The 69844-nt window shown below is 34.4% G+C and overlaps 9 protein-coding genes and 2 long non-coding RNA genes across 17 annotated transcripts; 7 read left to right on the forward strand and 4 right to left on the reverse strand.

The window, feature by feature from the left end:
* Window positions 1-897: 897 nt before the first annotated feature.
* LOC112082194 (clumping factor B-like) lies at window positions 898-2001 on the reverse strand. The gene is made up of 2 exons (XM_024149513.1): window positions 1372-2001; window positions 898-1011 (listed from the first exon to the last, which is right to left on the reverse strand). The coding sequence occupies exons 1-2, from the start codon at window positions 1958-1960 to the stop codon at window positions 926-928; spliced, it is 675 nt and encodes a 224-aa protein (XP_024005281.1). The 5' UTR covers window positions 1961-2001; the 3' UTR covers window positions 898-925.
* A 2451-nt stretch (window positions 2002-4452) lies between these two features.
* On the reverse strand, window positions 4453-5570 carry LOC112082119 (coagulation factor V). The gene is made up of 2 exons (XM_024149222.1): window positions 5015-5570; window positions 4453-4671 (listed from the first exon to the last, which is right to left on the reverse strand). Exons 1-2 carry the CDS (start codon window positions 5496-5498, stop codon window positions 4586-4588), a joined length of 570 nt encoding a protein of 189 aa, XP_024004990.1. The 5' UTR covers window positions 5499-5570; the 3' UTR covers window positions 4453-4585.
* Window positions 5571-6317: 747 nt separating this feature from the next.
* Window positions 6318-8929, forward strand: LOC18010342 (lysophospholipid acyltransferase 2). Its single transcript, XM_006391724.2, has 8 exons — window positions 6318-6728; window positions 6818-6873; window positions 7128-7348; window positions 7464-7875; window positions 7969-8054; window positions 8197-8260; window positions 8363-8481; window positions 8580-8929. Exons 1-8 carry the CDS (start codon window positions 6424-6426, stop codon window positions 8715-8717), a joined length of 1401 nt encoding a protein of 466 aa, XP_006391786.1. The 5' UTR covers window positions 6318-6423; the 3' UTR covers window positions 8718-8929.
* A 444-nt stretch (window positions 8930-9373) lies between these two features.
* Window positions 9374-10556, forward strand: LOC18010360. Its single transcript, XR_002900135.1, has 3 exons — window positions 9374-9514; window positions 9607-10136; window positions 10277-10556. It is a non-coding gene; the product is annotated as an uncharacterized LOC18010360 (long non-coding RNA).
* A 5994-nt stretch (window positions 10557-16550) lies between these two features.
* On the reverse strand, window positions 16551-17288 carry LOC18010306 (ethylene-responsive transcription factor ERF026). The gene has a single exon (XM_006391726.2). The coding sequence runs from the start codon at window positions 17286-17288 to the stop codon at window positions 16614-16616; it is 675 nt and encodes a 224-aa protein (XP_006391788.1). The 3' UTR covers window positions 16551-16613.
* A 5531-nt stretch (window positions 17289-22819) lies between these two features.
* LOC18010284 (dehydration-responsive element-binding protein 1E) lies at window positions 22820-23462 on the forward strand. Its single transcript, XM_006391727.2, has one exon. It carries the CDS (start codon window positions 22820-22822, stop codon window positions 23360-23362), a length of 543 nt encoding a protein of 180 aa, XP_006391789.1. The 3' UTR covers window positions 23363-23462.
* Window positions 23463-29778: 6316 nt separating this feature from the next.
* Window positions 29779-32138, forward strand: LOC112089964. Its single transcript, XM_024160858.1, has 4 exons — window positions 29779-29985; window positions 30087-30311; window positions 31701-31856; window positions 31998-32138. Exons 1-4 carry the CDS (start codon window positions 29779-29781, stop codon window positions 32136-32138), a joined length of 729 nt encoding a protein of 242 aa, XP_024016626.1.
* Window positions 32139-32252: 114 nt separating this feature from the next.
* On the forward strand, window positions 32253-33250 carry LOC112082131. Its single transcript, XR_002896806.1, has 4 exons — window positions 32253-32329; window positions 32413-32639; window positions 32711-32872; window positions 32990-33250. It is a non-coding gene; the product is annotated as an uncharacterized LOC112082131 (long non-coding RNA).
* A 6212-nt stretch (window positions 33251-39462) lies between these two features.
* LOC18010270 (DNA-directed RNA polymerase IV subunit 1) lies at window positions 39463-46966 on the forward strand. Of its 3 annotated transcripts, none has more exons than XM_024160228.1 (19): window positions 39463-39587; window positions 40664-40760; window positions 40857-40980; window positions 41087-41208; window positions 41294-41332; window positions 41422-41640; window positions 41747-41899; window positions 41993-42088; window positions 42155-44068; window positions 44190-44359; window positions 44446-44512; window positions 44595-44713; window positions 44791-44939; window positions 45026-45288; window positions 45383-45556; window positions 45654-45791; window positions 45887-46152; window positions 46250-46361; window positions 46442-46966. In XM_024160228.1, exons 2-19 carry the CDS (start codon window positions 40677-40679, stop codon window positions 46628-46630), a joined length of 4398 nt encoding a protein of 1465 aa, XP_024015996.1. In that variant the 5' UTR covers window positions 39463-39587; window positions 40664-40676; the 3' UTR covers window positions 46631-46966. The 3 variants fall into 3 exon arrangements, with proteins under 3 accessions (XP_024015996.1, XP_024016001.1, XP_006391790.1); XM_024160233.1 differs by having other exon boundaries at window positions 39476-39494; XM_006391728.2 differs by lacking the exon at window positions 39463-39587 and having other exon boundaries at window positions 40014-40760.
* An 8643-nt stretch (window positions 46967-55609) lies between these two features.
* On the reverse strand, window positions 55610-59927 carry LOC112081502. The gene has a single exon (XM_024148262.1). The coding sequence runs from the start codon at window positions 59382-59384 to the stop codon at window positions 55719-55721; it is 3666 nt and encodes a 1221-aa protein (XP_024004030.1). The 5' UTR covers window positions 59385-59927; the 3' UTR covers window positions 55610-55718.
* Window positions 59928-61746: 1819 nt separating this feature from the next.
* Window positions 61747-66950, forward strand: LOC18010224 (SPX domain-containing membrane protein At1g63010). 5 transcript variants are annotated; one of them, XM_024160041.1, is made up of 13 exons: window positions 61747-61980; window positions 62051-62144; window positions 62470-62553; window positions 63470-63564; window positions 63674-63794; window positions 64008-64319; window positions 64414-64518; window positions 64612-65066; window positions 65149-65465; window positions 65553-65734; window positions 65838-66028; window positions 66388-66521; window positions 66611-66849. In XM_024160041.1, the coding sequence occupies exons 4-13, from the start codon at window positions 63512-63514 to the stop codon at window positions 66847-66849; spliced, it is 2109 nt and encodes a 702-aa protein (XP_024015809.1). In that variant the 5' UTR covers window positions 61747-61980; window positions 62051-62144; window positions 62470-62553; window positions 63470-63511. The 5 variants fall into 5 exon arrangements, with proteins under 5 accessions (XP_024015809.1, XP_024015811.1, XP_024015810.1 ...); XM_024160043.1 differs by having other exon boundaries at window positions 62066-62144; window positions 62451-62553; XM_024160042.1 differs by having other exon boundaries at window positions 62066-62144.
* The last annotated feature ends 2894 nt before the right edge of the window (window positions 66951-69844 follow it).

A 69844-nucleotide genomic window follows, 5' to 3' on the forward strand; every position in this document is an offset into this window, starting at 1 on the left:
TAAGGGTAATTCTGATATACATCTTTTTTTTTTTGCAAAGTTGTGGTACTTTTAAAACTAAAACTCGTGGTATTTTAGGATATTTCCTCAAAGTAATATCTCATATTTTTATTGTTTTTATAGGAGAGACATTTACTTTTTCAAGCTTTGTATTTAAATAATTTCCTTTATATATTAGTAAATACACAATGATCTTTCTGACATCTATAACTTGAGGTGGACATAATTACTCGATGACACATTGTTTTTACCATCACAACCAGTGGCGGAGCTAGGTGCGGCGGAGGGGTCAACTGACTCCGGTATATTTTATAAAATTTATATATATAATTAATAATCTGTAGAAAATATTAGTATTGATTCCGATAATTTTTTTTTTAATATATTAGTATTGCTCAATAAAAACTATTTTTGGTTCTGCCACGCCACTGATCACAACTTTGATTCGACGAATCTTGCAAAGGACCACCAAAAGGAATTCCATCACAACATTCTTTAACTAGAGATTGCTAACACTTTCAACAATAAAAACAGAAACTGGCATTCTCCGAAAATGATGTTTCGCCTTCTTCATATTTCCTTTGTCAATGTAATCTCTATTGAGCTAGCTTCAAAGAAGCCCACTCAATTTACAGTCGAACAACCATGACACCCAACAAACCTACCAAACTTCACAATAAAGAAACCATACAATTTAAAAAGAAAACGCAAGAACTGAAAATAGTCGAATCTGAAGATAGAGAACACAAAAATCGAAATAGACATGGGCTGGCTTTTGAGCAAGAAATAGACCATAAATTCATAAGTTTAATAGTTATTAATTTTATTTTGTCTCATACAAAATATCTGATTATCCATGCCATGGGCAAGAAAAAAATTAAACATACGATACGAGGAGCGAAGTAATCATTTCCTATTTATTAATTTAAACATAGATATCGTCGTTTTTGTTCTTCTTCATACACGTCTCCGAACATTTTGTGATGCACGAGTCAAACTGGTCAAAATCTTCTGTTCTCATCGCAAGATCCAAAAAAAAACAATATAAAGAGACAAAATAAAACTTAGTTAGATCCAAAATAATATAGTTTCGATTCTTTGAATATGAAATAGAAAACGTATAAATATAAACATATATATATATATATACATGAGTTGAATCAAGGAGTGAGAACATAACATTCACTTTTTATTATATGAAAACTGAAAAGATCATTTATAAGTTTAGATCCACAAACACAGCTTGAATCATGTATTATCATAAGTTTAATCCTAAATTTGATCATACTATAATATAATACATACATTCCAAACTCTTCAGCTGATAAAATTAAAGAAGAAAATTGTTAATACGAAGAAGTGACAACTTACTTGGGTCTTTAAAGTTAGAGCAATTATGAGTAGAACAATCTTGCATGCATAAGTAAATTGTTCCGGCTGATAATGGTGAAGGAGAAATAGAATTTGGAGAAAGATCAAAACTAATATCTGATGAAGGAGCAGGAGATTTTGATGAAGGGTCAGAGTCAAAAGAGCTATCATCTTGTGAAGGAGAAAGAGATTCTGAAGAAGGATCAGAGTCAAAAGAGCTATCATCTTGTGAAGGAGAAGGAGATTTTGAAGAAGGATCAGATTCAAAAGAACTATCATCTTGTGAAGGAGAAGGAGATTTTGAAGAAGGATCAGAGTCAAAAGAGCTATCATCTTGTGAAGGAGAAGGAGATTCTGAAGAAGGATCAGAGTCAAAAGAGCTATGATCTTGTGAAGGAGAAGGAGATTCTGTAGAAAGATCAGAATTGAAAGATCTATCATCTACATAAGGAGAAGGCGGAGGTTCAAGACCAGCACATGTACCAGAAAATTCACACACGGGACGATTTGCCTGAACCAAAATATTCTGCATTCCCATTGCTACCATCATCACCATCATTAACATGGCTACACTTTTTGTGTTCATCATTTTGTTCTTTTCTCAGAGAATATTTTTTTATAATAGTTGAAGAAGTTTTTTTGTTACTTGTGAGTTGTGCGAGGATGTGTATAAGCTTGTGTTATAGGTGATAAGAAACTATTAAGTTGAGATTTCAAAGAACAATGTTTAAATTTGGGTGTATTCCAACTATAGAATAATATCTCATAGTCATTGTTGAGATTTAGTATTTTGTATATAGTAAAAAATGTATATTTATCTCAATTCATTTTGTTATCTATAAAATTTAAGGAAATATTAAACTAAAACAATTAATAAACCATGAAAGTATAAAATTGAAGTATTATATAGATTTGTTTTTCTTTTTATAAATCTACTTAGTATATATCATTTTAAGAATATAAGTATTTAATTTGCCAGCACAAAAATGATTAAATTAAAGTCTTAAAATCTTATTCTAGATTTGAGATTTCCTTTTTTTTTGTTAAAGGATTTGAGATTTCTTGCTAATATACTATGTGGTATGTTGGTGAATAACTTATTTTATACAAAAATCAACTTTTAATTAATTGTACTGAAATAATATGGGGAGTATTGTGATTTTGTTTGCATGTTAAGCTATTCAACCATGTCTTATTTATATATTTTGTAGAGATTTTCCTCAGAATCACAATTTGAGTTGCTTGATAAACTACAGCAAATCAAACTTAACTATATTGTTGTCTAATTATAACATAATATTATGAAGTTATTCTCAGGATGGGCTATTCAACCATGTATTTTTGATATATTATTTGAAAAACTTCTCAAACTAAATAACTTTGAGGTGTTGGTCTAAATCTTATATATAAAACTTGGCCAACTCTCTCCATCAGCGCTGGAGAGAGTGCCACATGTACTCCTAAAATTTTTAATAAAATAAATAAAAATAGTGTAACAACATTAATTATTTATAAGAAAATAATAATAACAAAAATATTTATAAATAAGGCATTCCTCAAATAAATTAAACTAAAATGTAATGTATTTAAAATCTAACCACAAAGAAAATAAAAATGATCTGATTTAGTAACGGAATTTAAGAAGAGGTAATCATGAAAGTTAATAGTAGTAAAGAGCAATTATATTAAACGTTACAAATATTACGTCAAATTACAAATAATATTATGACTTCTAAAATTTATTTAAATCCATTAACAAGACAACTACATGTATTACTAATCAAATCACAGACTAAAAAATAATCGTAATAAAAGTAATGATGATATTAAAAGACATGAGCTGTAAATAAGAAATAACAGAAGATCAACTTCAAACAACTACACATCAATCAAAATGCAGGATTTGAAATAGAGATGACTAAGACTAATATTTTAATAGAAATAATAAAGAATCAAAAAACGGAAAAAAACAGATTTATGAAATTGATTACTACATAGGAAACTCTAATACTATCGTAACAAGATTTTCAACAAGTCATATTTACTCAAATAATATATTAACAATTATCATTATTTTATTTCATTTTAAGTTATAATTTTGCATCTCAGCTTCCACTAATAAAAATTATTTTTAACCAGAATTCTCAATAACTTACAAAATTAAAATTATTGTACAATAAACTATAATTATCCGCGCGTAGCGCGGAGATTCACCTAGTTTAAAATAAAATTCTTAAATATTTAGTTTTGACTTGTTATATGTTAGTACATGTGTATATACTAATAATATCAAAATAATTAAATGACAAAGTACATTAGATTTACCAACAAAAAAAAGTCCAGAGATTTATAGATTATATTTAAAACAAGGGTAATTCTGGTAAATACATCTTTTTTTTTTTTACAAGATACCACCAAAGAGGTGGTAAATAATAGAAACCGTGAATTTTTTAAAAACTCTTTCTAAACCTAAATTTTGTGATGACTTTGGATTTTTTTTGTTGTTGCAAGTTGTGGTACTCTTGAAACTAAAACTCGTGGTATTTTAGGATATTTCCTCAAAATAATATCTTATATTTTCATTTTTCTTGTAGGAAAGGCATTTACTTTTCAAGCTTTGTATTTAAATAATTTCCTTTATATATTAGTAAATACACAATGATCTTTCTGACATCTATAACTTGAGGTGGACATAATTATTCGATGACACATTGTTTTTACCATCACGACTTTGATTCGAATCTTGCAAATGACCACCAAATGGAATTCCCTCCCTCACAACATTCTTTAAATACATATTGCCAAACACTTTTGACGATAAAAGACAAAAACAGGCATTCTCCAAAAATGATGATTCGCCTTCTTCATATTTTCTTTGTCAATGATTATAAGATAGCTCTGAAACCCACTCGATTTACAGTCGATCAACGTCAATGACCCCCAACAAACCTACCAAACTCCACAATAAAGAAACCATACAATCTAAGAAGAAACGGAAGATGAAATATTAGAATCTGAAGATAGAAAACATAATAATCGAAATAGACAGGGGCTGGCTTTTGAGCAAGAAATATACCATAAATTCATAAGTTTAATAGTAGTTAATTTTATTACGTCTCATACAAAATATCTGATTATCCATGCCATGAGCAAGAAAAAAAATAAAACATTGGATACGAGGAGCGAAGTAATCATTTGCTCTTAACTTATTAATTTAAACATAGATATCGTCGCCTTTGTACTTCTTCATACACGTCTCCGAACATTTTTCAACGCATAAGTTAAACTGCTCAAAATCTTCTGTTCTCATCGCAAGTTCCCAAAAAGAAAAGATAAAAAAAGACAAAATAAAACTTTAGTTAGATCCAATATATTATAGTTTTGATTCTTTGAATATGAAATGGAAAAAGTATAAATATAAACATGTACATGAGTTGAATCATCGAGTGAGAACATATTTATTATATGAAAACTGAAAAGATCATTTATAAGTTTAGATCCACAAACACAGCTTGAATAATGTATTATCATAAGTTTAATCCTAAATCTGATCATACTATAATATAAGCCATACTGCCATACATTCAAAATTCTTCAGCTGATAAAAGAAGAAAATTGATAATACGAAGAAGTGACAACTTACTTGGGTCTTTTCCAAGGTTAGAGCAACTTTGAGTAGAACAATCATACATGCATAAGTAAATTGTTCCGGCTGATAATGGTGAAGGAGAAATAGAATTTGGAGAAAGATCAAAATTAAAATCTGATGAAGGAGCAGGAGATTTTGATGAAGGATCAGATTCAAAAGAGCTATCATCTTGTGAAGGAGAAGGAGATTTTGAAGAAGGATCAGAGTCAAAAGAGCTATCATCTTGTGAAGGAGAAGGAGATTCTGAAGAAGGATCAGAGTCAAAAGAGCTATGATCTTGTGAAGGAGATGGAGATTCTGTAGAAAGATCAGAATCGAAAGATCTATCATCTACATAAGGAGAAGGCGGAGGTTCAAGACCAGCACATGTACCAGAAAATTCACACAATGGACGATTTGCCTGAACCAAAATATTCTGCATTCCCATTGCTACCATCATCACCATTATTAACATGGCTACACTTTTTGTGTTCATCATTTTGTTCTTTTCTCAGAGAATATTTTTTTATAATAGTTGAAGAAGTTTTTTTGCTACTTGTGAATTGTGAATGTTGATGTTGATTGCTTTGTTATGTATCTATATATATAGGAAGATGTGTGTAAGATTGTATTATAGGTGATGAGAAATTATTAAGGTTAAATGTCAAAGAATAGTGTTTAAATTTGGATGCTATTCCAACTATAGAATAATAGTCTCATAATCATTATTGTGAGTCTTAGTATTTTGTAAGATAGTAAAAGACACGTATATCAATTATTTTTGTTATTCATAAAATTTAAGGAAATATTAAAATAAAAAATTTAAGAGTATTAAACATATTTTGAAATTTAAGGTATAAAATTTGAAGTTATATAGATTTTTTTCTTTTATGAATTTACCTTAGTATAAATCTTTTATAATGAATTTAAAGTTTTAAAATCTTATTCTATATTTGAATTTTTAATATGATATGTGTGATATTGATGAATCTCTGAATTTATATCAAATTAATTTTGAATAATTGTAGTGTGATAATATGGGGACATTGTGATTTTATGTGCATGTTAAGGTATTCAATCATGTAATATTTATATTTTAGAGATTTTCCTCATAAATAGCATGAACTTGAGTCGTTTTATGAACCTAACATAAATTTGTGAAATAGAAAACCAAAAGAGATGAGATCTAAGCTAAAACGACAGTGTTTTAAATATCGATACTTCCAAGACCTTATTAAACAAAATACATAGGGGTATTATTGTCATTTCAGTATACCTCGTCAACGAGATTGAACAAAGCCACACGAACTACAAAGACACCTATCACAGAGATTTAGATTGTCCGCAAAACAGCCTCGTCGAAATCGATCACTGAGCGAGTCGTCGTAACTCAGTACCGAGTTGAGTCACCAAACTCTAAAACCATGGAATCGTTCGACATGGGTTCCATGGCCGCTTCGATCGGCGTTTCCGTCGCCGTTCTCCGTTTCCTCCTCTGCTTCGTCGCAACGATCCCAGTCTCCTTCGCTTGGCGACTCGTCCCGAGTCGACTCGGTAAACACATCTACTCAGCTGCTTCTGGAGCTTTCCTCTCTTACCTCTCCTTTGGCTTCTCTTCAAATCTTCACTTCCTCGTCCCGATGACCATCGGTTACGCTTCAATGGCGATCTATAGACCAATGTCTGGATTCATCACCTTCTTCCTCGGTTTCGCTTATCTCATTGGCTGGTAAATTTACAAAATTCAAGCTCTTACTCTCTAAATTTTGTTCCTTTGCCTTGACCCTAAATAGAAACTTTGTCATTATTTTCCTCTAGTCATGTGTTCTATATGAGTGGAGATGCTTGGAAAGAAGGAGGAATCGACTCTACTGGTAAACTCTTTGATTTTGACTTTTTCTCAGTTTGATTCCATTTTCCAGAGATTTGATTGGTTAATATTGGTTTTATGTTTTTAGCTCAGTGTGAAGTTACTAAAAGTGGAATCTTTTAAAGTCTTTGGATTGTGGTAGAATACTAGAATGTGATTCTGTTTTTTGAATGATTAGAGTCTTTGAAATCTTTGATTCTGAATAAATGGTGGAAACCGGAAGCTGAAATCTTGATTGTTTAAATAAATGTGTATTAGGAGCTTTGATGGTGTTGACTCTGAAAGTGATTTCGTGTTCGATAAATTACAACGATGGGATGTTGAAAGAAGAAAGTCTCCGTGAAGCTCAGAAGAAGAACCGTTTGATTCAGCTTCCATCTCTTATTGAGTACTGTGGTTACTGCCTTTGTTGCGGAAGCCATTTCGCTGGCCCGGTTTTCGAAATGAAAGATTATCTTGAATGGACGGAAGAGAAAGGAGTAAGCTTTTTGTTTCTTTCTCTCATTCTTGATTCTTGATTTATCGAGTCTTTGTTTGTTTCTTTCTATGTTTGTTTTGGTTTACTCAGTTCATTTTTATTGTATGTGAGTTCAGATTTGGGCTGTTTCTGGAAAAGGAAAGCGACCATCTCCTTACGGAGCAACGATTCGAGCTATATTTCAAGCTGCGATATGTATGGCTCTGTATCTCTATCTAGTACCTCAGTTTCCGTTAACCCGGTTCACTGAACCGGTGTACCAAGAATGGGGATTCTGGAGAAGATTCGGTTACCAATACATGGCCGGTTTCACTGCTCGCTGGAAGTACTACTTCATATGGTCGATCTCAGAGGCTTCCATCATTATCTCCGGTTTGGGTTTCAGTGGTTGGACCGATGAGAAAACTCAAACAAAGGCTAAATGGGACCGTGCAAAGAACGTTGACATTCTCGGTGTTGAGCTTGCTAAGAGCGCGGTTCAGATTCCACTCTTCTGGAACATACAAGTCAGCACCTGGCTACGTCACTGTGAGTGTTGTTAACATTTTTTAGAGATTCAAAAGATTTTTACCGTTTGTTGTTTATTCACGTTTTTTAAATGGTGTCTCCGGTTTAACACAGATGTGTATGAGAGAATTGTGAAGCCTGGGAAGAAAGCCGGTTTCTTTCAGTTGCTAGCTACGCAAACCGTCAGTGCCGTGTGGCATGTGAGTACTCTTTTCTCCAATGTTGTGATTCGAAAGGAATCATCTTTATGTGTCGCATTGTGAGAATCCTGCATAAAGATTCAATCTTTTTGTTTCCGGTGAACGTAACCAAAATCTCTGCTTTTTGTTCTTTTTGTTGCAGGGACTGTATCCTGGATACATTATATTCTTTGTTCAATCAGCATTGATGATCGATGGTTCAAAAGGTACCATACTCTTCTTTAATCATTAACGTTGTGTTTTGATTCAATCTGGTAAATGGGTATGGTATCTTCATCTAAAAAAACGTTCCTTTTTCATTTGAGCAGCTATTTACCGATGGCAACAAGCAATGCCTCCTAAAATGGCAATACTGAGAAATATTATGGTTCTCATCAACTTCCTCTACACGGTTTTGGTTCTCAATTACTCATCCGTTGGTTTCATGGTATCAAACTCTTCCCTCCATTTTCCTGATTTTTAGTGCACCTTGTTAACTCATATCTCGAAACCTCTCCTTTTATGTTGTTGTTGTGTGATAATCAGGTTTTGAGCTTGCACGAAACACTCGTCGCCTTCAAGAGTGTATATTACATAGGAACAGTTTTGCCCATTGTTGTGATTCTGCTCAGCTGCTTAGTTCCTGTGAAGCCTAAGAGACCGAAGACACGAAAAGAAGAATAATGCTGTCTTTTAAAACCGGTGTAGTTTTTTTCTTCTTCTTCTTCTTCTTCTTCTTCTTCTTCTTCTTCTTCTTCTTCTTCTTCTTCTTCTTCTTCTTCTTCTTCTTCTTCTTCTTCTTCTTCTTCTTCTTCTTCTTCTTCTTCTTCTTCTTTTGGACCGTTTATGTACAACACGCGAATCATGATTTGAGTTTAATCTTCTCATTTCCCGTTCTTGCCCAAATCGCTGAGATTTTTTTTTCCAAAAATTTTGAAGAAGGATCGATGCTTTAGATACGTTGCTTGATTCAACCAAAATCGTACCAAAAATCGACTAGTAACCATTCTAAGAAAACTAAAAATGATCGAGTAATGCTTTAGTTTCTTTCATATCTCAATTTATTTATATTTTGTTATTTTTATTGTAAATTTATTGTAGCTATTTTAATAGACAAGAATCGGAATATTTTAATAGACAAGCATCTCCATCAGCGGATCAGCCCAAGTTCATGGCCCAAAGTTTGAGGTGAAATCCATTTTAAAAAAAAAGAAAAATGTGCTATTTTTGATGATCCGGTATCGTCCGGAAGAGGCTGAAGAGCTGGTATCATGGCCACGTGACAAACTGTGATTCGTCAAAAATGGAGAAGGATTTGGGGATAATTTTTTTTTCTCATCTCATATTTTTTCTCTTCTCACGACACTCGTCTCTCTTCGTCTTCCAAGGCGATTTTTGGGATTTGAAGGCTGATCGGAGAAAACGCAAAATCAACCGGAGTAGATCTGTTCCAATCATCGAGTATCCATCAGAGCATCCAGGTAATACTTCTTCCTCCTTAATTTTGTTCATCGTGAAACCGATTTGAGATGTTGGCGAGAGCTCCACCACCTTCTCTTACTTTCACGGCTAGGAATAAAGTTTGTAATCGGAGGGAGACTGCACGGATGTTTCGTAACGGCGGAGGAGGAGGAGTGTTAGCGAGAGCCGGCTTCACTCGGCGGCCACTTGAAACTTCAGCCTCGAGTGAGGTCGTTAACGAATCCAGCGATGACGGGTTCATCGTAATCAGACTGGAAGGTCAAGAGGATGAGTTCTATCCTCCGCCTTTCTCCGATTTGCTGTCTTCAATTCCGTCAAGTGTTTTAGTAGCTCTCCAAATGAATATTTGGTTTTGAATTCTGTATTCTTACTGGAATCGTAATTATAGTATTACGAAGTGTGTTCGTTGCTTTTTTTGATGGTTTGGTATTTGATATGTCATCGAGGGATATGACAGAATCTACGAGAAGAAATGGTTCGCGTTCTAGAGGAGTAACTGCAAGGTTTGGAAGGCTAAAGGCCTAGAAAGTGAAATCTCTTGTTGGAAAGGTAACGCAGCAGAAGCAGCATATGAATCACAATGTGGAACAAGCCGAGGGCGACGCCACCTTCAGACTTCAGGTTAGTTTTGTCTGCTTATAGTAATCACATTATTATTTCTTTGTATTTGTTAGAATGAACATAGATCATTAGGCCTGATTACCAGCTGTTTTTTGCTTTACTATCTTTGCTCTGATTGGTATGTTTTTATATCTATGAAGAGCCGGAGAAATCAGTGGATTGCTCGAAAGCTTCCTCCATTATGACCCTGTGGTGCAGCGTCAGCGTTTTGCTGATCAGCTTAAGGTATATTTGAGAAGCCTATATGTTTATAGGTGTTTATATGTTTGTAGAAACTACACCTACATTGAAATCAGCTGAATTGAAACTATGTATAGATGCTTATATGTTTGTAGAAACATACCTGGCAATTTGTAGCCGATACATTGAACAGCTTACAAGAAGCACAAAAGAGAATAAAGATCATTCTGTTTTTCATTACACTGTTTGGTTGAATTTTTGTTTCACAAGCTCTACATTGATGTGATTATGGGTGTGTGTGTATAGTTATGTTTTTTCCGATAATGCTGTGTATAGTTATGTAAGCACAAATTTTTTTTTTTTTTTTTGGTGAACCCCATTTTGAGGTTTACCAATGGAACCTAGAAATTGTCACAAGTTCTTCCATAAACTCAAAACCAAAAAATAATAATACTATATTCTGCTCTAATGTACATGCTCTAATTTTTAAACAGATCCAGCGGATTCCTCCAACAAGCAACAACACAGACGTTATCATTTGTTTACTACTTTATATAATCGATAAAATCAAAACAAGAGAGGATCGAAAACATTCTCATGAAAAATCATCTTAAGACTACATTTAGAGACAATAATATAGGTAAATCTGAATCCCAAAAGGAGTGATTAGGGTAATAAACATGCATTAAGGAACTAATTGAGATTAATCATTATTATTAGAGTAAATAAAACATGCCAGAAACATTAGTGAGTGGACCATATATTAATATATAATCAAATCACATCAAGTCTAATAAGAATTCGATTAGTTTTTTATATAATTTTATATAGTTTGAATTACTCGATTATGCACACTAATGATGGTTCCAAACCAAAAAAAAAAATACACTAATACACATGTAGATATTTTTAAAAGTATCCAAGTTAAAATTTAAGAGTGTTTAACTGCATGGAAAAGTTATAACGAGATATGAACAACCAACAAAGTAGGAAAAAGTTTTTGAAATAGCAAGGATCGTGTCGGCCATATTCACCACTTTTTACTTTTATTTAGTCAACAAAATCATAACAACCTAAACTCGTACTTCTTTATCAAAAAAAAAAAAAAAAAAACTCATACTTATCAAATTACTTGTTTTTTTGGTGTTGTTGACAAAAGAATAAATTCAGATTTCGAATGGTTAAAACGGACCATGCAAACTAATTGTGAGATCAAGTGAATCAGATGGAATAAATGTGTAGTAAGCGAATGAAATGATCTAAATATTTCAAATGGTAAAAACATAACATGCAAGGCATAACAAATGTCAATAATTCGATAAAAAAAACAAATGTTTAAATAATAAAATGCAAAGTTATAAACATGTTTAAAAATAATTCTTTTTTCTCACCCCCCCCCCCAAAAAAAAGGCGGTCAGAGTCTTCGGCAGGCTATCTTGTTTTCGTTTTTATTTTCCCTTCGTTTTCTTGATTAAATCACATTTATATCTTATTTTCTTCTATTTCTCAAGAGATTCGTTTATGTCGTTTGTCTCCAAAATTCGTATTTGCATCGACCAATCACGCCCAACTTATCACTAGAATGCAATAGGAAAAAAAAAACTAATGAAAAATGGTGGAGCTCTGTGTTTTTGCACTGTTGGTACATCCACAAAACACGACCTGCCTCTAATATACGTTAATGACACATTATTAGCGATACCTCCAAATCTTTATAAAAAGTTTATGGTCTCTTTTTTTTAAAAAAAAAATGACAGGCCATAATTTGTAGCAGTAATCTAATAATTTTCTGTCAATATATAGGAGATTTTAATTGTGATCAAACCCGTGAGTCTAAAGACAGACAAACTAGCAAACCCACTTGCCCACAAGCTGTTGGCAAACCAAAAAAATCATATATTGATGAGGACTATAAGTTAGATTTATTTTTATCCACAGAGTTTGATGTAATGAGTTCTTTTCCTATTTGAAAGGGAAACAACTTTAAGCCTACTATACGACTTCTTAGAATTTTGGGAAGTACGGAAACAAATAACACTCGCTACAACTTGTCACCTTTTATGTCGACTTCCCCAATATTCACACTAACAAATAAATCAACCAGTAAAAAATTGTATAGCCATTTTCACTCAGAAATTCATAAGGGTGTGTTACATTACCGGATTGATAGTCTGATGATAAGCTTATGGTTTTGTCGATGGACTGAATTCCATTTTGATATGTGCTTCCATGTTTTTATTCTTTTTGGCCATAAAACCAATTCATAGGTTAAACATTTTGTAAGACCTAAACCGTTCATTTTTCAATGATATTTACATTTTTAGCCAAAAAAAACCTTTAGGTGCTACCACTAAGTCACTCATCATACAGACTTTCTATATGTAGTAGAGTCAAAAATAAAACTCACGAGTTATAAAAAGAAAAAAGAAAAAAAAACAAAAATGAAAAAAGAAAAAAGAAAAAAGAAAAAAAAAATGAAAATGAAAATTTGGCTGCTATATATCTGAGTCTTTATAAAATTAGTGATGGTCCCCAGCATATCGAGAAAGATATTTGTTGTCTCCTCTCTAGCGAGATGAATAATAAACACAAATGCATAAATACATCGCTTTTCCTTAATGAGGTTCTGATGAATAATACTATAATATAATAGTCTGTCTTGTTCCTCTCTGTCACCTTACATTTTATTTGTTCTTTCTTTAATCGTATTTAGGTTGTGTTGTGTACTTAGCACACTTTTTTAAGGGTTTCCGATTTTTAACTGTTCAATTGATTACCCAAAACATTATCAATTAGTGGGCAAAATTTTCTCTTACTTCCAAAGGTGCGTTTGAAAATTCTAAAAAATTCTAAAAAGTTAGTAATATACAACAGAATCTTTTTATAGGCAGCAGTTTTCTTACTTCTTTTTTTTTTTTTGACAACTGCAGTTTTCTTACTTCCAAAAGTGTATATACACGTTTATGGACCAAATGCGCTCGAGTTTTCTAGATTGCAATCTTCAAACCAAAGGCTTGTACTGGTAGGGTGACTTTTGGACTTAAACAATATTGTTCTTAGTTTCAAGTGTTAAGTTGTAGAATCGAGTTTTTTAAACTGCGAATATCTAACGACTGGCCAGATGATCGACAATTTTTTAATCACAAGTGTTTATTTAACGGTTTATCTAGTATTCAAGACATGTACTCGTTTTTCTTTCTTTTTTTTTTTGGTGTGCAATTACTCGTTTGTTTATTTTTTTTTTCTTGCCATTTGTTTTTTGATATAGGGTGAAAGTTGGTGACAATAAATTAAAATTTTAAAAGACGATTATAGGAAAATCTGTAGCGGCGGGAAGTGGATGTACATAACTCTTGCATGGAAGTTTTTTTTTTTTCTTGCATGGAAGTTTATACACGATAAATCCTATGTGTCGTTTTTTAATATAAAATGGGATCGGATTTAGGATCTAAGTCATAATCTCAAGATAGTATGATTTCTTTACGGTCAAGACATATGTGATTAGCAAAATGTTATAATATTACCAAGGTGGTGGTAGCCCTAGTGGTAGTACAAAAGGGTTGGTTTTTGGTGTCCTGGATTCAAACTTCTTTTGAGAAGGGAAGTTATTTTTAAAATTGGGATATGTAAAAAATGATTTCGGGTATTGAAAGAGATTATGCATCGAATGTAACATACATCTAGTGATTTCGTCCTTTTCAATGGAGTTCGTCTAAATTAAGAGCGGAAGATGGACCAACATGTTGTTTTTCGGTTTATTTGGAATCTTTGGTTAATGAGTAGTTAATGATTTTGGATCTGCATGACCAGGCTAGCTGACCAAAGATGATTCGTGTCTTATTGACTGCTTCACAAAAATCTAGGGAGACATATATATCCCTCGCCAAAACCTTCTTTGGCAAATGTAACTGAAGTTTAATATATTGAGTACGTTGTGAACAGGTAAACTCAATTATTTCATTATTCCAATCATTTTCACTAATTAGGATATTCTTATTCAACCTTTTGACAGTTTAAAAAAGTCAAATGGTCGGTTCGAAGTTGGAATGTTGGATCAGTCTTAAGACTCTTAATGGGACAACAGTTGTCGGCTACTCGGAATACCAAAATAGAAAAATAACTAATAATTTTTTAAAAAAAGTTTTAACTTATTTTTTAATTTTGGGATGGATTATATATACACTCAGTAATAAACATGTCTTTAATGCTCTATATAATAATGTTTTTTTTATACAATCTACCTTCATCAACATTACATATTTCTTTAATAATCAATCTATTTTGACCAACATTTGAGCGAATTTAGGGAACTGGGTGAAAGAAACAATGTTTAATTGATTACATATCAAAATATATCAATGATGGTCACAGAATGTAAAAAAAAACAAAAAAAAAATAGTACAAATGTTAAATCAGAAGAGACAAGGCAACATGATTTGTCGTAGCTTTTTTTATACTATAATTAAGCAAATGAAAAGAAGACGCGTTTTTATGATTCGGTCACTACTAGTAAGAAAATATCGTTGGTCATTATAACGGAAGTGAAACCTGTCCCTTACCTTTACCATTTCTAAAAACCCTAAAAGCATTGAATCTAATTTTTTTTACCAATATAAATAAAAGTTGAAAGCTAATTGCTCTATAGAACTAAATACTAAACATGATTAAAAGAAAAGTAACACATTCTCTAGTTCCTTAATTTACCACCCTCTATGTGATCTCATTGGTGAAATTAATAAGACATTTCATGTTGCTTTGACAAGAATTAGAGATTAATAAGAAAAGAACAAATCGACTGTTGCGACTTCCGACATGTCAAATTCAAACTATTTTGCTTTTATAATTATGTATATAGCCAACAGTTGCAGTTTTCATAATTAATTTAGTATGAGACTAGTTTTGGAATTAATTAGTTAGGTACAAAAACTTGTCTCTTAAAATACCTTGATCAATCTATGGAAATCTCTGGATTTATTTAAAAAAACAATACTGGGACATATTTTAATCTCATATCTTGATCTTTAAACAAGATTTTGTTCATATGATTTATCACGGGTACGATGAACCATTACTTTGCATCTGAACTGCTTCAAATAGGATTCGAAAACCGAGCCTGAATTGAATCCTATTTATTTACCAGATTGCCTTTCCCAATCTATTTAGAGCATCTCCATCAGCATCTTTTAACATATATTTGGCACAGAATCATAGGAAATAAGCATTAAAAATAAAGAAAAAATTCTAAATTTCTGTTGTATCGCTCTTTAGGTAAGAGGCGCCACTTCGTAGCCACGTGTACGAAAATAAGTGGGCGGAATTGTTTTTTTTTGGGTGGAAACTCTCTCTCTCGCTACCATTTTTCGTTTTGGTCGATGCTTTTTGATGGCGACGAATCCGACGTTTCTAGTTTCTATTGCAGAACTTCATGTTGGATCCTCATGCCTGTTATACTTGAATGATGTTAATAACTTTCCAACCTAGCATTAGGGTCTCGTCTATGCATCCACTGCAAACATCTCTGCACAAGAGAACTTGATTTAATCCTTAGCTTATGATTTAAATGTTTGTTCTTGTTTGGCGGTGTTGTGTAGAACCTGGCGTACCTGACAGCTTTGCTTCTGAGTGGAGTGATGATGTTGCGGCACCTGAAGCTCAACAAACAAGTAGAGCAAATCCACAATGCCATCATCTACACAACACCTGAAGATGCAAGTCACAGTGGCTTATAACCGTTTTGGTAAAGGACTAGTGCAGAGGATGCCAAGGATCCGATATATGGAGTTTGTTCACGTTGGGAGCTTTATGCCATCGGAGGTAGACAAGGTCCGACGATTCTCAGCCATGGAAACCGATTCATTTTTGTTTCTTTTAATTTTCTAGTGGAGATGCTCTTAGGAGATTCATTTTTGTTTCTTTTAATTTTCTTAGTTCCTAGTTTTGTTTAGCAAACGTTGTACCATTTCTTTTAAGTAAATTGTCATCATGACAACGTAAGAGACGACAATCACAAGAAAAAATTGTATAGACTAAGAAAAGCCCTAATCCCAAAATTCAAGAACGCCCCAACTTTAGAAAACAAAAAAGAACTCCCCAGAGCCCTAATTCAAGAACACTCCAAAAGACAAATGTGACTAAAACTAATAAGAAAGATTTGTCTTCTTGATTCTTGAAAAATGAAAAACATACAATTTATTTAACAAACCATCTCAAACAAGTGATCATCATCAGGATAAAATAACACAAAGATGATTTCGCATAGAAGAGCATCCAACACAAAACTAAACAGATTTCAATCAATCAATAGCTCCACAAGCTCTCTCCGTCAGAATTCTCCGGCGAATCATCTGACGGAGGAGATCCCATCCACGGCGGAGCCACCATCATCCCCTTTGCCATATCCGCTAGCAAACCAGGCATGTTCAATAGCTCTTCTTCATCCACAAACTCCATATAAGCTGAAGATCCCGCCACATCACAAACTGTTTCCTCTCCCTTCTTTTCACCTCCCTTAACAGCCGCATTGGCAGCCGCAGCCCCAACCGTAGCAGCCGCCGTAGCCGCAGCGATTCGAATATGAGCTGCGGAGGAGGAAACCGGAAAAGGGTAAGAACCGACGGAATCCGGGAAGTTCAAGACGGCTTTTCCACCTTTAAGAGCAAGAGCCGCCACGTCGTAGGCGGCAGCAGCCATCTCCGGCGTGGGATAAGTTCCGAGCCAGACACGTGTTGTCTTCTTAGGCTCTCGGATCTCGGAGACCCATTTTCCGCCCCGGCAACGGATTCCCCGGTAAACCGGATGCTTTTTCCGACGAGAGATGGTGCCGGAGGTAGTGGCCATTAATGTATCATTATCATTACCACTTGTAGTAGAAGAAGAAGCCGCAAAAGAAACAGTAGACGTCGTAGTATGAGTAGTAGTGATAGTAGCAAGTGGACAAGAGTTTTCCGTGATAGGATTTTTAGGGTCACCCATATATATAAATAATATATATATATAGAGATATATATATATATATATGTAAGAAATGGATTAGGGTTTTAGTGAAAAAAATTAGAGAATTAAGGCTTTTAAATATGAGATGAAAGTGCGTGTCTATTGCGTGGGTTTTCCCCAATAAAGTGTGTTTTTAAAGTGTGTTTTGTTTGTGTTTGTGTTTGTGTTTGGTGGGGTTATTTTTAGCTGCAAAAGGTAACAAATATCTATAAATAATATTTTTGAGAAAAAAAATTGTATGGTTTATCAAGAACTTTTATGATGGATGACGATTTAGACATGTACGTTCATAATTTATAATGTAGTTCATATATTATACTTGTGACGATGGATTATAAACGAGATGAGGATGTACAGATTTATACATACAGATTTTATTTATTGAAGTCTGCAGGAAATTGGTTCAAAATGGAATACATAGTGTGAAGAATATTTTAAACCAAAAAATAAAATATTTTGATTCTGGTTCCTTTATTGAGGCCCAATAGCCTAAATATCTCATATTCTCATTGGGTCAGTATGCTTGTAGTTTTCTTTTCTCCATATAGTAAATAGCACAAGAGAAAATAAAATAAAATATGTTCAATGCTATTACTTTTCTCCTACTGTATATAAATGTCATGGAGTACTTTCAGTTGGTTTCACATCAATTACAGGTTAAATTTTTTACAATTTTTTCACATGAAGCAAATAGAATATCCAACTTTTGTATATACAAAAATAAAGTGATGCTAACTTAACATCAATTAAACAAACGATATACATATAAAATTCTGACATAAGGTTATTCAAATATATTTTTACATCAATTTTTTTTCTTTCTAAACGGCTAGTTTAATTTCCTAATATCTCTCATAAGCTTTGTAAGTCCCGGCCCGAGCCATATACGCTTGTTCTTCTTGGGAACTGGGATCTCGGTAACCCACTTTCTGCCTCGGCTCCGGATTCCTCGGTACCTGGAGATGGCTGAGCCTGAGGAGACTTGTGTATTATTAGCTGTAGTAATTGTTGTAGAGCTAGAGAGGCGCTGGAATACGAACGAGATGGCATAGTAGCTGAAGAAATAGCTGCGGCCGGATAAGTTAAAAGCTAGTTCGTATCATATTTAGGAACAAACCAAGACCATATGTGTGCCTATATATTAAACAAACATATAGATTAACCAAACAAAAAAACAGTTAAGGATGGATATTGTACGAGACTTTATTAATGTTTAATATGAACGATGCATAGGGGTAAGTTGTTGTTAACTTTTAGTTTTATCCTAACTGGCAAAAATCTTCCCGTGTCTAATATTAGTGACTCTATAATCATATATTTACTATTGAAATTACACTATATTTCATACAAGGCCGGATTTGAGAATTTGGGGACTAGAAACAATTTAAGAATAAATATTTTTTTTGTGATTTGGAGGCTGAAAAATTCGCAAATAACCAAAGAAAAGTTTTGGGAGCTATAGGCGGATGTTTCATCAGTCTGTCCCCAGATCCGGCCCTGGCTACATATATTAGTTTTTTTTTAAACTAAACATTATGGTATATATATAAATAAATATTATAAAGTGAACTATTTTATATACATAGTAAATCTATATATCTTATATTTACTATTGAAATTACACTATGCTACATATATTTTTTTACGATCTCATATCTATATGTTTTCAGAAAAAAAAATAACGAAAAACATGTATGTATGGGGAAAACCTTGTTGAGTACTTTGACTCTATACGTTTGGGACTTAAAAATGACGAAATGTAACATTCATATGATCAAATTATTTAAATGGTTGGTTTTGAATTTGATTAGGACCAATGATGGTCATTAAATAGTAGTGGGGCAGTCATCTTTATATCTTTTAAACCTATAATATTTCATTGTGTTGAAGATTAATTTATACACATCACGACAAAAATTAAAAGAATAAAAAGATTTATAGACATCAAACTTAGGATCTGGTAAAGTAAATTCTTTTGGTAAGTGTGAAGTTTTGGTTCACCTATATGATTTTTGTTTCAGTATGATTAAGCTTTTATCAACTACATATCATTAGACAATCAGTTTGTTATTTAGTTACTGAGAAGTTTTTTTAGACCATCTCCAGTGAGAAATCTATTTTAAGTCTCTCATCAAAATAATATTAATATTTTAATAAAATTGAATTTTATATTTAAATTTTAGTTTTGAAAAAAAATATTAAATCAATAACAGAAAAACACATAGTTTGAGAATTTCTCAATGATTACCTCAAAGTCATCTTACTCTCTTTTTTTCGTTTTATTATTTTTTATTTTTTTTAATGGTGAGAGATTCTATGAAAAACTCCTACTGCAGATGTTCTTAAAAATTCATAATTATTCAATAATTCGTAGTAGAGTTATCATGATTTCATAGGATTAATCGACTTAGGTGGTGCATATTGTGACGTAGGTCGATCAACAAACAGTCAAGAATGTTTGAAACATTTGATGTGATTACAAAGCTATTGTGACGCTTAATTCAGAAATATATGACTATTTTTCTTCTAAAGTATTTTGACAATTATCAAATAATTGAATTTTATACAATCATATTAATTATATTTGGTTTTATTGGACATCAATAAAGCATATCGAATTTATTTTCTCTTTATTTTGGTTTACTTATTGATTTTTTACGTGCTTTTAATTTGATACTAGATTCTAATCCGTGTGTTCACACATAAATTTTTTTATTTTTTTGTTTATAAAAATTTGTAATATAATTTATATTTATTTTGTATTTAGATATAATTTATTTTTGTAGATTTAATTTTTCTTAAATAAAAAAAAATGTTATCATATAAATGAATAAAAATATCAGTTATTTATGTATATAACAATGTAATGTTAATTGTAAACTTTTATTATTATGTAAATTTTGAATTACTTAAATCAAATTCAAATAGATACATCTAAATTTTTTGAATTAAATATAAATACAAAATAATATATTTTTTAATTAATACTACAATTATAAAAACATATATTCAATCCGTTTGATCATATTATTGTATGATATAAATATTTACTATTTTTAATATGTGTAATTTTAGACTGATTGATTATGATAAAAAATACAATAACATATCATATATCAAATCCAAAATAATCTAAATAAATATCTAAATTTTTGAAATTACATTTAAATATAAAAATTTTTGAATAGTTTGAAATTAAATTAAATCTAATTTATATATTTGAAAATTTTAAAGTAATCTGAATAAATATCTTAATTTTTAGAATTAAATATATATATATAAACTTTATTTTTAAATAATATTGTAATAAATTGGGATAATTTTAAAACTGTTTTTAAACATAATTTATTAAAAAACTTTAAAAATGTTTGGAGCAAACACTAAAAATACTTTTGTTTTAATATAATAAAAGGATCAACTAATTAAGTCTGAGAGAATTCGTTACTTTACCCTCTCACGAAATTGAAAACATATTATGTTAGAACCAGAACATTTCAAAAACTTGTTTCAATTGTAAGTGAAGAAGATTACATTCGGAGTGAAATGTGACCGACCAAAGTATATTGTGATGTATATCTCATATGTTAATTGATAATTTACGGATAGCCAATCCTCTTAAATACTAGGTTTAAACCCAAGAGTCCAATATTTGTTTGGGTCTAGATTTCTTTTGATAGGTTTTTGGCCCATAGTTGTGTAATTAACACGTAATAACTTTCAAGTTAATAATCAAAGAAAGCGAAGATGAATGAACAGTGAAAAATGTTACCCCCACGGAAAACCCACGTGTTATTCACAGCTAGTTTTCCTTAATCGAACACGTGCTCAAAATTCACCCAATAAAAGGTCACGTGCTTAAAATTCAGTGATGGTGTGTGTTGGTATTATGTTTCCGATTGCGTTTTCCCTTATGTACCAAGTAGTCAGAATTGATCCGTGATTGAATTGAGTAAAAAATTTGGAGGAATAAAGCTATTTTGTGATTAATGCGATAGAAAATCAAAATCAACATGTTCTCAAAGGACTCTTATACAAAATGTTTGATATAGAATTGTCATAAGTTTTGAAAATTTATCGGAGGCATTGAGGTTTGTTTTGTCGTATACAATTAGAAGATCTTTTCAAAAGATGTTAGCTACGCCTACACCTACACCATCAGAATAAAATTAATCTAACAAAGCAAAATAACAGATTCTATTAATATGTTTGCATGAATTTCACCTTTTTGTTCTTATCATTTTCAATATATGACGCATTTAAATTCCTAAACTTTAGTATAATGACTTTATAATACTGAATTAATTAAAATCACCGAAGCAAATGACTTCAACTAAATTTAGATATATTCATCTTTTTTGTAAAGGGCATACCAATATATATATATATACATGTTCATACATATATATATATTGTTTTAACAAATATTAATAGATATTTAGTCATACATGTTCTGTGGTTAGTGGTTACTAGTTACTACTAATGTTAATCATCGCAAATGATTTAGAATTTAAAAACAGTGAATAATTATTTACAGCGAAGTATAAAAAAATTAAAGAATTCCTATATATAGAGTATTCATTTTCAATACGTAGTTGACGAAGAAATAAAAAAAAATGATAAAAAAATATTGGAAATACATATCATTATATCAATAAATGTTAAAGAACAAAACATAAATAGAAATATAAACTTTATACAAATAGTATTAATATATATTTGTGTAGTGAATGGCACATAGTATATAACTTCATTAATAAAAAAGAATTTAACAAACAAAACATTTTAACGATTAACAGCTAGTATTATACAAATAAAATCATTATAAAAGAAAAAAAAACAGCTATTATATAAATAATGACGTTATTATTGCCAGCATTAATCTTGGGGCTTCATAAGAGGATATCTTTAACCTGTCCTACGCGTGTCCGCTTCGTACTTAGTGGATCCCACAACAGTAGCCTATATACTCTCTTCTCACTTCACTCTTCTTCTTCAACCAAAAACAGAGCAAACTCCATAAAACACAATTTCGAGATACGTTCATACAATTCGAGGTAATCTCATGAGCTTCCTCTTTAGAGTAAAATACAACTATCTTGAACACGTTAAAAGTTTCAAACATTCTGTTTTTCAGTATTTGTTGCATTATGTTATACTCTGTTTTTAACTGTGTTTCAAAGTCAAGTTATAATCTTGAATTGAATTCAGTTTAATTTTTGAGAGTTAGTTCGTGTAAATTTCGCCTTTTACAGATTCATAACTCGGAATCCGTTGAACTTTTGGGATTTCTGTTGTGGTTTTACTTATTTTCCATTTTAGTCTGTTTAAAGCTATGATTCAAACTCAAGTAAATTTTGGATTTATCTCCATTTAAAGAATCAAGTATATGATAGTTCGTATGAATATTAAGTTTTTAACATATTCTAAATCGGAATCCGTATAAAATTGATTTTTTTTTTAATGTATATATACTAAACATTCGACTCTGTTTCATTGAAAACAGATCGGAAATGGAAAACGACGACATTTCCCTGGCGGAGATGCGACCGAAGAAGAAGCGTGCAGGGCGGAGAATTTTCAAGGAGACACGTCACCCAATCTACAGAGGCGTGCGGCGGAGGAACGGCGACAAATGGGTCTGCGAAGTCAGAGAACCGATTCACCAGCGTCGAATCTGGCTCGGCACTTATCCCACGGCGGAGATGGCTGCGCGTGCTCACGACGTGGCGGTTCTTGCTCTGCGCGGGAGAACCGCGTGCTTAAATTTCTCCGACTCCGCTTGGCGGTTACCGGCGCCGGAATCCATCGATCCAGACACAATCAGGCGCACGGCGGCGGAAGCAGCGGAGATTTTCAGGCCGCCGGAGTTTGGCGATGAAATTACGGTTTTTCCCTCGTCCGGTGGTGGCGAGCTTGCCACGTCGGAGGAAGGAGAGGGTTTCGCCGGAATGATGATGAGGCTCGCGGAGGAGCCGTTGATGTCGCCGCCGAGATCGTACATTGATATGAATACGAGTGTGTACGTGGAAGAAGAAAGGTGTTACGAAGAATAGTCGCTTTGGAGTTACTAAAATACGTATTTATCGATACGTATATTAATGTATGTATGTAAGTATGTGGTTTAAGTTAGATTTTCCCGGGGTTTTTGGTGGGTTTAAGAAGATCCTTTGTGGGAGGAATAATTTTCTGCAAAAGATTCTTGGAATCTTTGGTGATTGTGTGGGTTTACTTTTTTTTTTTTAGGTGAGGCAAGCTTTGCTTTGTTTTCGTATATTTTGAAATAAATGGGCTTAGATATAAACGAAGTCCAGCCCATCTTAATGAATCATGTTGACTGTATTTTTTGGATTGTACCTAGTTTCCCTAGGTTTTTACCAAAAATGTATCAGTAGTATATAATGTTTAAAAGTTTTATTACAATAATAATGTAAAATAATCAGTTTTTTTCATTGATTTTAAATGTCGATTTTTTCTTCTCATTTTTTTGAACATATGGATCAATTTTGAATTTTCTTAATTGTGAAAAAAGGTAATTTATAGTTATTCAAACAAATGTGTTAGTTTAAATTATTATTACTGGTGTTTTCAATTTGAAGTCTAATACTGTACTTTTTTCTTTACCAGCGGGGGGCCTACTTTAGTTATAGATGTTTTTACGCTTTCTTTTTTGTTTAAATAGTTTTCTACATTTCTGCGCTATATGTAGTGAGAAAATAGAATTGGGTCCCAAATCCCATTACCCATTGGTCTTGTATTTAATTCGTGAGTGATAATCAGGTGTAACAAAAAAATAATAATAATAATCAGGTGAGCATCCTATACACCACGTACGTCTGTATATCTTTTAGTTGTACAACCTTTTTTACACGCCCATTTAATTAAATATACAGTAAAACCTCTATAAATTAATAATGTCGGGATCATGATATTTTATTAATTTATCGTGATATTAATTTATCTGTAAATTAATAATTATTAATTTATAGAAAAAAACTGTTTTTTTGCCTATATTTTTTAAAAACTTCTTTGGAAAAATGTTATATTTTAACATTTAACATATCTCATAATGTAAATAATAATAATTAACAATCATAATTATCGCAATAAAATAGTTTTTAATACTATATCGGATTGTCCATGTAAAAATATACACGTTCATAAGTTTAAAAGTTATAAAAGAAAATCATGGCTACTATCAGTATTATAGATGATAAAATTGAAGATGACACTACAATATATTTAAAAACATTTACAGGTTAGAAAACCAATTATCACATCAAAAAATCATCATAAATTTTGAATGTGTATCTTAAAACACCAATAAAAACTACTTATAGAATAATTAAAGAGATAAGATCCAATGAAATTTCAACCTTAAGTAAAAGTAAACACATTAGTCATATTTTAGAATATTATATTTATATATATTTGCATAAATATATATAATTATTAATTTATGTTTTTGTTGGGACCATATATTTACATAAGAGTTTAAAAAAAAATATTATCTTATTATCTTATCGAATTTTATGAATTTTTACATTGGCCCGACTTGGGACCAGTAAAATTTATTAATTTATAGTGATTATTAATTTATCGAGTATTAATTTATAAAGGTTATACTGTAAGAAGAACGGGTTTCAGAACCAAAAAAAAAGATATAAGAAGAACGGGTTTGTGTTTTACCAGTTTTACCACATTCTTCATGTCTTCCATCGGTTTCTTTCTGATTATTTCTTTGCTATTTTCAGCTTTCCTTTGTGTGTTAGAGAATTTATTGAGTTTTTGAGAAATAAATGGTAACCCCCGAAAAGCCGAAGATAAGGCTGATTCTTTTCTGTTTTAACCGGGGATAAATGATGTATTACGTGAAGGTCTCAATTCCCAAAGTTACTGTTAATTAAATGTTTTCATTTTTCCTTTTTTGCTGTTGCCAGTTCCTATATCCAAATTGGATCACCCAATAGTCACAAAAAGGATCATCACACCAATAGATAAACGTCATCTTAATGTTGATTGATAAATCTAAGTATTCAACTCACGGTATGATCCTTTTACTTAGTATAACTTTCATGCAAAAAATACCTTTTGCAGAAAGCTTATCCCTATAAAGCGACTTTTAAAACAACAGCTTTCCAGAACTTTATTATTTTACTTTTAAAGACTTATATGTAGAAATGTGTCAATCTAATTTTGTTTTCCTACACGCAACCATGCTGTAACTAACCAGATTGGCCAAGACGGGTTCTAGTTATGCGGGTTCTGGATTAAATGGTTCAAAACAGATCAATCATGCATATTGATATAGTACGAAATTAACTGCTAATAAAAAATGATTAGTATGTTTTCTTATAACATTTTCATAGAGAAAAAATGATATGTTTAAGAGATAAGTTCTTAAGATCATCTTTAATATATTACTTAATATTTTACTCTTAAATAGATTTGATTTATTTATATTTTTCAAGTAACTATCGCATTTTTCTATTTTATTTAATTTTATAAAATATCATATTCAACGGGGATAAGAAACTGGAGAGAAAAACCTGTAATAAAATTAAAACTTGTATTTAACAAAATGATAATCCTGAAACAGCTCTTTTTTGTTTTAAACAGAAATGACATAAAATTTATCTACTATCATTTTTTATCTTGGATAATTAGTGATAAAACTAAAAATAGCTGACAAAGTGACAAGAATAGTGACATGGAAGAGAGGAGGCGATCAGTTACAGCATCTCCAATGTATTCTTTAATTTTGTCTCCAAAATAAAGTAATTCCAAAAGGAATTTCAGTTTCTCTTCAATGTATTTTTCTATTTTCAACTCCAAAATGAATATTTTAAGTATATTGTTTTTTTATATATTTTAAAATTAATTACTAATAATACACTTTATTTATAAAAATTACAAATGAACATATTCAATTTTTCTTTCTTTTTAAAATTTTTATAAATTATAATATTATTTTAAAATTCAACCATTATAATATTAAAATAATATTATATAATATTTAAATAACAAAATAAAATACATTCTTATTTAAATATCACCATTTGTGTTATTTTAATTTATACTTTTTATGTTCTATCCTTAATTTTAAATTTATCTATCTTTCATTTTAAATTAAATATATATAATATGAAAGACTAAATTATAAATAAAATATAGCTTTAACAATTTATAAAAAGTGAAGACCTAATTTATAAATTAAAAAATTCAACTGCAAAATAGAGTTGAAAATGGAGTTATTCTATATTTGGAGAAAAAAATGATATTCTCCCATTTTTGAGGTGAAAATGGAGTAGAACTGAAGAATTTTTTTTTCTAAAATGACATTTGGAGTAAAAGATAAGGTAAGATTGGAGATGTTTTTAGATCATTGAGAAAATCAAACAACAAGTATGTTGATTGAGTCAAGATTAATTTGATCTCTATTTTTTTATGTTTTCGCAACTTTCAATTTACTAATAAGTTAAATTGGTCTTTAATTCTAGGAACCAATCAACCACTTCTCCGTTCTCTTAAATGGTAGGATTGTGATGATCATGTTCAAAATACCAAAAGAGATATTTAGTATAACTATTCAAAATAAAGCTTTAATTAGGTTTAAAGCTTATTGTTCTTGAGTGTTCTTGGCTTTGATCAGGTTCAAAGTTCGGGATAGTTAAAAATTACAAACCAATATTAAGATTAATTTATAAATTTTACATTACGCCAAATTTGACATGTTCAAATGAGACTAACCAAATTTTATAGTTATAAACAAAAAAATTGATTTTTGATCTAAAGAAAAAAAATGGAGTTTTTCACCAAGTACAAAACCATCTCTAACGGTCCCTCATTTTGAGTGAAAACATCAAAAAATAAGGGAAACTCTTCTCCAATGGTACATCATTTGAGGGAAAAAATGAGTTTATGAACAGTATTACATCAAATTTGAGGGAATACTATTCATTCCCTCATTTCACTTTTTAGTTTTGTATATTTGTGAAATGATCCTTATAGTTTTACATATATCTCATATATATCTAAACAAAGTTTTAAAATTTTATTTACTGTACTATATTATATAAATTTATTTCATTTTAAAAGAAAAATTAAAGGAAACTATTGGAGATGCTCTAATTCGTTACTAGACCACCTCTTTTGGTTGACTGGTTATCAATTATTGTGCACGTTCTGCTATAAGTTCTATCCACAAATTGAAAAATAATACTACGTACAACTCTATAACCCAACTTTCTTTCGTAGCAAATTGAATAATCAATTTAGTCTTGTTAGTTGATTTTTAAAAAAATACTATATCAAAATCCTCTTTAATTTTTTTTTTTTAAATAATATTGAAAAAAAAATAATTCATTTTCACATCGACAGACCAATTATTAAAGCAAAGTTCTTCTTATTTTGTTGTGCGGCGATTGGGAAAAGCAACCCTTCTCATGTATTGTGGGCCACGAAATCAACTTTGCTGCCAAGGGTATGACCTGATTGGCTATTTCATATCATATAAGATTGGCTACAAATACTTATATTGGTTATAGATTAATTAAAGGGTTTCGTGTTCCTTACGTTTTTTTTAAAACTCAAAACATACTATATATCTTATTGAAAACGTGATGGTGTTGCGTATTGGCTTCCATTTAAATCTGACTCCTTTCCAGAATAATGACGGTACAAAGTGATGACAATATGTATAACGTTTTTCATTTTCGTTAATGCAAAAGTAAATGAAAGTCCTCACATACGCAATGGGATAATAGTAATGATGTGGCAGGCTTGAGATTTATTAATTTTTATTTTTATTATCTTTTCTAATTATTAGATAATTTGAATTTACAAAGAGAAATTAACTATATCTACATAATTATATGCACGACGAACTAAGAAAATTCAACTCTGTGTGAAATTATATCACTATCACTAAACAAATCTTCCGCTCTACAAGTAAACAAACCAGATTGTTTAAGAATATGTTAGACAATAATACTACGAAAACAATCTGATCTAACAAACATTACACTACAAGAAAACAGTTAATTGGCGACGACATTTAGCGACTGATTTATCAGTTGCTAAATGTTATGACTAATTGGCGACTGATTTGCCTTCAATTTACGTCTCATATATTACAGTCGGCAATTACTCGCTAATTAGCGACTAAGTAAAACAGTCATAACTTGGTCAGTATATAACAATTAATTTAACGACTAATTTAAGCCAGTCGGAAATTGGCGACTACTTTGTGACTACATTTCGGCCCAAAAAAAAAAAGTTAACAAACCCATTAGCCCAATAACCACCCTTAACAATCGAGAATCGAAACACTTAGCAAAAATCCCCAAATCTTTTCGACAAACCCTAATTCCCTTTCTTCTTCCAACCCTGAAATCTCCCCAGAAATTCCCAAATTTAGCGACAAAAACCCTTGATCCCAGATATCTTCAACCATTAGAGGATGGGTGGTCGTGGTGGAAGGAAGAGAGGACGAGGCAGATGAGGTGTGGCATCGTCGCAAGCCAGAACGTCGTCGCCTCTGCCAAGTCGTTACGACTTCACGCCCTCGCCATCGCCGCCGGTTGTCCCCGCGCAGCAACCGTCAGTATCCGTGAGGGATTATCCACCACCGACGCAGTTGTTCCCGAACTCGCACAATCCACATCGAGGACCAGAGTCTCGATCTCACGAGCAACCATCTCCACGCGGTCAACAGCAACCTGTCTCTCAACAACAACCTTCTCGATCTCACGAGCAAGCTTCTGACGCTCAAAATTATCCATCCGAAGGTCACAGTGTATTTGCGGAAGAAGAAGAAGCTCTATTCCCGGTGAATCTCGCGGAAGACCAGCACCAAATTATCAATGCCTTGCTCACTCAATCTGGCAGGGAAGCATACACCACAGTCCTCTCTCCCATAAAGAAGCCGAACACAACATGGTATGATTTCAACAAATCTAATTGCATAGTTTATGGTTTTTTGGCTAGAATTGTTATGATTGTTTAGAATTGTTATGGTACTTAGCTTAGAATTGTTAGAATTGTTATGGTACTTAGCTTAGATTTATGGACTTGGTCTATGAATTGTTATTAACTGTTTATTTGCTTATCTTAGTATTGTTATGGACTGTAACTGTTTCTTTGCTTTGTTGTGTGTTTACAGGTTTGGGCGTGACAAGTCTTCCCTTACTCGGAAGATAACAAAATTTTTCTGTAACAAGTTTGATGGTCCATTTTATAGCTGGACATGTGTGCCTTGGGAGAGACAGGAAAGATTCTTTGTTGAATTCGCGGTAAAGTTCTCTATCCATATTCTCCTTTTTTGTGTTGATACATATGAGCCATTTGTTTTTTATTGCTCACTAACATCATCTTCTCTATTTTTTTGGTAGAAACCCACACCTGGGATCCTTTATTAACCGGTGTGGTTCAAGAAAGGTTTGAGAGAGTATGTCTCCTCCGGATGAAAGACATGGTCAGCAAGGTTAGGGCTTCTCGAGAACAACCAAACTGGATTGGCGATACTCTTTGGAAACAAATGACAAGTATTGGGACACTGAAGAAGCCAAAGAGAAGAGTTCCACCATCATCAGCTGCTCGGATGTCTGAGCGTAATGGACTTGGTCCTTATGTTCACTTCTCAGGGCAGAAGTCATGCCTCCAAATCCAACAAGAAATGGTAAGTATATCAATTTTTAACTTTTTCATAAGTTATATATCATCTTTAGTCAGAGGAGAATGATGGGAAGTAACTTTTTCTTTATATTGTTATCATTTCAGGAAGAAGAGTTGGGAAGACCGGTGAGTCTTGGTGAAGTTTTCATCAAGGTTCATAAAAAACAAGATGAAACGTTTGTAGACCGAAAGTCCAAGAATGTGGCTGACGCATATAGGAAGAACCTGGAATCCAAGTTGGCTGACCTCGGGATAGACTCAGAGACTTCAGATGGTACTTCACCATCGTTGGGGCTAACCATAAAAGAGGAGAATGAGATTTTTCTTCAGGTAAAGTCTTCTTTTTTTTATTTTTGATGTGTTCTTTTATATTATGCTTTGCTTCTATAAATTTCAAGTTGTTACTTTGTTTGATGCTTTGATGTTAATATATATGCATTAATGCTTTGATCCTTATTTTGTTTTTGCAGTCGACTTTCATAAATGAGCGAGGAATTCCTTATGGAATTGGAAGTCTTTCAGAGACACACACTACAAGAAAAACGAGTATTGATAGCACATTAACATAGCATAATTTCTATAACTGCTATTAAAGAGGATATTTCGGATTTAGATATTCTATTATAGCATTTTAAACACGTTATACCGAAATTTCACTAAGCGGGAACAAAAAAATAACATTTGGAATCTAAATTCTGTGATGAGCGCCAGTACTTAGGCAAAAAGAAAAAAAATACTAAGTACCCCAATTGTGACTCTTCTTTTTATATTGTTCGGAGAAGAACAAAAACAAGTTATTTGGAAAAAAAAAAATTCTCTTTCGATAAAGCAGCTCGTTGTCCCTCCGTCTCCGATTTCCTCCTCCACCGTCTCTGCCGTTATGGCTGAACCATCTCACCACATCCTCCTTCCTCGCCTTCTTCTCAGCCTCCTTCTCCACCTCCCGTTCCCCCGACCCAGCTAACCTAAACCCTAACTCATCTCCGATTGAACCCACCTCTCTCAATTCGCCGCCGCCGCTTCCACCTCCATCCTCCATAAAGGGTATTGAAACAACTCACCCCTTTTTTCGCATCTCCTATTCTCAAGAGCTGATTAGGGTTAACTGTAGATTTTGGGTTAAGGTTCCTGGACGGCGATGACGAGTTTCCTCTCATGAGCTTTCTTCGATCCTGTTCAAGAGGTATGGTTCTCAATACTTTGTGGGCTTTTGACATTGAGATTCTTAAATTATTCAAACCGATACTTATACCGAGGATTTCGAGACAGACCACCCAATATTCAACCTAAGGCAAATGCTTAAAACCTTCATTATGATGGCCAGTTGTTGTATTTCTCGCTAATAGCCTAATAATATGCATTATTTTCATTTTTCTTTGTTGATGTTGAACACAAAGCGTTGGCAGTTGATTCAGATGCGAGATTTATTCTTAAATGATCGCCTAACAGATCTTTTTAGTAGCTTGCAGAGAATAAACTACTCAACATCAACTCCTTCGAAGTCCCTTGCGACAACATTATAGGACGTTTGGGTTTAATTAGGGCAGGATTCATTAGTTAGAAGCTTTTAATCTCTGGATTCAAAGTAGTGATACATAGATTGTTTAAAGCTATTTGATTTCAGTGTATAAGCGAGCAAAAGCTTAATGATTTAGTGTTTATACACATATATGAGGGTTTGATAGAATTTTTTTTTTTGATTTTGGTTTGGCTTTGTAGGGGCTATTTGAAGATCTCAAAGCTGACAGGACAGAAGACGACCAGGTTAGGCTGTTCCGGCCTGACGAAAACGCTCTTAGTATGCAAACAGGTGCTGATAGGCATTGTATGACACCACCTTCTGTGGAGCAATTCATCGAAGCAGTTAAGCAAACTGTACGTGCCATCAAGAAATGGAATGGGTATGGACTATGGACCAATGTGTATCTCTATTCCAATCGATATGATTCTTGATCATCGTTTGCTCTCATCTCTAGAAGCTCCTCACGGGTTTTATGGCTTTTTTTGGTGTTTTAGGTTCCTCCTCCGGGTAAAGGAGTTTTGTATACAAGGCCTCGGCTAATAGGGAGTGGCGCTATCCTTGGAGCAGCTCCAGCACCTGAGTACACGTTCCTCATTTACGCATCTCCCGCAGGAGATTACCATAAGGTGAGTTAGTGTTCTGCTGTTTTATATATTTGGTGAAATAAAATCTGCCGAAAGACTCTCTAAAGCTGAAATGGTAACGCCGGTGTTTCTTTGTTGTAGGTATGCACAGGCCTGAACCTTAAAGTTGATCATAAGTATCGCCGAGCCCATTCACTTGTTTTCAGAAGCGTGGATGCTTATTACTTTTGTTTCCATGAGATGTAGGTCACTTTAACACTTTTGTTGGAGATCGATCTGCTTATGTGTTCAGTTTAATTCTGATTTTGCTTGTGTATTGGATTAGGTGATCTGGTGAAGATGCTTTTGAGACTGCAAAGAGTTGACGTTTCTTCTTCTCCTTAATCTCATTAGCTTTTGGTTTTAGTTCTTATTCCTTCTCTCTGTTCTTGAGAGTTTATTAATTTTCTGAATTTTTTGTTTTGCAGAAAAGAAGAATGGTTGTAATATTTTGACCACGTTTAAGCAAAACGAGAGACTTGAATCAGTTTCAGTTACATCTCATCATTACAGGTTTGATTTCTTGGTCCTTTACATGAATAATACTTTGTTTAACACTCTTAGGACGATTATTATTTGCACAGTTCATCAAAAGCAGGTTTTGGTTACAATAAACTTTTCTCTAGAAAAATTGGAACGTGTTTTGGATACAAGATCAAATCTGGTGGAGTTTTATATTGGACAAAAACAGAAGAGGGCAACAACTGCTGCAAAAACCGGTTGCAAGATGATCAAATCTTTTTGAGGTAATTTGTTCATTTGGATTTTGGTGCAATTCTGAAATTATACCTTTGCTTGATGACTTTGGAGAGTTAAGTAAACAGATTCCCAATACATCAATATATGGTTTTGGTTTGTTGCAGTTACTGTGTGTGTTTGTTGCTTGGAACTGCAACTTATGGCATTGATTCTCTCCCAGGCTAGGCAAGCTCTTCTCACTCAAAGAATTGCTTCAGCACTTCAAGCAGCCATGATGTTAAGACCACGTTTTGTAAGACATTTGGTATGATGTTTAAGACTTGATGTTTTGTAAGACTTGTTTTTAATATGATGTTTGTCCTTGTGATGTTTTGTGTAAGACATGTTTGGATGTTTAATAAAAATAAGAGTGTTTTAAATGCAAACGCTGGTTTCTTTATAGATTTGGAAAACAGGTCTCTCGGTTTGAAAATAATTTTGCAAAACTACAAGTCGTAATAATAAAAAAAAAAAATACTAGAACACGTTAGTTATACAATAGCCCGGATAAAGTATTATAAAACAATATTCTATAGCCTAGAAAAAGAGCTACAACACGTTATACCGTAGCAAAAAAAAAAAAGCTACAAGAGATTAGTCTATAGCAACAAAACCGAGCTACAAAAGTCCATATTATAGCGTCTAAAATGAGCTACTATATCGTCAATAACAACACAATTTCAACGCTATAATAAAAGTACATAATATAGCACAATCCGAAAACGCTATTGTATAGGGGTCATCCTATTATAGCTCCGGAGATCACATCGTTCATCGAAACGCTATTAAATCGATATGATAGCGCTAATCGTGAGCTAACAATGTACATCTTTCTTGTAGTGACATGTCAATGGAAAGAGGAAATGCCCAGGAATCTCTTCAACATACAAGGGAATGGAAGAGCAGCTACAAGAAGCTCATCGCAAAATAGAAGAACAAGCGGCTGAGAACTCCAAGCGTGAAGCAGAGCAACAAGCCAAGCTGGACAAGTTATCTATGGTGGAAAGGTATTTGACTGAAACTGATCCAAAGTTCATGGATTTTTTGGCTGCAAATCAAACTCTTCCAAGTGATCCAACTCATGCACCTACAAGCTCTGATCTGAACCCAAAAACATAGGTTTTTCTACGTCTCTTTTTTTAAGTATCTCGGCTCTTAAGACTCTTTTGAACTTATCTCAATGGTTAAATATGTAACCATTTGATCTTTGGTTTTAGTAACTTTTGGAACAATGGTTGTATGTCTATTTTTAAAACAATGGTATTATGTAATATAATGACTTTTTGCATTTTACATTTGAATGATTTTTTTTGCTGTTTAATTGTTATTTAAAATGTAGAATGGATTCAAATTGTCAGATTAGGAGAAATCAAATCGTAAAACTAAATTTTGTTTTCATTTATTGAAGCCGTTGCAATGCAGTCGTAAATCAGTCGGATCATAGTCATAAATTCGTCGCAAAACAGTCATTAAATTGCACCAAATACCATTCAATTATTGAACCATATGGTCGCCATTCAGTCGTAAATACGTCGCAAAAACAGTCGTGATTCAGTCGCTAATCTAACGACTTATATGCGACTGATTAACTTCGTCAACAGTTAGTCGTTATTCAGTCGGTATTTGGCGACTGATAAGCGACTAATGTATTTAGCGACTCAATATTAGCGACTGATGGTATTAGTCGGAACTCGTCATAAATGTAGTGTTAGCAACTAATTAGCAACTGTATATGAGGTCACTAAATCCCTGTTTTCTTGTAGTGTTAAAATATGTTAGATATATATGCTTATTATATTTGAATTAATTTAGAAAATATATTTTTTGCAAGGCGATCCTAACTCGTGAAGGCTGTGAAGGCTAACTTTTTGAACCAATAAACATGTCAAGTTTTGTCCCTAAAACCTATCTATTGCCACTCTAATTTGTTCTAATGCCATACTCCAAAAGATTACAATAAAGGTATTGATACAACCAGTGTCGTTTCCAACAAATTTGAGATCTTGTGCTACTAATCTACAATAGACCTTATAATATATATTTTTAAAAAATATTTATATGGTAAACTTATAAAAAAATTTACCATATAATAGATAAGAGTGAAAGGTGAGTAAAAATTATTGAATAATTAATTTAATAATTTCCATGAACAATGATTATTATTTAACATTAAACATTTTAACCATCAAAAATAAATGAAAAAATATATCAAACACCAAATATATATATATATATATATATATATATATGTTATAAACCAACTAAAAACAATGAGAATAAAATTAATTATGACAAAAAAAACTTCTGTAAAAACTTTCTATTATATTGACACTCGAAACTTTCTACTAATCTACAATAGATCTTATAATATATATTTTTTTAAATATTTATATGGTAAACTAATAAAAAAATTTACCATATATTATATAAGAGTGAAAGGTGAGTAAAAAATGATTGAATAATTAATTTAATAATTTTCATGAACAATGATTATTATTTAACATTAAACATTTTAACCATCAAAAATAAATGAAAAAATATATCAAACACCAAATATATATATATATATATATATATGTTATAAACCAATTAAAAACAATGAGAATAAAATTAATTATGACAAAAACTGTAAAAACTTTCTATTATGTTGACACTTGACACTATATGTTGTTCCTAAAATTTGTTTATATTTTTTCCATAATTTTTTTAAAAAACAAATGTTTTAAAAACTATAATAAGCCTCAAATCATATTGGGTCATGTGTTGTATCCTAGGTCACACGTGCTAAGTGTCGGCCCTGGATACAACATTCCAAAAGCTTTACGCCCGACTACAATTGAGATCTAAGACTTGGTCTTAGAGTATTTCCAAAGCGCTAGAAATACAAATAATTTGCCCCATATTATAGTCTATCGACTCTATCCTACCCTGATCTTTGTCCTTTGGGGTTCCCTAACATTTATACTTTGACAAATCAGTTGATTTTCACAATTTATAGGAAGAAGAGAGAACGATAGCCAAGGGCATTATTGCAGATATGCGAGCATGGCAAGAGGCACACCACTATATCTAGTCAATATTCTTGTTCCTCCAGAGCATGTTTAGTCGTGTGGGTGTCTTATGTGGCACGATCAACTCATTGGCATATTTTTTTTTGTCTATAAGAACATTTGTTGCTCTTGAAACTACTTCAAAGGTTAAAGTTTAGGCAATAAACCTCAGCTTTCAAACAAATTTTGTTTTCTTTCCTAAAATAGATTTAGGAAGGTGATGATGAAAATTAATTAAACAGAATCTACTAATTGTATAGTTTAATACTTGGGAAACCTGCTAACGCATATTCTAGCTATTTAGTGGAAATTGAAAGAAAACAAAAACATTCGATCGATATCTGCAGTTCCATTAATTGTTTCCCTAATTTAAATGTGAAAAGTACTGTTGGTGTTTAAAATACATTGCAAAAAGGATGTCCTTATCGATGTGAATATATATATATATATATATATACTGTATATATATATAATAAATTATAAATCCATGGATAATAGAGGGACACACTTGACAGGGAACAATGTATATAGAGAAAGATACGAAAATCATGTAGTGAATGAAACCAGAATCTTGATATCACTATTTACAAGTTGGAATACAAAAGAAAAAGAGAAATTGAAACTGAAAAGAAGAAAATACCTGCACATCAGAGAACATGAGATTCTAGTGGGAAATTATAGGTTACTTTACAAAAAGCAGACCCTTCATATTTTTTATTCGCTGCCACGATTTGCTAAAAACTTCTAATTAACTATATTCTTATCTTGGGTTAAATTTTTTTCTTAAATTGATCCATATAAGTTTATAACAATTTTGTTTTTCAAAATTAGTTAACTAAAGAATACCAGAATATAAGCGAATTCGTCTCATCAAATGTATGATGCATGAAATTCCGAATTGGTAAGTGCACCTTAGAAATTGACAAATAAGTGAAAAAGATATAAAGGAATATAAAATAGCGAATATGTATTACCAATTGTCGATTTCATGTTGATGGTTTGATCAGGTTCCAATGCAAAAAGAAAGAAGGAGCGTAGAAACTACGCATCTTAAATTTGGTTGACTTTTTTCTTAGTAAATATGAATGAAATTACGACTAAATTTTTTGTTTAACGAGTATAAATTTTAGGTAGATATTCGGACTTTCTGTGGTTGGATTTATAAACAACAGTTTTCCAAGTTTGCAGAAATTTTTGTAGTATACTCTCTCTGTTCATACGATATCTAAAAGTGCAGAGATTAGAAAAATTACTTCTCTTCAAAAAGTATAATTTCATACTTCAGTCATAAAAAAAAAGTATAGTCAATTATAAAAAAAACTGCATAATATAACTGGTCACATAATATCCGATAACTAGAAAAGTTACATAAGAATGTGAGAACATTTTATATGTTTGTTGTCATTTATAAAGCATATCAAATTTGTTTTTGGATGATGAAATGAAGATACTAGCTAGTACAAATTAAAAAGTTATACTTTGCTATAATCAAGTATCTTGTATTAGAAATATGAATTTTTAGTGAGTTTAGGTTTGTTCGGAACATCATAATAAATTTGGTATCTAGAAAAAAAAAATTATTCAGATTTTATTCGATTCATCTGTCTAGTTTTACCATTTTCAAATTAGATTAAAATCGGGTAATTATATCATAATAATGCCATGTTGAAAACCCTAGATTACAAATCAAAACCATCAAAAGTTCAAATTCATATACCTATGGGTGTGAGTATATATACTCGTTAGATTCTAACAACTTCTTGTATTATGGTAATATTACTTCAAAGACGGAAATTATATCTACATCTTCGTTCTTATAATTATATAAGAAACGAATTTTTTTTAGCCTAATATAGTTTATATTAGTGTGGTAATTATGTTATAATTCAAGTTCAAATCCGAGAATATACTGTGTGAATTGCGTGCTATAAAGAAGATGTGATATTTCAACTATGTTAACGTAAACTAAACGTTTTAATGCATGAAACTTTAAATGCAATTAAGAATGGTAATTATTATTACATTGGCTCACAAAATATTCATGAGTCTGCAGGAAAGAAGAAGAAGAAATTGCTGAGTTTACAATTATACCCCCTTTGACTGCTGTCGTCACACTTCGCTTCTGTGTTTTGTACAATTCTTAAAAGACTTCAGGAGAAAGCTGTAATGAAAAAGAGACTAAACATTCATTCAAAAAAAATAAAAAGAGACTAAACCTTAGTTTTATATTGTTAAATGTTAATATAATTATTCGACGAATTTATGTTGAACGTGCTTTGCAATAATTTTCAAAACCAATTGCTTATTGCAGCGACTGGCGGTAAAGAGAATCATTGGTGAATTGTTTTACTATATTCAGTAGTTTTGGCCAAGTGAGGTGGGGCCCCCGAAATGGGCCATCAAATTGTCTAATTTTAGTGGTTTGTCCAAATTAATATTTCCGGCATTGTAATTTTGTTTACTGAACTAAAACTCAAAAACATACTTAGGGTTTTGTCTTTTAACAATTGGTAACAGCTACCAACGAATACAAAATAATGATATTACAAGCAGGTTTGGTAGTAAAATCAGCACACATAAAATTTACTGAAATATTGAAGTCTTGTTAGTTATTCAACTCACTCCACCTTTGTATAACAAACTCAATTCACTATAAATTAGACAAAATATGAATAAGTTACATTGTACACAGTATATACACAAACATAATAATAAAATAATTATACACAAATAGTATATGATTTTAAATAATAACATAAAATTCAAAGATTCGTCGAATCTTGTAAATTCTAAATAATACAAAATCCAAAAATATAGATTCATCAAATTTAGTTAATTCTAAATAATTTTAAGATAATATACCAGATATGTTTCTATCCACTTAAGCTGAAAAATAGAAATTTTTATTATGAGATTTAAAATAATGTTAAAGATGACTGCAAACAATCATTAAGAATTCAATCATAACCTTTAACCCAATAAGAAGTACCAGCTGTTTTCAGTTAAAACTTACTAATGAACATATTAATTATTTAAAAAATTTATGTTGTTTCTCAATAGTTCTAGCCAAATTGGAAATTAGGAGTGTATATACATATTATATATTTAAAAAATATTTACTTTTTTCAATTTAAAAACTGGTCGTACACTTTTTAAAGGGGAGAAAAAAGAAACAAATCTTTTACCAGAAAAAAAAGGAACAAATACAGCTAATAAAAACTACTCTAAAGAATGGCAGTATTGAAGAGGCATGAATTTTCAACCTTTTCTTTTCTACCCACTTTCAGAGTTTATACAGAAAAGGTATTTCGACGATACAGCAAAACGTAAAAAAAAAATAATAATAAAAAAGGAAGTTAAAATATCCAAAAGGTAAAAACTAAAAAGTATCAGAGAAGTACAGGTCAAGGGGTAGTTTCGGAAGTTTACCTCCATCTCCTTCTTATTTTTTTTTTTCATATTCCAAAGTCTTCTTGGACTGAGAAGAGATTTTTCGTTTTCTCTGCTTCTCTCTTTTTTTAATTTTCCCGTTTCCTTTGGGAAAACAAACGGCGGCTTCACCAAAAGACTTCGAAAACCAGTAAAAAACTTACTACATTGCTCTAAAAAATCTCAATTTTTTCTGGGGTGTTTTGCTTTCTGTCTCTTCTTCTTCTTCCTTTTTCCGGCAACAGTTACGATTCTCGCCTTTGATCGCTCTCTCTGATTTCACGCTTTTTTTGTTTTGTTTCTTTTGATTGATCGTCGTCTGTAAAATCCGATTTTGTTTTACGAAGCCGTCTAAGATTTCGATGATTTCAAAATTTTTACTTCTTTCGCTTATCGCTTATGCATGTTCTTATCAGAATATTGGATACTTTGTTTCAATTTCGGTTTTGGGATCGTCTTAAGGCGGCTAATGTTTCGCAGAAAGGGTTTTTGTGGGGCTACTGGAAAAGGATTTTTACCTTTTTTGTTTTTTTTTGGTTCCCTTGCGTTTTTACAAACACCATTAGTGGGTTTTAGCTCTGTTTTATTGAGTTTTAAGGAACAAAAGTATAAGATAATTTCAATAATGTATGTTCAAAGTTGGAACCTTTTGTTTGGTGTGTTTAAAGTATGAACCTTTTATCTAGAATATAATTTCCATTATCTGTATTATGATTATCGCTTTTCTGGGTATGTGAAAGATTTCTCTTTGTTATTTAATCAGTGAATCTCTTAGCTTTGTATTGTGAGTGTAAAGTTTTCAATAATGCGTGTTCAAAGGTTGAACCTTTTTCTGTGTCTTCTGCAAAAACATTTTTGCTCAGGTTTGAGATTCCTTTGTCTAAACATGTTTTCTCTTTTCTTTGTTTTTTTGGGTTCTAGCTAGATCCTATCTGTAATTCAATTTAAAATCTCCTATTTTTTAATCCAACTTGTTTTTGATAGGCCAGTCACAGAGACAGATTTTGCTCACGATTTTTTGTCCATACCAAAAGTTGTCTCGTTTTCAGTGGTCTATCTTGACCAGAGAGAGAAAGAGAGAGAAAGAGAGAGTTGTTTTGTTTTGTCTGATTGGTGAAATGCGAAAGATTGGTTTTGTTTCATATTCTGCACATTGGATATATCACTAGAGATTATTGGATTGATCATGTTTCATATTCTGCACATTAAATATATCACTAGAGATTATTGGATTGATCACTAGGTGTTGCTGAATAAAAAAACTGATGCTTTCACTTAAATGGTTTAACTGGCTAATACTGATGTTTTTTCTTGTTGTAGGTAATTCTGCAACATGGAAGAAGATTCCGAGGAGCTTCAGGTGCCCATCGCCACTCTAAAATCCATAGGTTTTAGTATTTCGAAGGATGAAGATAGAGTAAGTGCTGCCCTGAACTTTCAAGAACCTAATGAAACATTCCAGATTTGTTGGTGGATTCAGCATAAGTTTAATGTAATGGCACTTTTGTTATAGGTGAAAATGGCGGCTTTCATGGAGGTTGAAGCACCGAACCAAGTCAGTGATTCCCGGTTAGGGCTCCCTAATCCGGATGGGATTTGCAGAGCATGTGGCAGCAAAGATAGAAAAACTTGTGAAGGTATGTTATTAATTAATCAGGTTTTGGAAATACTGCTTTTTCAAGAAAATCAACAGAGATCAGCTTATTTATGATTAATTCTGTGTTGTTTTTGGTTTCTGTTTAGGGCATTTCGGGGTTATTAAGTTTCAGTATTCGGTAATTAACCCTTATTTCCTCAAGGAGATAGCTGCATTGCTTAACAGATTCTGCCCTGGCTGTAAAAACATTCGCAAGAAGCAGTCTCAGGTTTAAGAGATTTTACAAATCTTCTTTGTATGCATGTAAATGTCTAACGATACATATAGACTAAAACTGCCTTTGGTTGGTGCAGAGTATTGAAGACCGGATTGAGAGATGTAGATACTGCACTGTAAGAGTTTGCAACTAATTTCTTCTTTTATAGAAAGAAAACTATGTTCTTAAAGTAACTTGATTACCCTTTTTTTTTGTATGTTTTAGTCAAATACAGGTTACCCTCTAATGAAGTTTAGGGTAACTACTAAAGAAGTCTTCAGGCGATCCGGGATTGTCTGTGAAGTAAGTGAAGACAATCTCTTGAAACTGAAGAAACGAGGAGTCTTAACATTACCTCGTGATTATTGGGATTTTGTGCGTAAAGACTCCAACATCGACGAAAGCAGTTTGAAACCAGCCAGGCGGATTCTAACGCATGCACAGGTCTTAAAAAGAGTGAAACTTTATCATCCAAAAGACTGATCTTCTTTTTTGGTTTCTTGTGTTATCTATAGTTTTTTTTGACACTCTTCACTTTTTTATTTTGTAGGTTTATGGTCTGTTGTGTGGGATTGATGAGAGGCTCATCAGGAAGGACATTCCAATGTTTGACTCTCTTTCTCTAACATCTATTCCGGTTCCACCAAATGGTTACCGTATAACCGAGTTAGTTAACCAGTTCACTGGACCGAAACTAATTTTTGTGAGTAAAAAAGCTTTAAATCTTGAATTCATTTTTCTGAAGTTTGCAGTATGTCATTTGTCTCATATACTATGGTTTTTTCTTAAATTTTAGGATGAACGTACTCGGATCTACAAGAAATTAGTTGGCTTCGAAGGAAATTTGCTTGAGTTGAGTTCTCGTGTGATCGAATGCATGCAATACTCCAGAGTAAGCAGTTTAAACTAGTTCTTGTTTTATCATCTGTGTAGTTTATTGATATTTGTTTTGGCACAGCTCTTTTCTGAAAATGTGTCTTCGAGTCAAGAATCCGCAAATCCTTACCAGAAGAAGTCAGATACACCGAAGTTGTGTGGTCTAAGGTTCATGAAAGATGTTCTTCTTGGTAAAAGAAGCGACCATACATTCAGAACAGTTGTTGTTGGTGACCCTTCTTTGAAGCTTAACGAGATTGGTATACCGAGGAGGATCGCAGAGAGGCTTCAAGTAACAGAGAATCTCAACAACTGGAACAGAGAACGTCTCGTCACTTCCTGTTTCCACAAACTGCTGCTCGAGAAAGGAGAGGTTTATGTAAGAAGAGGAGATAGCTTAGTGGCTATCAGAGAAATCGATGACCTACAAACCGGAGACAACATTTTCCGGACATTAAGAGATGGAGACACGGTGTTGATGAACAGACCTCCTTCGATTCATCAGCACTCGCTTGTCGCTATGTCGGTTAGAGTCCTCCCGACCACTTCTGTTGTCTCCTTGAACCCGATCATCTGTTTGCCGTTTCGTGGTGACTTTGATGGAGACTGTCTTCACGGTTACGTTCCTCAGTCTGTTCAAGCCAAGGTTGAGCTCGATGAGCTTGTGGCTTTGGATAAGCAGTTTGTTAACAGGCAGAATGGTCGTAACTTGCTTTCTTTAGGACAGGACAGCTTGACTGCAGCTTATCTTGTTAATGTCGAGAAGAACTGTTTTCTGAACCGAGCTCAGATTCAGCAGCTGCAAATGTACTGTCCCTTTCAGCTTCCTCCGCCTGCGATCATCCGAGCTTCTTCTTCTTCTTTGAGCAGCAGAGAGGAGCCTCAATGGACCGGAATGCAGTTGTTTGGGATGCTTTTCCCTCCCGGGTTTGATTACAGTTACCCTCTGAACAATGTGGTTGTAAGCAACGGAGAGCTTTTGTCTTCCTCTGAAGGCTCTGCTTGGTTACGTGATGGAGAAGGTAACTTCATCCAGGGTTTGCTCAAGCACGACAAAGGGAAAGTGCTTGATATCATTTACTCCGCTCAAGAAATGCTCTCTGAGTGGTTGCTGATGCGTGGACTTAGTGTGTCCTTGGCTGATTTGTACTTCTCCTCTGACTCTCAGTCTCGGAGAAACTTGACAGATGAGATAACATACGGTTTGCAGGAAGCTGAACAAGTCTGCAACAAGCAACAGCTTATGGTCGAGTCCCGTAGAGGTTTTCTTGCGGTTAACGGAGAAGAAGAGGAGGAGGAAGATTTGACTGCTGATTTGGCACGGTTCTGCGTCGAGAGACAGAGATCAGCGACGCTAAGTAAACTTGCAGTGAGTGCTTTCAAGGACGCTTATAGAGATGTTCAAGCATTGGCTTATAGGTACGGTGATCAATCAAATTCATTCTTGATCATGTCAAAAGCTGGAAGCAAAGGAAACATAGGGAAGCTGGTTCAGCACAGCATGTGCATTGGTCTGCAGAATTCTTCGGTTGCGTTGTCCTTCGGGTTTCCACGTAAGCTGACTTGTGCTGCTTGGAACGACCCGACCAGTCCGCTTCGTGGTGCAAAGGGAGAAGACAAAACCGCTTCTGAGTCCTTTGTCCCTTATGGAGTCATCGAGAACTCGTTTCTAACGGGTCTGAATCCGTTGGAGTCTTTTGTGCATTCAGTGACAAGCCGTGATAGCTCCTTCAGTGGTAATGCTGATCTCCCGGGGACACTTAGCAGAAAGTTGATGTTCTTTATGCGTGACATATACGCTGCTTATGACGGGACAGTGAGAAACTCGTTCGGCAATCACTTAGTACAGTTTTCTTATGAGACTGATAGTCCTGTAGAAGAAATAGCCGGCGAAGCAGTAGGGTCACTTTCTGCCTGTGCTCTCACTGAAGCTGCTTACAGTGCTCTAGACCAACCCATTAGCCTTCTTGAAACTTCTCCGCTTCTGAATCTTAAGGTTCTCTTCTTCTTCTTCTTCTTCTTCTTCTTCTTCTTCTTCTTCTTCTTCTTCTTCTTGTGCAGGTTTATAAGTCATAATCGCATTTGCCTAATGATATTTTTTTGTTCTCTTTGTGCAGAATGTGTTAGAGTGTGGATCGAAGAAAGGTCAACGAGAACAGACAATGTCTCTCTATTTGTCTGAAACACTATCTAAGAAGAAGCACGGGTTCGAATATGGGTCACTGGACATCAAGAACCACTTGGAGAAACTGAGTTTCTCAGAGATCGTTTCGACATCCATGATAATGTTGGTAACTTTGAACTGTCTTTCTTGAATCCTTGTTTTTTCAATGGCTTCTCCTAACAACTGTTTATCATCCTCTTGGTTAATAGATTCTCTCCGAGGAAATTCACCAGGATACCTTTGAGCCCATGGGTTCTCCATTTTCATATCTCCAAGGTACAAACTCATAAACATACAAACTCACATAAGCGTGCCTACATATGAATACATTCTAATGTATCTCTTCGTAATCTTACAGAAAGCAATGAAGCAGAAACAACTGAACGCCGAATCTGTTGTCTCTTCGTTAAACAAGCAGTATACGAGCAGGAAGAACGAACTGAAGCTTGATCTAACTGATTTACAAATACAAAGCACGTAAGAACATCCTCAAATTTGCAGCGGAAGTGTTTTTTTTTTAATAGATACTAATTTGTTTATGTGTTGTGGATTAGAAACCACTGCTCTTGGGATGATAAGGCAATGGATGATGATAGATTCTGCATCACAGTTACCGTTGTGGAAGCCTCCCATTTTTCTTCTTTGGAACTTGATGCTATTAGACTTGTCTTGATCCCTTTTCTTCTCGACTCTCCTGTCAAAGGTAAAAACCGGATTGAACAAGAAGACAGTTCTTGTTTTTGTTATTACTGTTCTTTACGAGTTCTATCATCTGTTCTGTTCTTGCAGGCTACCGTGAGATTAAAAGAGTGGATATTTTATGGGCTGATCGACCAAAAGCTCCCAAAAGGAACGTGAATTCTTTGCCCGGTGAGCTTTTCTTGAAGGTTACTATGTATGGAGATGGAGGCAAGAAGAACTTTTGGAGTGCTCTTCTTGAAACCTGTCTTCCTGTTATGGATGTGATCGATTGGACTCGAAGCCATCCTGATAATATCCGTCAATGCTGCTCAGTGTATGGAATAGACGCTGGACGAAGCATTTTCCTAGCAGTTAGTATCTGTTTTCTCTCTTACGATTCTTTTCATTTTCCTCTGGTCTCGCAGCTTCTAATGTCTTGAGAGGTTTTGTTGGCTATCATCTCAGAATTTGGAGTCTGCGGTGTCTGATACTGGTAAGACGATACTACGTGAACATCTGCTTCTTGTAGCTGATTGTCTCTCTGTTACTGGAGAGTTTGTGGCATTAAACTCCAAAGGTTGGGGTAAACAAAGACAGGTCGAGTCCACTCCTGCACCTTTTACTCAAGCATGCTTCTCGGTATGTAGCTAAAGTCTCAATGTTTCTGTCTCATTCTTTTCAGTATTTACCAAGATTTGATTTGATTTGACACTTAGTGCTTGCTTAATCTCTACAGAGCCCAAGTCAATGCTTTCTCAAAGCTGCTAAGGAAGGTGTCAGAGATGAGCTTCAAGGATCTATCGACGCATTAGCTTGGGGAAAAGTTCCTTGTTTTGGGACTGGAGATCAATTCGAAATCATCATTTCTCCAAAGGTAACAACAACAACTTTTACATTTTTTTGTAATAATCCGTTTTTGAAATCACAACTTTTAGTGGTCTCTAATTAGTGTGTTTCTGCGTTTATCAGAATCATGGGTTTAGTACACCCGTAGATGTGTTTGACTTTCTGAGTAGTACAGCGACACTTCCAAAGACAGGGAAGGTGCGTGCAACAAACTCCATGCCTAAATCAGACAAAGTCACGGTCCAGCCATTCCCTTTGCTCGATAACGCTATCTCCAAAGCAATCAATACACTCGATGGGAAAGGACTCGCCATGTCGCAGCTCAGAAATATCTTAACATGGGACGGCATCGAAAAGCTTTCTCGATCACTCAAACGAATACTTTACAAGTAAGGAAACAAAAACAGTATCTTTCTTGGTTTCAAAGTTTGTGACTTTTCTGCTCCAAGAACAGTAAAGACTCATCCTTTTTTCTGTTTTTGTTAGTTACGAGATCGATGCTCCGTTGAATGAGAAGGATGAGAGACATTTGATGATGGCTCTACTCTTCCACCCCAATAGAGATGAGAAAATTGGACCAGGCTTCCAAGGAATTAAGGTAAAGCATACAACTTTTATATGTTTCAGAATCTTTAAGAAACCACCAAAAGATCCTGACCAGGTTTCTTCTCTTTACAGGTGGCTAATTCTAAACATGGGAATGCTCGTTGCTTCGAGGTTGTAAGAACAGATGGAACAACAGAAGATTTCTCTTACCACAAGTGTGTATTGGGAGCAACAGAGATCATTGCCCCTACGAAAGTGAACTTCTACAAGTCCAAGTATCTAAACCCGAAACCCGTTAAAGAAAACCCGAAAACCCGTTGAATCAAAAGAAGAAGAAAAAAAACTGTCTTTTTTTTTTTTTGTCGATATCAGATCGAACAATGTAGGAAGGTGTGTGTGTGTGTGTGTGATTCTGTTAAAAAAAAAAGTGATAGATAGAAAGATAGATATAGGGGAAAAGCCTTTTGGCTTTGCTCTAAGCTTCTTTTTGCTCCTTTCACTATGTGATACCTTTGCCTTACAATTTAATGGCTTAAAGGTTAATTACTTAGTGGAAGTAGCAACGAGAAGCTGGCAAAGAGGCTTCTGTTCTGTTTCTTGTTTCTGTTTCTGTTTCTATTTGTAAAACTATGGAGTTTCCGGTTTAATTATGAAATATCCGGTCTGTTTGTGTTCTTTATTTTCCCGCTTTAGATCGATTCTCATGCAATGGCTTATGATCTTTATAACGTCTTCAGTCAGCTTATTTTACCGTTTAAGCTCTGTTTTTTCTTGGTTACGATCGTTTCTCATAGACTTTGTTAAATGGTCCTTATTTACAATAATCTAAATTTTCCTCGTGTGACAAACAAATCATTTCACGGTTCCGAGTCGCTTAGGAATCAGAACTGACTTTTGTATATTTACATCATTCTATATAATCTTAATTTCTCTTTTTTTTTTTATCGAATTAGTTATATCAGCAAATAACAATTTTTTTTCTCCTTTTCTATTTTTCTGTACATTTCTATCAATTGTGCAAATTTTTCACACTCAAACGAGATTCGAAGTTGAAAAAAAAAGTTCGATATCATGCAATTGGTCATGCTCTGAGCTAAACAAGATCCAAAGAAAGCGTTTGAAAGAAGTAGTCGGGTAGTTGTTAGTATTTTTTTTTTAATGACATGTAAAATTTATTAATCAACATAGAAAAAAAAAAACATTTACAATGTTTTAAAAAACAGAGGAAAGCTTGGAGCAGAAATGCTGAAAAAAACAAAGTGTTGGTTATATAGACTCACTCAATCTTGTCCAGTCCAGTCTAACTGAATATGAAACCGGATCTAACCAGTAGATGACCACATCCAATAACCGGCCACAAGTTGGTTAACACTTGACTACTTGAGCCAGAAGACGCATGAGAATTGGAGTTCAAAGCAATATTATATATAAATGACATAAGTATTTCTACTCATAACCAACTAGTATGACTTATGATTACTAACATTTTCAAAGGACATTAGTTCAACGTTTATGTTTAAAGCGCAAAAAAAAATACTCGAAGTTGGAAGAAAAAAAAAACGTCAAGATTCTTATGTCAAACCATTTTGGCTGGTTAGAGCTTTTATGAAAATTGTAAAGGTTTGTTAGGAAATGTTTTTTGTGGCCTGTATATACTTTGCTATAAGAAAAAACATTCACTTTTGAATAATCCACATGGTGGTGCTTTTTTCTCTTTGACGCAAACCACAAATATTACTTTTTAACGGAAACATATTTTCTTTCTAACGAAAACATGTGGTTGTTCTTGCCAAAAAAAAGAAAAGAAAACATGTGGTTGTTATAACTCCTTTACGATTTTTATTGAGATTGTGATGAGTGTATTTAATATGATAAGTGGATTCATAGTAGAGTGAATTTACTGTATATTAATGATTGATCAAAAAATTAAATTTATAGCATTGGTAAATGAATAATTAGGTAATTAACAAAGTGAATATTTTGTTTTATCCATTACTATCCTTCTCATTTTATTTATTTACACAATTTGCCATTAGTTATTTTTTTTGCACATGACATTACTGTAGATACTGTTCATCAACGCCAACACTATTCATTTAAAAGAAGATATCATTCATAACTGGATAACTCAATATATATATAGAAGTTATCGCGATAAGGTTGTGTTAATTTTGTTATCATATAATATATTAACATGTTAATAAATATATATGTTAATTGTAAGTGTTAACATATATATCTGATAATTGTAACGTGATAATTCTAAAATATCATAATAAAATATTAATATGTTAACAATAATATAACATGTTAATAAAATTTTGTCGGGTCTCAGAATATGTGGATCCATTTGATTTGCTTTGAAAGGTAAGGATATTGTGGTCTTTTTGCCGTGAATAGTCTTGTGGGATCAGAACCAAAAAACTGTCTCTTAATTTTGTAAACATCTAATACTCTTTAGTGCAATTAGAGCATCCTCAATGGTAAGATGTAATTAGGGACTCTAATTCTTTATTTTAATGGTTTTAATGATTTTGTAAGTTTTAAAAATTCAATTACAGCTTTACCAAATTTGAACCTCCAATGGTGGGATGTAATGAGGGATTCTAAAAATTTTTTTTTTTAATTATAATTTATAAAATAGAATTATTTTATGAATACAAACTTTATTAATTTGAAATTTAAACAAACATTACATAAAACCAACTTAAATAGAAATATGCAAATCATAATCTTAGAAAAAGATTAGGTGTTGATTAACCAAACTTATTCCATATATGTTCAAGTAAATCTTCTTGTAATTGATCATGCGTATTTTGAGAATGAACTGAATTACGGATGGCCATAATATTGGTGAAATTTGAAGGTATACTGGTATAATACGTCATATCCACATGTGAAGTTCTGTTTGCTTCTACTTGTGTGAATTCTTCAACGTTAAGCAGATTGTACCGATCTCGTTCGTCTTCTACGATCATGTTATGAAGTATTATACATGCTCGCATAATCTTTCCTATTTTAACCTTATCCCACATCAGAGCCGGGTTTTTTACAATGGCAAACCGAGCTTGCAAGACTCCAAAAGAACGCTCGACATCTTTACTGTTAGCTTCTTGATAGCAAATAAGCATGCTTTTTCACCTTGTGGAAGTTTAATAGATTGGATAAATGTAGCCCATTTTGGATAAATTCCATCGGTGAGATAATAAGCCAAACGATACTGGTGTCCGTTGACAAAGTAGTTCACTTTTGGAGCTTTACCTTGTAATATATCATCAAATACCGGAGATCGATCTAGAACATTAATATCATTTAAAGTACCTGGAGGTCCAAAAAATGCGTGCCATATCCAAAGATCTTGTGAAGCTACAGCCTCTAAAACGATTGTCGGTTTTCCAGATCCTCGTGTGAATTGTCCGGCCCAAGCGGTGGGACAATTTTTCCACTCCCAATGCATACAATCGATGCTTCCTATCATCCCGGGAAATCCGCGAGATTCTCCAATATCTAGTAGGCGTTGAAGATCTTCTGGTGTTGGTTTTCGTAGATACTTATCTCCAAACAGAGATATGATTCCTTCTACAAAATTTTCCAAGCAAGAAAGGGCGGTGCTTTCACCAAGCCGGAGGTATTCATCAACCGCATCAGCCGCACAACCATATGCCATCATACGAATGGCTGCTGTTGATTTTTGTAGTGCAGAGAGACCGGATCTTCCAGTTGCATCTCTTCTTTGTTGAAAGAATGGAACATGAGTAGAGAGGCCATCAACAATATGCATGAAAAGAGGTTTGGTCATTCTGAAACGACGGTGGAACATATGGGGTGGGTATCTTGAATCTTCCATGAAATAGTCGTTCCATAAACGGATATGGCCTTGTTCCCGATTTCTCTCAATATAAGCTCTCTTTTTTTTTGTGGCTCTTTGACGATTGTTCTGATTAGCAAGAAGATTTTCATATGCATTTTCATATGCATTTTCAAAAGCTTCCTCAAATCTGTCCTCCATAATTTTCTCTAAATTATTATTGGATGAGGATGCCATTTAGGAGATGGACAATTTGTTATGAGAAAGAAAGATGATGATAAAGAGAGTTATAAAACGATGTTGCAAAGGGAGTTGTAAAAGAAAAAAAAGATGATATTGAAGATAATAATGTATCGGATGTTGGGAGTTGTAAAAAAAAAGATAATGTTGAAGGGAGTTGTATTTGAAGGATGATTTGTTTGTGAAGAAGTTTGAGGCTATATATAGACAATATGCATGAATTTACACCTTTCATATTCTTGTGGTGGTGATTATACAACATGTGGTGTATACATATGAATACAAACAATATGTGTGACTCCAAGGAAAATAACTACCACTTGCTAAACACTTGGCCAAAAACTAAGGCTAAAAAAAGTGGGACCAAAAACGTCGGCTACAAACGTCGGCCAAAAACGTCGGACCAAAAAAAAAGTGTGACCAAAAACTGAGACAAAATAAGAGGCCCAAAAACAGAGCATAACACATAACTTTTTTATTGAGCAAAACAGATCAAAACATCGGCCATTTTAAACAATATTGTGGCCCAAAAGTTTTTCAAAAACATAACTTAACAAAACCATACTAAACTAACAAAACCATACATAACTTAACTTAACAAAACCATACTAAACCATAAGGCATGACACATAACTTTGTAGCCGTTTGTCCATGCCATCCTTGGTGCCTGCAATAAGAAAAACAGAGCATGAACAATGAAAATCATTAAACTCATAAGATATACAAATTCTAAATGAAATGGAATCATATATAAAACATACTAATCCCAAAAAACTCATGTCTTACAAAAGGAGACTTGATTACAATACATAGAACCATTCATTAAAAGACTTACAAATGAAAGACATAATTAAAATACATATAACCATTCATCAAGTGATACCCGATACTTAACATACAAACCATACATGACACTAAACATGAAACAAGTGATACCCGATACTTAGCATACAAACCATTCATCAAAAGACAGAGACACTTAACCCTTAACTCAGTCATACAAACCAAACATGAAAAACCCTCACATATGTGACAACATTTCATTAATGAGCTTGTTCTTAAGCTCAACTTCTACCTCAGTAAGAGGTTCAGTTTTTCCAAGGAGATTCTCGAGTATCCTTTGCTTGTTAGTCTTATCTTTCAAGGCTAACTCCTTTTCCCTTAACTCAAAGATGCTTCTAAAGTCCACTACACCCTTACCATCTTCTTCCAAATGAGCAGCATTGGTCTTTGTTGATTTTTTTTTTTGCCTTGGAAGCCTTTACACCAGCAGGCCGAGGAACTCCTTCATCCTCTCCATCCCTGAAACGAGCATCGGTTCCTTCAACGTTAGCACCATCGGTTCTTCTTTTTTTTGAACTTCCACTTCCTCTCCACTTCTGATCATGACGCAGTTCTCTCCAGCAGTGCTCCATGGTGAACTTGTGTTTGTAATCATTGAAAAAGGTGTCCAAAGCCAGCTTCATTACATCATTTTCATTTTGCCCTGATGTTTTTTGAGCTGAAGCTGCCTCATATGACCCAACAAACTTACACACAGACTCATTTATCTTGGCCCATATCTGCTTACAGTTAGTTGGACCTCTCTTGTCTTCAGCAGAGATCTTATCACTCGCCGCATAATAGATGGCTATCCTTTTCCAGAATACATCAAGCCTTTGCCCATTGCTAATGATTGGATCCTTGCTTGTATTAAGCCAGGCGCTTATGAGCACAAGATCTTCAGTGGGAGTCCATGGCTTCTTGGTCGTGCGGTTTTTGGCTTCTGAATCACCTGGAGTTGGAGCATCACTCCATTGGGTTCCAAACACTGGGTATGGCTCACCGAGTGCAATGGTTTGTTGCATGGGTTCAATGCTTTGGGTATGGGTCATTTGTTGGCTGGTTAGCAAGTCCATGAAGCCTGAAGTGTCAGAAAATGGATTCCTTGAGTCCATAGGAAGCAATGCAAATGCGAATGAAAGAGTAAAAAAACTAAAAAAGGAAATGACAAGGGAAGAGTTTAGGCGAATGAAAAAGAAATGAGAAGGAAAGAGTTGGCTTCTCTTGGCTTGTGTTGGGGTTTAGGGGAATGAAAAGGAATGAAAAGAGGTGGCTTCTCTTAAAAAAACAATGTCTCCACCGTTTTATAAAAGCTACAAGTATTGAAGAGTTTGTGTAACTAGTTAAGCATTCATTGTAAGTTCTCAAACCACTTTGCATTGAGTCTTTTAACTAATAGGAAAGAGTTTGTGGTTCATTAAAGAGAAAATCTTGAGTTTCAATTTGAGTTTAAGTATGAGTTGTTTGCATTGATTGTGAAACTAGTTAGCATTGATTACTATGTTTTGAGTTAAAGTTAGAGTTAGCTTTTGCATAAGAGAGTTAGCTTTCAAGTTTTAACAAAAACTTCTAGTTAGCATTCAAGAGAGAGTAAAATAAAACAAGTTTTCTCTTCTTTTAGTTAGCATTCATTGTGTCACTTATGTTTTACCTAATCAAACAACTTTGCATTGATCAAATGTGACATAAAGCACACCAAAGACAACCGATTTCAACCAAGCATTGATTCCACCCTCTAATCCAAAACCTAACTACAGAGCATTGATTCCAAACTACAGAGCCTAATTCAAGTCATCAAACCATCAATCACATCCGCACATCACACACACCCTAATTAAATCATTCAAAAATTTTAGAATAACTAAGACATGCAAAGAAAACTTACTTCTACAATTGCATGTTTCTGACTTCGGTTGATCGGTATATTGGCATCGAGTTGGCTTGCTCGATCGATTGGCTCCGAACTCCTGAACTCGCCGACAATAAATTCTTGTTGTCGGAACCGCGGAACGCCGGAAAAGAAGAAGCTCGATCAATTGGCTCCAAGCTTCTTCTTTGGTTGATCATTCCTGACCTCGCCGACAATTTCTGAACTCGCCGACAATTAAATCATGTTGTCGGAACGGTGGAACGCCGGAGAAGAAGAACCTTGGGTCGCCGATGTCGATGCCCGGAGGAGAGGTCGTCAAAAATGTCGATAACCACGAAGAAAGCAGATAGAATATTTTCTATCTAAAAACATTTGAAAACTCTATTTTAATCAGAGTTTTTGATTAAAAAAAAAAACAAAAAACGCAACCAACCAAATTGCGCCACGTCAGAGGCTCAACCCAATCTCCTAATTCTCTAAAATTAGGAACGACTCAGGCATTTATCATCCATATCATTTTTTTAATTTCTAAAATGAATTACAGCTCCTCCTCATCGTCCTATTGGAGGTGCTCTTACTCTTCATAGTATAATAATTATTATTTACGTTGATAAAAAGTCCTAATAAAGCTATATATATATTCACTTCTAGTATTTATAATGTATATAAGTCGTATGTAGATCCAAGACTGTTAATGCTGTAATATTAATATATATGATATTATCAGTCGAAGGTATTAAATCATTATCTTTAAACGATATGGAACTGGACGTTATATAGTATGTGTTAATTAGGTTAAGGTCATATGACTCATATTGATCCCAATCACCATTTCAGCAAACACCTATAACTTTTATGTTTCTTTCTAAATCATTGCATAATTAAACACAAACAAACAAACAATATGTGTGATATGATATAGATTTTTAGATATTGTCTTTAGCTTCTACAGAGATTGCATGTCATTTACCCATACTATCTTTACACAGGTCCACAAATGCACTTGCTTTTTTTTTCTTTTCTTTTTTTGGCCGTTTATCTTTACCTCAAAAATTGTATTAAAGACACACGTCGTGAAACCATAATGACACTACACACTAGCTAAAGCGTTTTATCAGAGAACCTTAGCAATTATCAAAAGATAATATTTAAGTATGCAAACCAATGAAAAGTGAACACGTAATGAGATGAATCAGATCTAGAATGGTGATTCTTGATTCTTGAAGACAGCAGCTCCTATATGTAATACATCTTCTGTGTGCCTATCATTCATAGAGAATACCAGCGAAATAATGATTGTGCTAATAAATTACGAGAAGTCGAGAATCACTCTGGCCCGATTTGAAAAACGATTATCACGTGAGACCACCAATTTATGAAAGACAAAAATATTAAAGGGAAAATGCCAAAAAATACCTTATTTATTTAATTTTTGGAAGAATCATCCACGAACTTTTAGCGTTGCTAGAAACCCACACAAACTATTTTTTTGATACATAAAAATACATAATTTTTTTAAAGTTTCATTTTCTCTCCTCTGATTTCATGGCCGTTAACATACATAACGGAATCAATAAACAACGTTAATTTTTTGTAGGAAAAAATGCTAAAAAAATACATCAACTATTTAATTTTACCAGAAACCCACACATACTTTTTGTATTACCAGAAATCCACACAGACTATTTTTTTAATCTATAAAAATATACAAACTTTTTAAAATTACATTGTCCCTCCTCAAATTTCACGGTCATTATGTTAGTTTTTTGTAACACGTGTTAACTACTCTAGGATTGATATCATTATTACCCTTAGAAAATCTTCAAATCGATTTGGGAAAGAAAAATCTACACCCTAATTTTTTCTCTCTTTTAGAAATTGAGTGAAATCGGTTGAAAAATATGGTTGGTAGTATAAATCGAGTCGGAAACATTGTGTGTTGTGATATATAAGACTAATAAGAGCAATTCGAGGAGATGATGTATATGTTCTAAACATGATTTATTGCTCTATTAACCATTCAACCGATTTCACTCAATTTCTGAAATAGTAAGAGAAAAAATTAGAGTTTAGGTTTTTCTTTTTAAAGGTAATAATGGTATTAATTTGACAATAATTAACACATGTTATAGAAAATTAACGCAGTTTTTCGATTCTGTTATGTCTATAATGACCGTGAAACTTGAGGATTTTAAAAAGTTTGTGTATTTTTATAGATTAAAAAAAATAGTCTGTGTGGATTTCTGGCAATGCAAAAAGTTTGTGTGGGTTTCTGGCAAAATTAAATAGTTGGTGTATTTTTTAGCATTTTTTCCTAAAAAAAATTAACGCTGTTTATTGATTCTGTTATGTCTGTTAACGGCCGTGAAATCAGAGGGGGGAAAATGAAACTTTAAAAAACTTTTGTATTTTTATGCATCGAAAAAATAGTTTGTGTGAGTTTCTGGCAACGCTAAAAGTTCATGGGTGATTCTTCCAAAAATTAAATAAATGAGATATTTTTTGGTATTTTTCCAAAATATTAGGTAACTTTTTTTTTTTTTTTTTTATCATTCCATTAAAAACGATGATTACAACAAGATCCCCTCAGGGTTACAGCGCTCATAATCCGACAGATTGTCCCAGCAATCCGCATACAAAAAATGGATAGAATCCTAGCAAAGATTAGCTTAAAAAAAAGAGAAGTAAGTGGCGAGCAGCGAGTCCGAGTTTCCAGAGATACGCTGCGCACGAGTCAGAGGGTCCAGCCTGCATCGGATTGTTTTTTTAATGTTAGCAACAATCACGAAAACAGGAGAGGAGGTGGCAGTATGAAACCGGGCATTTCGCTCCCTCCAAATCCCGTATAAGGAGGCTTGGAAAGCCAGTCTCAAGATGAGCGAGACATTAGCGTCGGAGGTAGGATTTAGCAACCAGAGGAGACATTGATCAAAGTCTGATGGGGGGTTGAGCATCGCAGCAGAGTAGAATGTAGACCAGATCTCCGAGCTGAATGGGCACGAGAAGAACAAATGTTGCAGAGATTCATCATTGGCGTTACAAAGGAGACAAGTGGAGGGGACATCCATACCCCATGATCTCAACCTGTCCCGGGTAAGCATCCTGTGTCTTGCAGCGATCCAGCATAAGAAAGCATGCTTTGGGATTCTTCCTTTAAACCAAACCGCCTTATTCCAAGGCACATAAACAGAATGGGGGTGAAGGGCCTTCCAAGTCTGAGAAGAGGAGAAATCTTTTGGAGTACCAGTGGGGCCTATCTTCCATTTGAAGCAGTCATCCACTTCAGATGATACAATGGGAGAAGCTGGTGGGAGGCAACAACGAAGCAAGGAGATTATCGGGTGTCTACTCCTTGATCGGGCGAGCCACCAGTCTCCATCAGCAATAGCATCAGCGACTGAAGCATCAATGGGGAGGCCAGAGCATCTTGGACCTGCATCGCCTGTAAGATGCAAGAGAGGACCAAGAGAGGTCCAGTCATCATGCCAAAAGTTAGTCGTGATACCCGAACCTATTTCGCAGAAGAGGAAGGGTCTTGCTAAGTGCCTTAGCTTGTACAGGCGCTTCCAAATCCAACTACCAGAAGTTGAGTCCTGCAGATCCCAGAAGGTAGCTGAATGGAATCTGTTCAATCTGATCCAAGAGACCCAGAGAGAACCTGCTGAAGTAAAAATCAACCATATAAGCTTCAATCCCAACACCTTATTCCAGTCATGAAGTCTGCGTAAACCCAAACCGCCACTGGATTTAGGAGAACACACCGAGTCCCAAGAAATCCGAGCCCCTCTAGCAGAAGAAGGAGCTCCACTCCACAAGAAAGCGTTGCACATGCGTTCCAGAGTTGCGATACATTGGTTGGGGAGAATAAAAATAGAAGCCCAAAAGTTAATAGTCGAGTAAATCACGGCTTGAACAAGCTGCAATCTGCCCGCGAAAGACAACTGACGGACGGTCCAAGAAGAGAACCTCTTCGCTATTTTTTCAACAAGCAGCTGATAATCATGCTTAGTCATTTTCTTCGAAGTGAGAGGGACACCAAGGTATCGCATTGGAAGGGAGCCAAGAGCGAGACCGTGTCTATCGCAGAGATCACGATGGTCCGCTAGATTACCACCATCCAAAAAGAGAAAGGATTTCTCCCTGTTAATAGCTAAACCAGATATCGATTTGAATTCTTCGAGTATGCCCAGAATACCGATCAGGGAGGTCTCAGAACCATCAAAGAAGATCAGCAGGTCGTCTGCGAAGCTCAAATGAGTAACAAGAGGGGAGATACATAGGAGGTGGGGTTGAAAAACCTGGTTTGCGGCTCCCTGGTCCAGCTTCTTGGACAAAATGTCCATGACAATAGCGAAGAGGAGAGATGAAATTGGGTCCCCTTGCCTGAGACCCTTCATTCCTTTGAAAAACCCAATTAGACCCCCATTAAAAGCAATGCTGAACGAAGTGGAAGATATGCATTCCGAGATCCAGTGAACAAAGGTAGAGGGAAGCTCCAAAGCCTCAAGAACTCGAATAAGAAAGGACCAGTTCACGCTGTCAAAGGCCTTGGTAATGTCGATCTGTAAGCAACCCCGAGAAGTGGCCCCTTCTTTATGAAATCCATCGACCAACTCCGAGGCAAGAAGAACATTTTCGCATAAGAGTCTTCCTTTGATAAAGCCAACCTGGTTTAGCTGAACAGCTTCAGCGGTGAAGAGTTGGAGCTTTCTTTTTAGAATCCTCGCGATTATCTTGTACACCGTGGTGCAGCAAGAGACCGGTCTGAAGCTAGTAAGCTGATCGGCTCCCGGAAACTTGGGGAGAAGAGCGATGACTGTATAGTTAAACCTTCGTAGAAGAAACCCAGTGGAGAAGAAATCCTTAACTGCGGCAATAATGTCATCACCCACAACTGACCAGGCCTCCAGGAAAAACTCCAAAGGAAATCCATCAGGGCCTGGGGCCTTGTTTCTGGGCATGGAAAATATGGCAGCCTTAATCTCCTCATCAGACGGAATGAGGACGAGAAGGTCCGATATATGTTGTGAGCATCGAAAGGGGTGGATAGCCTGGATCTCAGGCACATAAAAGGGAAGAATCACTCGCACCTCAGTGCCCAGTAACTGCCGATAGAAAGTGACAATCATGTCTTTAATCTGATCGGGATTGTCAATCCGGTTATTCATGGGGTCTCTAAGGACTTTGATAGCATTACGAGCTTGGTTGGCAACAACAGCTTTAAAGAAGAAGTTGGTGTTAGCATCCCCATCCTTGAGCCATCTGATCCTAGATTTCTGCCTGTAAAACGATTCCTGAGCATCAGCAAAAAAGTTCCAAGTGGCCCTAGCTGCCACTTCTTCTTGAAACAGAGCATCAGAAGGGGAAGAGAGCAACTCTCGTTGAATAGCTTCAAGGTGGGTAAGAGCCTCTTTGGTTTTCTGCTGAATGTTGGCAAAGCCCTGCCTGTTAAGAGATCTACAACAAGCTTTGGCGGCATTCAGCTTTTGCCCGAGAGTAAACAAAGCACATCCAACCCGCGAAAGAGATAACCATGCTTCCGAGATTTTCGCTAAGAACTCAGGGTGGGAAGCCAAGAATGAGAAGTATTTGAAGCTTTTTTTGATAGGTGGGAGAGAGGCTTCGAGACAAATCAGACTTGGAGAGTGATCGGAGTCACCTGGAGGATCGAAGATTGCCAATGATTCTGGGAGGAGATCAGACCAGGCATCATTCACCAGCACTCGGTCCAATTTCCGAAGAATAGGATCTTCAGGGCGATGATTAGACCAGGTGTAGAAAGCACCCCTGCTTTGAAGATCTCGAAGCTCATTATCCTCTAAGCATGATTGAATGTCGGTAATGCCCGAAAGAGAGAACGCCGAGGGGATAACAGAAAAGTGTTCGGATGATGAGGCAATTTGGTTGAAATCACCGGCCAGGGCCCAAGGGCGAAATCTAGCAGGAGAGTTGGAGTGAATTTGAGAGATTTCAGACCAAAGCATTCGCCGTTGATTCTCAGTGTTGAGCGCATAAACGAAAGCAATCGCGAAAGAGATGTCAGAAGCAGGAAGATGAACCCCACAGAGAATGAGCTGCTCTGACTTGGAGAAGATGACCACGGAGATTGAAGGGTCCCAGACCACCCAGATTCTACCGTTGTCCGAAAATTGGTAATTATCAGCTAAACGCCAACCAGGGAAGGTAGAAGCCAGAATCCTGTCTGCGCTATCTGCCTTGACCTTCGTTTCCAAAACACCACCGAGCAAACAATTATTGGAGGTAACCCAGGAACGAACAAAACGCTGTCTTGAGTAACTGCATAACCCACGAACATTCCAACAAAAAACTGTCATTATGTACACAAATAGGAGGGGAACGAGTTAGCAGCTGGTCTTATCCCTAGCCACAGTTTGACTTATAGCAGGGTTAGACATGAGAGCAGAACTAGAGCCGAGAGGAGGCATCGCTTTGGCCTCTGGAGGAATGGTCTCCGAACAGTGCATCAGGAGTTTGATCGCTTTTTTCCTGGCCGATTTGGTGGCAATTGGCCCCTCAGCCATGATAGCGTGAATGGTGGAAACCGGAATAGAGATCATGCGCGGATTATTAGCCAAAGATTTTCCCTTATCAATCAGGGATTTGATAGGAGGATCTGGCTCCACTTCAACAGATGCAGACTTAGAAGATCCAGCCATATCTGTCGGGGAAACCTCCTTAGTCTTTCCTTGAGCAGCAGTATTTATCTCATTGGGGATGGATGGAGCTTCTGAAGAGGAGGTTCTTGCCCTGGATCGAGAGCGCGCCCGAGCTTTGGTTTTATTGTTGACTAAGCCGATAGAGGCGGCTTTCTGCCTAAGATGGTCCGAATCTAGGATAGTGTCAGCGGAAACCGGAGGGACCTCAATGTCAGAGGAAAGGGGTGTGACAACAACTGATTGAGAATCCAACTGAGACTTAGAGTATCCTGTGTCAGACGCTGCTCTCCTTTGCAGCGGCCAGGGGCATCTGTTTAACAAGTGGCCGAATTTACAGCAATTTGAGCATTTAGGAGGAAGACGAGGGTAAGTAACTGAGACACGAGCCGAGTTTCCCTCCAGGTCTCGGACGATGATCTCAGAGGGCGGAGAACTGTCTAGCATAATTTCAACCTTGACTTTGGTTTCGCCAATGTTTATCGAGTCGAGTCGAGACTTTTCAGTATGAAGGGGCTCACCGATCGCGCTGGCGATGCAACTGATGCCGTCGAGCGAGTACATCATGGGGGGAACGTCTTTCAGAATAGCCCAAGTAGGAGCTGACACTAATTCTGGCAGATCCAACGAGCCTGAAGCTGACCACGGGGTGACTGTGAAAGAACAGTTTTTGGCGTGCCAGAGTCCCACTTGAAGCACCCATTCTCTTGTGGAAATCGAGGGAACGAAGATGAGACAGGCATAATCCGAGATTTTCCGTAACGAAATGTTTCCGGATTTAGGTCAGCGAATACAACAGCTTTGGGAGGAAGAAGGCCGTGAAATTGAGCAACAATGTGGCCATTCCACATCTGAGAAGCTTGGAGAATAACCGAGGAAGGAGCTTGGACAACGGGGGTGCCGTCCTCGTTAAAAGAAGGAGCGGCCATTTTCTTGAGATTTCGTAACGAGGCTTTGAAGCGCTGAGCATACGGAAGAGCCGAGGACGCAGCAATCGAGGGAGGAACTGAGCATGACTGCGGTAACTCCGGCGAAGGAGGAGCGGCGTCGATGTCAGCGGGAGAGGGCACATCGAAAATCTGGAGATTTGGGGCCAGATCTGAAAGAGTTACAGCTGGATCTGGAGGAACCGTCTCGACGGGAGAGTCCGAGACCGAATGAGGCATAGCGAGAGAAGCAGAGAGAAGGAAGGGAGAAGGAAGGAGGAGAGGAATTTCTCGACGACCGGCGAGAGGCCAGTCGACGGCGAATAGCCAGAAGGAAGATTGACTTTTCTCACTCAGAATCGCCTAACACGAAAACCGAGGCATCATTTTTTTTTTCAGTTGTTTGTCAAAAGTTATTACGGTGGTGATTGTGAAAGAACAGTTTCCGGCGTGCCAGAGTCCCACTTGTACAGAAAACATTCTATTGTAGATAACAAAAATGGAGTTAAATATGTGTCTGCATCTGTATTCTTGGTAAGTTTTGTCCAAAACTAAATTCAAACATTTTGTCTACAGTGTCTTATATAATGCACATGCACTAAGAAGAAAAAATATCTGCCTTGTAATAAGTTATTAAATACTCCAACTAAAATTGTGTCGCTTTCTTTTTCTCCACTCAATTTTTTTAAAAAGTAACAATACAAATTGATTACGGACACATATAAGTCCATGTGTCATGTTCTTTACAATATTCATAAAAATGAAGACAAATTGAATACGGACATTTCTACACATACGAGTCCATGCCTTTCATATATTATACACATAAAATCAAGGAATTGTAAATACTTGATTTTGGATTATATGCTTAATTAAAACATGTAATGCTATAGCGACAGAGAATATAAGAATAACAACAACATTAGTACGTAGTTTTTTCATAGACGGCCGTCTTAAATTTATTTAATTAATTTTTTCCCCACAATTTCAGCCAATAACTTGAAGAACCCGGAAGTTTCATATAATCACGCAGAAGCTCCCTTTTATAAAGAACGTGACAATTAAGGACTTTTCGGCAGCCATGATTTTGATTTTCCTCTTTTTCCTCAATGATTGGGTCCGAGTAAATGCAAATTGATGGTCACATTTCTCGTTATAAGATTCTGCGATCTATAGAATTAAGACTCTCTATTGGTGCTCTTGTTCTTATCATCACCGACTCCTCCGCCTTTCTTGTTTTCTTTCTTCTAATCTTCTTCGCAAATTGGGTCTTTCAAGAAAATCGAAAGATTTCTGGGTTTGTGATTGTCAAGATCAAAAACCCATTCTTGGTATTTGGTTTTTCTCAGATCGTTTCGTTGATTTATCTCATAAAAACATGAACTTTTTTTTTTTATCCAGATTTATCGTTTTCAGCCTTATTCCGTTGATGGTCATCTAAATCTCTAACCAGGACCCTCAAAAATTGGATTTTCAATCGAATTTTCCTCTCAAGGTAATTGAAAAAATTTCGTTGGACAAAGAGAGGAACGTTGAAAAAAGAGAATCTAGGGTTTTGATAGGACTCCATTCTAGAAAAAGTTTACAACTTTTTGGCGTTTTTCATATGTCTGCGAGGTGTGGAGTTTTCTCAATATGCAAAAAACAATTTGTGTCGTGCCTACTTAAAGTTGTCTGCTTTATAAATCATTTATCAGTGACTCCACTAAGATCTAATTTTATATAATTTTATTCTAAATTCTTTTATAATTATGTGTAGTAGGCCTTCATGCTAAGCTCGTGTGTTCTGATCCATTTGCAGTATTTTAATCTATTTTCAGAGATTTTGATCTGTATAAGATCTCAATTAAAAGCTCAGCTTCGTATTGAAGAAGAACTCAGAAGAAGAACGAGGATAGAGACAGGTAAAACATTTTAATGATATATGTATATCATTATCGAGATCTCTGTTTTGGCTTATTCGTTAGAACAAAGCATCTTGCTGAACTGAAATGCAAGAGTTTTAACTATAAGCTTACTTTTTGCAGATTTTGGGTTTTGAAAACTATAATATAACCTGGAATTTGATTGTTTCTTCAGAATTTTGCTTTGATTTGATTTAGTACTTTATTGTCCTCAGTGGTTTCTACGTGATAGTATCATTTGCGCACATGGCTTGTAGAGATAGCCAGCAATTTAATCGCTGACTTTCTTATATGTATACTAAAAAAAGTCTTATATGGAAGCTTTCTTGTTTTGATTTCTATATTGTGCTTGAGCACTAATCAGGTGCTCAGGCATTCACAACCCATTTGAGGTTTCGTTTCTTTTGAGTTGCTCGATGATCTCTTCGTGCTTGAGTCAAATTGGTCTTTGTCAATGACTCTTTCTTTCATTTCCCAAAACCGGATTGGCTTAGATACTTTGCATCTGCTCCGTGGCTACTTCTCTTGAAATCAGTTCATATAGCTGCTTCTGTGAGTGTCTGATTATAATCTTAAAATGTGAAATCTTTTTTTGTAATGATCGACTGATTTTTTGTGTTAGCTCCATTGAGCAATGCTTGTAGTAAATCGGTAGAATGAAATCTCAATGCAAATTAAGCCTTAAGGAGCTTTGAATGTGTCACAGATGTTCTTGGAATTGTTCTTTTCTCTCCTTTCTATTTTAGGATTTAGTGTTTTCAAATGCTATTGACTTTGGATAATATTATTATGTATTTGTATTAAATTCATTTTCGATATGCCACAAACCCATTCTCTGTTTGCTTCATCAAGTTGACAAAAAGAAAATCTATATATATGTGATATCGGGGTGTTCTAATTCCCATATTCTTCTCAGGCTCTTATCAAAACTCTGCTCTCTGCTTTATGCGATAAAAAGATGGTGGCTTTTGGCAAATATCTGCAGCGGAAACAAATCGAAGAATGGAGAGGGTATGCATTTGCTTACGGCATCTCTGTTTTAGCCACATCTTAAAAACTTTGATTTATCCTCTGATCATCTGATTTGGTTGCTAATGATGTTCTGATTATTCCTTTGTAGCTATTATATCAATTACAAATTGATGAAGAAGAAAGTGAAGCAATATGCTGAACAAATTCGAGGCGGATCTCAACATCCTCGCCATGTTCTCAAAGATTTCTCGAGGATGCTCGATACTCAGGTATGTTATTGTTATAGACTACTCTCTAGACAATTTTTTTATATTGTTATGATCATGTGTTTATCTATGAGGTAACCATAGTCCTGTGTTTATTTGTCATTGTTTCTGTTTGTTTAATGAAGCATTAAGAAATTAACAATTATGATGATAAGATGATAGTCCTTTATAATGTCGAATTGTTATAGATATTGAAAGCGGTTAATCATTTTGCAGATTGAGAAAACTGTCCTTTTCATGTTGGAACAACAAGGGTTGCTCTCAGGGAGATTAGCCACATTGAGGGAGACACATGATGCTATACTTGAGCAGCCTGACATATCAAAAATCGTCGAGCTACGAGAATCATACAGAGATGTTGGACGAGATCTTCTACAGCTTCTCGTATTCGTTGAATTGAACGCCATTGGTCTGCGCAAGATCCTTAAGAAATTTGACAAACGTTTTGGCTATAGATTCGCCGACTATTACGTGAAAACCCGTGCTAATCATCCTTACTCACAGCTTCAGCAAGTGTTTAAGCATGTGGTAAGTAATTGTTATCTTACCGCTCGTTCACTGGTTTCATCTATAGGCTTTTGTTTTAAAGAATCTCAAAATGTTCTGTGTATGGAATTTACAGGGTGTAGGAGCTGTTGTTGGAGCGATTTCTCGCAATCTTCATGAGCTTCAAGAAAACGAAGGAAGTTTCTACTCAATTTACGACCAACCTGTTCTTCCGCTGCAGGTAATACATTTCAAAGATATTACATCATAATTCTTTACTTAACTCTCGCAGTCTCTTCTTTCTTCTTAATTTCTAAAATTCTGCACTCTGCAGGATCCAGTGGTTGAGGCAATTAAGACCGCAGTGGACAAGTTAACCCACTCCACAAATTTCCTCAACTTCTTGGCACAGCATGCTCTTATTATGCAAGATGATTTGCAGACTCCTTCAGAGGATACCATCGATGAACGGGCTTACCATTTTAACTCGTTACTCCTGAATTTAGGAAACACATTTTTGTACATGGTCAACACATATATCATTGTCCCTACTGCGGATGACTATTCAATGAGCCTTGGAGCTGCAGCTACGGTTTGTGGTGTTGTCATTGGATCCATGGCTGTGGCTCAAGTTTTCTCATCGGTTTATTTCAGCGCCTGGTCCAACAAATCTTACTTCAAACCTCTTGTGTTTAGTAGCATCGCTCTCTTCATCGGAAACTTAATGTATGCGTTGGCTTATGATGCCAATTCCATTGCGCTTCTCTTGCTCGGCCGTCTCTGTTGTGGGTAAGTAAAATGTTAAGTATCTATGAATCCTGTAAAAGAGGAATCTTTTCCTTAAACTTGTTATAACCCATTAAGTTTGCAGGTTGGGTTCAGCTAGAGCTGTGAACCGGAGATATATCAGTGATTGTGTGCCTTTGAGAATCCGAATGCAGGCATCGGCAGGTTTTGTGAGTGCTAGTGCTCTTGGAATGGCTTGTGGTCCTGCACTCGCTGGTTTACTCCAAGTCAAATTCAAGATTTTTAAGTTGACATTTAACCAGTCTACTTTGCCTGGGTGGGTCATGGCTGTGGCTTGGCTGTTCTATTTGGTATGGCTTTGCATTTCATTCAGAGAGCCATTGCGTGACACAGAGGAAGAAGAGGAAGAAGAAAGAAACAATCCAAATGAAACAACATCAAGTAAGTAGATTTTGTTCTAGTAATGATGTTCCTTCTCTGATTGAATCGTTTATTAACGAGTTTTGCTTGGATTCTTGAATGATGCAGTGACAGATAGAGAAGAAAATAGCAGAGTCGAGGAAGGTCTTCGAAAGCCTTTGCTGATTACTTCAGGCTTAAAGCCTGAAGATGAAGAGGAATGCGATGAAAGTGAAGAATCTCCAGAAGATTCTCGCAGACCCGCAAACTCTTTCGGTGATGCATACCGACTTCTTACTCCATCGGTTAAGGTATCATCATCAGCTTTTCGGAACCATTTGGATAGAAGAACTCTTAAGGAATATTAGAAAATTTATGTGATTGAAAGCTCTGTTGTGTGGCTTTGGTGGTTAGGTTCAACTGTTGATCTACTTCATGCTCAAATACGCAATGGAGATTTTACTTTCGGAGTCTAGTGTCATCACTTCATACTACTTTAGTTGGACAACAAGCTCTGTTGCCATCTTCCTCGCGTGCCTTGGCCTCACAGTGCTACCAATCAACATTCTTGTTGGAAGTTACATCAGTAATATGTTTGAAGACAGGTAATCTTTTGATCCGAGCTCAAACCAAACCAAAAGTACTATTCTCTGCTTGATCGTCTGTTGAATACCCATTGGTTGAATATACATAAAGCTTGAAACTTTTTGCATCTCATCCGAAAATTTGATATTGGTTCATTCTTCTAATGACCAAATAATATAAAGCTTGAAACTTTACGCATTAACTTTGATGGTTTCTTTAAAGGTGACCGAATGCACATAAAGCTTGAAACTTTTCTCTTCTAATCCGAAACATCTTCGATGTTTTTGTGATCCTTTTGTATACATAATGATTGAATCCATAGAAAGCTTGACTTTTTGCATCTGATCCGAAATCTTGATGGCGTTCGTATCTATTGCAGGCAAATCCTTTTGACATCTGAGATCATCGTGTTTATCGGGATTCTCTTCAGTTTCAATTTGTTTGTTCCATACACAGTACCGCAATACGTAATCTCAGGTCTAGTTATGTTCGTCGCTGCTGAAGTACTCGAAGGTGTGTATAATAAGTAAAAACATAACTCTTATACTCTTTTCTTTAAAGAAACCAACTGTTACTTAACGGCTTTATGTTATTCCTCTTAGGTGTGAATCTATCGTTGTTATCGAGAGTAATGTCATCGAGGCTATCGAAAGGAACATACAACGGAGGATTGCTGTCGACGGAAGCTGGAACGTTGGCTAGGGTTGTGGCGGATGCAACCATAACATTGGGAGGATACTTGGGAAGAGGCCATCTCTTGAATGCAACTCTTCTACCTTCACTTGTCATCTGCATTGCCTCCATTGTTGCTACTTGTTGTACTTATAACTCTCTCTACTGACTTTAGGGAATTTTTGCTACCAATTTTACAAAAATAGAATAAAACGAAACTGTGTTGTATGATCCTCTCTTTAATTTGATTGGATTTTTTTTGTTCTGTCACCAAAAGTTCCGATTCCATCAAATCCTCCTTTTGTTGGAAACCTTGTTCCCGTTTTTGTGAGCTTTTTTTGAGTATAATTTTTTTTTTCTTTTACGAAAAATAATTGAATTAGAATCAATATTATAAGATGAAAAAACAAAATTGGAATATGATAGAGGATGGAGAATCTCTCCATCGTTTACATTTGTAACAAAAACATTTAAGTAAACGAACCCTTAATTCCATGATTCTCTATTTTGAATGTCTCTAATGGTTGGCTTCATGGTTTTACCTTCATTGAATGTTTCGAATTTCCATCAAAATTACTTTACTTTTTTTTTTTCTTTTCGAAATGACATTCTAGATTAAAAAAAAAAGAAAGAAGAAGCAATGGTTTTATGTTAAAATTCAAATAAATGTATCTAAAATATATATCTAGAAACTCTTATGGCTAATGCAAGATTTGGTATTTGTTCGGGTTAGTCTTAGTCTAAAATGTTCATATATAAGTGCAAGTAGATAAGGGAAAACAACGTTCTCATAACGTGGGAAGACTGAAATATTCCAGTTACTTTCTGTCTATGAACTTAGACTCAGTCACTCATATAAAAAGTAAGAAGAGAATTATTCGAATTCTTATTTTTTTTCAAATCGAGAAATAATTTATTTTGGACTAAAAAGCTATTCGTGTTCATTTAAAGTAACCATGGCACAACTAAAGAATATCCAACGGCATATGCTATTGATCTATATCGCATAAATATTCATGGTAACTTTTATTACTTTTAGTTTTCTAAGCAACTGAAAATTTGAACAGAAAGGCTGAATAATCTTAATTCGTTTTATCGTGTACCAATGTATTAGTTTTACAGTGTCTACTCTGGTTTATCTCCAAACTGAAGTTATACCCGATTAGAAAGTTAAACTGGAAAATATATAATCCTATTCAGTTTCATTTAAAAAAAAAAAATACTAACAAAGCATAGTCAAAACCGAACCACAAAAATGCAACCTAAAAAAGAAAATTTCTTTCTTTTTTTGTGCAAAGTTAAAATAATATTACTTATTAAATACCAAAATCACAGTAAAACACCTCTACTTAATTCATTTTAAATACTAAATTCGAAGTAATTTCCATATTTCTCACCTTTCATATTCTTTTTTTTATTCTCACCACATTTGTTCTGATAAAAAGCTGCAAAAATAGATTTCCAGCATTATAAAACACATAATAGAAAATCTGATATTCCTGGTCGAGAATTCCTTATCTGATATTTATACATGTCATTGTGCTTACATATATATATATATGTATATATATATGTATATACGATCTTATAGTTACAGAGATGAAGAGAAACATGTAAGCTCACTTGTTCCAGGGCTTCTCCCCATTGGCAGGTCCCTTACTTCCACATACGCATACACATACAAACATTTTTTGTTTTTTTTCGATGTTTTAGTTATATCAGAATTTTACCATAATGGAGTTAAAAATGACCTGCCAAAGGAGAGTTGCCCTGCAACTGGTTTAGCTTATAGTTAAACACATATGAGGTTATGAGAATGGAGAAACTAAAGGTATGACTCTTGTTTTCTTTTTTGTTTTTTGTTTTGGTCTTTTATCAAGATTTTGTAATTTTGAATAGAACAAAGTGTGTTGATCTATATATCTAGATCTGAATTAGTATATAAGTTTGAAAATGAAATTATTTACGCTCTATAGATTTTGAATTAACTATTGGTCTCCGACAGACTTAACATTTAAGAAAATCTAGAACGAAACTCGAAATTTTCACCAGGAAAATTATCTTGTAAACATGATATAATCATTTATCGTTCATTGCATTCGTTTCTTTTTGTCTCATATTTTGAAATTGAGACTACGAAAGTTCATACATCTAGATTTGAGTGGAATTTTGATTATAATTAAGTCATAAAAATCTGACATGGTAGTCACATGCATTACCACATCCAAACACAAACAGACAACAAATAACCATTATATATTTGGTTTTTATAATAAAGCTTATTATGGAATTTTTTGTTTTGTTTTAGTATTCATTATTATGGTGCAAAATCAAAAACTTCAAGATTGGAGAACTAATGTGATGTGTTGGGATATGTGGGTTTTGCTTTCAATTCTTATCTAAATTGTAGGTGAAGTTTATTACATTGTCTTGAAATGGTTATGGAGGTTAGTTATAATTCATGTTGTTAATTTGATTTTTGTCAATTGATTATACTGACGTTTACGTGAGATAACATTGTAATGCGTACACACACACACACAAAAGAAACCTTATGCACAAGAGAGGCTTAATTACCCGCTAGATCTAAAAGAAATTTCCTGATTTTTTTTATTTTCATTTTTTCCATCCATTATTTTTTTTTTACACGAACATGCTGATCCATTTACAAAGACAAAGTGAAAGGAAGATTTATTAAATCCACTTGAAAAAAGCTATGAAAGAAAATGGAAGACAAAGTATGGAGCCAAGGCTGTGGCCTGTGGTGTTTTATATTTTTTGATTCTATATGTATTTGGCTCTTAAGAGTGTGTGTGTGTGTGTATGTATAAATACGGGAGTCTTGACTCTTGATCATTTGCAAAACATACCAAAATCGTTTTCAGTAATATCTTTTCTTAGTTTTCTTTTTTGTTATCATCATTTTTGGTTCGTTGGGCACTATGGGGAATTGTTTTGGAACATGTACACAGCGTCTCTTTACGCTTTAGCCTCCCTGGTTTACATTAAACACCGTGAACTCGTAAAGATCTCTCTGTTTTTTTTTCATCAAATCTCTTGATTTTTTTTTTTCCATGTTTTCAAGAATCTTATGAAACGATCTGTGGTTCTTGATCTTGAAATTCTAGCGGGCTTAGCAAGTAATTATGTTCTCATACGGGAGT

This window comes from Eutrema salsugineum, unplaced genomic scaffold (assembly GCF_000478725.1).
Source record: "Eutrema salsugineum unplaced genomic scaffold, Eutsalg1_0 scaffold_8, whole genome shotgun sequence".
NCBI lineage: Eukaryota > Viridiplantae > Streptophyta > Magnoliopsida > Brassicales > Brassicaceae > Eutrema > Eutrema salsugineum.

Bases quoted from the DNA above. Each gene is read 5' to 3' on its own strand.
- LOC18010342 (XM_006391724.2), top strand. From the start codon at position 6,424: ATGGAATCGTTCGACATGGGTTCCATGGCCGCTTCGATCGGCGTTTCC. The intron at 6,729-6,817 runs GTAAATTTACAA...ATTTTCCTCTAG, and splicing joins TTCGCTTATCTCATTGGCTG to TCATGTGTTCTATATGAGTG. The intron at 7,349-7,463 runs GTAAGCTTTTTG...ATGTGAGTTCAG, and splicing joins AATGGACGGAAGAGAAAGGA to ATTTGGGCTGTTTCTGGAAA.
- LOC18010224 (XM_006391732.2), top strand. From the start codon at position 63,512: ATGGTGGCTTTTGGCAAATATCTGCAGCGGAAACAAATCGAAGAATGG. The intron at 63,795-64,007 runs GTATGTTATTGT...ATCATTTTGCAG, and splicing joins CGAGGATGCTCGATACTCAG to ATTGAGAAAACTGTCCTTTT. The intron at 65,067-65,148 runs GTAAGTAAAATG...TTAAGTTTGCAG, and splicing joins CTCGGCCGTCTCTGTTGTGG to GTTGGGTTCAGCTAGAGCTG.
- LOC112082194 (XM_024149513.1), bottom strand. From the start codon at position 1,960: ATGATGAACACAAAAAGTGTAGCCATGTTAATGATGGTGATGATGGTA. The intron at 1,012-1,371 runs GTAAGTTGTCAC...CGATGAGAACAG, and splicing joins CTCTAACTTTAAAGACCCAA to AAGATTTTGACCAGTTTGAC.
- LOC18010270 (XM_024160228.1), top strand. From the start codon at position 40,677: ATGGAAGAAGATTCCGAGGAGCTTCAGGTGCCCATCGCCACTCTAAAA. The intron at 42,089-42,154 runs GTAAGCAGTTTA...GTTTTGGCACAG, and splicing joins AATGCATGCAATACTCCAGA to CTCTTTTCTGAAAATGTGTC. The intron at 44,513-44,594 runs GTACAAACTCAT...GTAATCTTACAG, and splicing joins TCCATTTTCATATCTCCAAG to AAAGCAATGAAGCAGAAACA.
- LOC112089964 (XM_024160858.1), top strand. From the start codon at position 29,779: ATGGTCAGCAAGGTTAGGGCTTCTCGAGAACAACCAAACTGGATTGGC. The intron at 30,312-31,700 runs GTAAAGTCTTCT...TTGGCTTTGTAG, and splicing joins AGAATGAGATTTTTCTTCAG to GGGCTATTTGAAGATCTCAA. The intron at 31,857-31,997 runs GTACGTGCCATC...TTGGTGTTTTAG, and splicing joins TCGAAGCAGTTAAGCAAACT to GTTCCTCCTCCGGGTAAAGG.
- LOC112081502 (XM_024148262.1), bottom strand. From the start codon at position 59,384: ATGACAGTTTTTTGTTGGAATGTTCGTGGGTTATGCAGTTACTCAAGA.
- LOC18010284 (XM_006391727.2), top strand. From the start codon at position 22,820: ATGGAAAACGACGACATTTCCCTGGCGGAGATGCGACCGAAGAAGAAG.
- LOC18010306 (XM_006391726.2), bottom strand. From the start codon at position 17,288: ATGGGTGACCCTAAAAATCCTATCACGGAAAACTCTTGTCCACTTGCT.
- LOC112082119 (XM_024149222.1), bottom strand. From the start codon at position 5,498: ATGATGAACACAAAAAGTGTAGCCATGTTAATAATGGTGATGATGGTA. The intron at 4,672-5,014 runs GTAAGTTGTCAC...CGATGAGAACAG, and splicing joins TAACCTTGGAAAAGACCCAA to AAGATTTTGAGCAGTTTAAC.